The sequence below is a fragment of the Chamaea fasciata genome, unplaced genomic scaffold (assembly GCF_029207755.1).
Source record: "Chamaea fasciata isolate MVZ Bird 193981 ecotype frontalis unplaced genomic scaffold, bChaFas1.0.hap1 SCAF_16, whole genome shotgun sequence".
NCBI classification, from domain to species: Eukaryota; Metazoa; Chordata; class Aves; order Passeriformes; family Sylviidae; genus Chamaea; species Chamaea fasciata.
In genome coordinates, this window is record NW_027094101.1 from 5236754 (window position 1) to 5297701 (window position 60948).

General features: G+C 45.6%; 1 protein-coding gene across 6 annotated transcripts; it reads right to left on the minus strand.

Moving 5' to 3' along the window:
- Positions 1-13439: 13439 nt before the first annotated feature.
- PDGFA (platelet derived growth factor subunit A) lies at positions 13440-49306 on the minus strand. Of its 6 annotated transcripts, XR_010723262.1 has the most exons (8): positions 48369-49306; positions 47125-47221; positions 39740-39844; positions 37466-37653; positions 30317-30443; positions 28601-28683; positions 27493-27606; positions 27036-27378 (listed from the first exon to the last, which is right to left on the minus strand). XR_010723262.1 is itself a non-coding variant. In XM_066198556.1 (7 exons), the coding sequence occupies exons 1-6, from the start codon at positions 48429-48431 to the stop codon at positions 22300-22302; spliced, it is 714 nt and encodes a 237-aa protein (XP_066054653.1). In that variant the 5' UTR covers positions 48432-49306; the 3' UTR covers positions 13440-13679; positions 22260-22299. The 6 variants fall into 6 exon arrangements, 4 of the variants coding, with proteins under 4 accessions (XP_066054653.1, XP_066054652.1, XP_066054655.1 ...); XM_066198556.1 differs by lacking the exons at positions 27036-27378; positions 27493-27606; positions 28601-28683 and adding exons at positions 13440-13679; positions 22260-22433; XM_066198555.1 differs by lacking the exons at positions 27036-27378; positions 27493-27606; positions 28601-28683 and adding exons at positions 13901-16672; positions 22260-22433.
- Between the last annotated feature and the right edge of the window lie 11642 nt (positions 49307-60948).

Genomic DNA, 60948 nt, shown 5'->3' on the forward strand with positions numbered 1-60948 from the left:
CTCCGCCATCTTCATGAACCAGACCTCTTTTTAAAATTGTCAAACAGGCAATTTTATTTCACAGAAATCACTTTTGGACAAATGACCTTTACCTGAATGCATGTGGCAGCTCTGTCAGGCATTCTGCAGGGCTACAGCACAGAACTCTGAAGCACATAATGCTGCCCTGTGTTATCTTCCCAAAATGTCAGTTATTTTCTGCCTAGTGGCATTTAACTTGGGGGAAACCTCTTTGCGTGCAGCAGTCTTTGTCCTAACTCTTCACTCAGCAATAGCAATGATATAAAGAAGATCACAGGTTATTTCCAAACTAAGCCTAAAGCAAAGGTAAGAAGGGCATGACATGTGTGAATTTAAAAGCAGCCTTTAGCTGTGGTTAAAGAGTTCTTGCAGATGCTGACTACTGGCTTTTTTTTTTTCTTTGCTCTGCCTCTCAAAATATTGTTTTCAATGTCCTCATTGTCTTATTAGCCTTCCCTTCCCCCTGGACCCAACGACATGCAAAAGGAATGACGGTAGATGTTACTTTTTCCTGCTCCGTGGCAGGGAGGAGTGTAGGGTTTCAGAGATTGTAAACTATTTCTCCTGCACTGAGAGATTGACTGCATGGGTAGAGCCCATTAAATATAGCCATGCTGACAGTATCACTTCGGAGAGTTCTGTGGGAAAAAATCTGTCTGCGCTGTGTTGGTACCTCCAGCCAGGCAGAGAGCTGCCTTGATAACTCATTCAGATAATGAATAAAATGTGGAATGAATTCCATGCAGGATCAGCACTCTGCTGATGTGAGAGCTGGTTGCAAAACGTACGACAGGATCCTCCTGTGGCTGTTGTTTTAAGCCTGGCAAATGCCGTGGATTGTATATGCTAAAGTCAGGATATTATTAAAATAAACCCCTCAAAACTCCAGAGGGTTGAGATATGATGCGGCTTCCTTTGAGCTCAGGTCCCCTTATCGCTGAGATATGTTGTGTGTGAATGCAATTTATATGAAGTTCTTTAAGACCAGGACAGCCTGTTATTTCTGCCATGTCCATGAAAATCAGGGAAGGTATGTAGCAGTAATAAATCAATTATTTCTTGCAAATTAGACCAAGATAGCATTGGCTAACAGCAGTTTTCCAGATGGTTGGGATGAAAGGTGGACTGGGCTGGAGGGGAAGGGAGGATTTCTAGATAACCAGAATAAATGGGATACACTTCAGCAGTGGAACTGGAAAGATCCAGAGGAATGACACCTGTGTATGAGGAAAGAGATATCTGGCAGCTTGGGTTATGTCACTGGGCTGGCAGAGCAGGCTGAAACAAAGCCTTTTTCCTGACATCATCAAGGAGGCAAAGCCTTCATGGTGTTGAATAAGGAGTAACCATGGGGAAAGGAAATGACAGATTTAAATATATGTGGCATGTTTGTACTCACCCAGTAACCTTCCTTCAAGTGACACAAGACACCTTCCAGTTCTGCCAGGAGAGATCAGTCCAATGCTCTTCAGATTAGGATGTTGCAAACAATAGTAATTACAATTTTAAAAAATTTACGCAGTTTTGATCCTGCAAGTTGTTTTTCACACCAACTGCCAGAAGCTGCACAGTGGTCAACTGAGCAAAGAACATAACCAAAGAAACTTCATGTTAATTAGCTAGAAATTACCATTAACTCATTAATATGCATTTCTTGAGATAATAAAATATAACATCTAGTAATATTAATATATTAACATTAATTATTTTAATATTCATCTGTTCCTAATCAGAGGTAAAACCCTGAATGTTACTGAAGAATATCTACACATTGGTTCCCAAGAGGCAGCAGAATTTGCTGAACAATCCTGATTGTCACAAAATGGGTGATTACATGAGTCCTTCAAGGAGACAGAGGTTCAAACCTCAAAAAGGTCCCTGACTGCCCAGCAGGGGTGGCCAGGTGGGATCCCAAGTAACTGAGTGCAGACGGTCAGGCTATTTCCTGTGGGCTTGTGACAAGCCAAACCAAAGAGATTAAAAGCATTTTTGCAGGTATTTGTCAGTGAGGACCCAGAGGGTCTGGTGAGGCACCGCCCAGATGCTGGGCCCACCTCTGAACATCTGGCTGGGAATAAGAGTGGCTCTGGAGTGTAGGAAAACTGATGGTGATAAACCAAATAATCCCTGCTAAGTCTGTGTAACAGACCAGTGTCTCTCCCTGCTAACTGTGAGAGGGAATTAGTCACTCAGAGGATTTGGGATGAACCTAAAGGAACAGCTTTGCACTTTGTGGGAAGTAAGAAACACTCAACATCATTTTGTGCCTACGCCTAAAATACTGGTGAAGAAGTACATGTTTCACCAGAGGCGTTTTTTCCAGTGTCTCTCAAATCGCTGCCACTTTCACAGCACTCCTAAGACAATTCTTCAGCATAATTCTTTCCCCCATCACTGAGTTTGCTCAGGTCTAATTGCACTTGGGCAGCTGATGAGAGCCCGTGGTGCAAAGGCTGTGTAGCTCATGCTCTGAAAGAGCAGAGCAAAGACAGACCCATGTCCCTCCCACCTTGTGCAAATTCTGGGCTGAACTTGAACCTGTGGCAACATGGAATAGCCCCATGTTCTGCTATAAATTAGTTACAGGCTCCTCACAGCTGCCCCCATGGTGATGTGAAGATGAAAATCAGCTAAAGGCTCTCACTGGCCACTGGGTCTCACTCTGCGTTTTGCATCAGTCCCACAGTCTTCATCAAAATGACTATTTTTTCTCTTTTCAAAGACAGAAAACATCCATATCTGCTATATTTGGATGCTGGACATCTGAAGAAAGAATCACCCATGAAAACAGGCTGAATGAACCTGCTGAATGGCAAACCACTGCCAACAAGTCTGAATGAGTTTTCTAGCAGAGATGTTTTGCCTCTGAAAAAAATAGAAAAGCATGGGGGAAGAGCTGGTTTCTTTTCTCATGCATGCACCCATCATCAACAGCTTTGCTAAGGTAGGAAAATGATTTCTGGGTTGTTTTTCTTTCCTTAAAACTTGTAAATTCAACATCAGTGTTTTGGCTGTTATTGCTGTTATAGCGAGGTAATAAATACAGAACCTCAGAGTACAGAAATTCCAGGGACAGAAGTATTTAACCCAGACACAGTGAAACAGAAACATGAATCTCTTTGAGAATGAGGCAAGGGAAAACCAAAAAGCAAGGGAAGAGGATGAGGGTTTGTTCCAAGGTCTCCTTTGTAAGTGAAGAGGGTGGGTGGTTCGAGATAAAATCAGGAATTTGACTTCTCAGGACAGACGGATTTGAAAAAGGGAAAAAAAAGTACATCTAGAGGCCAAACTAAAAATGGTTATCATGGTGAAGTTATGGGCTGTTTCAGGCTGCCAAGACAAATAGCTTGCATCCCAAAGCAGTAAAGGTTACATGCATGGAAAATGGAGCTATCCCTGAGGACTAACTAATATACTACAATTATTATTATAATTTTATCAAAGAGTTTTGAGAAAACCAGGGCATGCTGAGCTACCTAGTCTGACTGCATCTGCAAGAGTCTTAACAATAGATGTTCCAGCCTCAAATGGTTTCCTCTTCCGATATTCTAGCTAAAATCAGCTAATGCTGTTTAAGACGTGAAGGCACTGTCACTTCAGAAATTAACCAGAACCGTTTGAGGTTAATGATGTACTGAAAATGCTTTGAATTTCAGTAAGTTTGAAGTGATTTCCTAGCAGGCCCCATGCCACTGCTGTAGGAGATACACCCAAGTAAAATGCAATCACTTACGGAATTTCAGCTAAGTGCAGGTATTACAGAGGGAAAAAGTATCCACACTTCTGACAAGGTTGTATCAATCTCCACTTATCTGCTGTTTTAGTAAAACTGCCAAGGTATTCTGAAAGGCGCTGTGTGCAGCCTGGCACTTACCCTGATGCATTGATAATATACATTATTATGTCATTATTATAGATTTATGCTTGTTATTATATAAGAATATTGCTTTTTTTTGGAGCAACCTTCATGGTTGGAAGACAGTTTCAATTCCCCCATGTCCCATATTTCTCCAAGAAGTGTAGCCTGATGGTTGGAGGTAAGGACAGGACACTGGGATCTCCCAGGCTTCTTTCCCAGCTGTGCAAACTACGAGGGTCAGCTACTTTTCCACACAGATCAATGAAACTCCGCACTGAACTTTCCTGGGAACGTGATAAAATCCTTAATCTCCCACTGCCTTCCTACCCTATCCTGCAAGATATCAAACACACCAGCCCAGCAAAGCCCTCCAGCAAATGCCTGGAGCTCTGTAGCCAAATCCAGGGCTTGTGGTGAGCCCAGCTCCGGGTGTGCTGCTGCTTCCAGAGCCAGGAATGAGTGGGGGGCGGCTCCATCCATCTATCCTCCAAAGGATGTTTCAAACATTAAGTAACAGGATTCCTGGAGGCTGGGCACAGGATGCAACAGAGGGAGATTATAATTTCTACCCCTATTCTTAATAGCTATTAATGGAAATGGGTGATAAAGTATCTCTAGCTACACATATACAACGACTCTCTCATCCTGTCGAGGTAGAGCATTATCCTGTAAAAAAACCCAGGGGTTCAGGTGGGGGAAGGGGCAAAAGAAAAAGCTGTTTATAACACGTTCAGCACAGTTTGGAAGTTTGTACTCTAATTCTCCCTGGGAAGCCAGAACCTGCCTAGAGGGTGTGTTGAGTTAGTTCCTCGTTCCTTCTTTGCCTCTTTTTTTTTCCCCTCTAACTTCTTTTGAAATCGCGGTGTGTGGAGCATACCTTGCCCCGGGGGAATGTATTGCTGAGCCATTACTCACACTATAAAAGGGTGCTAGCTCTCACTCCTCCCTTTCTTTGAGGCCCTGTTTTGAGGTGAGGAAAGGGCTGACTGGCCAAACCAGCAGAGCCCAGGGTTAACCAGCCCTGGGGCACAGAGCAGGGGGGCTTTGGGGTGCTCAGCTCTGGGGAGCTCCATGGGGTCATGGTAGGCTTCAAGAGCACAGCCCGGAGGTCGGGTGAATCTCCTAAAGCTGCTCTAGCCTGGAAGCTGGGATGGGCTTAAGAGCTTTCTTTGGGGGAATAGCTCCCTATGAAAGACTAATTTCTGTCTTCTGAATGAGCAGGGATTAGGAGGGAGTGGAGAAAGGGGGCGTGCTCTGAAATTTAAAGGTAAAATCCCTCACTCCCAGTTTCAGTGGACTCTGCCCCTTCTCTGTTTGCTTTTCCCTCCGCATGTGCCAGCAGTTGGCCCCAGCTCAGGCTGATGTGGGGTCACGTTGATGCCCAAGTCCCAGCAAAGCGCAGGAGATTTCCCCTTCCCCTCAGCACAGCACACAAGGTGTCAGGGCTGCAAGAGAAAAAGGAGAAATTTTTCATGGTTTATAAACTTCTCTGACTTCACAGATCCGTATGAACCTGCTGCCTTCCAGCTCCCTAACGCACCGCAACCCAGGCTACGTGAATGAGGAGAAAATCATCAATGTAGTTAGCAATGTACCATAAAATTCACTGATTAAATTACTGGATAAATATTCGAGTGGATCTAGCTGACAGGTATGTCATGCATGTAGTCTTAAAATAGGAAGGCAAAGGGAAATGAGGGAGAAATGAGCCAAGGAACAGGAACAGGAATGTGATTTCTGGTAACACAGCTCATGTCCATCAGTGCCTTTTTGGCAATATCGGGGATGTGTGTGGTGAAACTGAGAGCAAGGCACCACGTTAAAATAAACTGAGAGAAATTGCAGCTAGGAAGAAACAGAGCACTAAGCAGCAGTTCTCCGGGAATAAGGCTGGTGAACGAATTTATGAGGATTTACATCAGCTGAACCTGGCAGGTAGTTTTTTAACATGCTTGCAAGAAACAGAGGTAGCTATTTCCAGCAAAATCCTGGGAAGCTGGGGCGAATGTGGGCTCACTGGAGAGGCACGATGCTCTCACCAGCCTCTGATGGTGCTGGGCTGTGCCTCCACACTGGCTCCTCCACCTGCCATCTCCACGAGGGGCTGGCTGTTCCTTCTGCAGCCCAAGGATCTTGTGTTTAATTTAAAAATATGAAAGGAAGAGTTTGTCCTGCGTGTGGCAGCCAGCAGGACTCTGCTGATGAGCTGTCGAGACACGCACAGCACAACTCCAGGCAGCAGCACCAGGCCAGGATTAAGCATCACCACATCCATCAGGTCAAGCCTGGGAAGGTCTCTAAGGACGGGCTGATCATATTTGTGCCATTCCAAGTAAACAGTCTACACAGGAACCACTTTAAAACACATCTAATTCATTTTTGGCCCATTTTGCAAATGTTTCCCCTTTCCTCAATGCAGCATTGACTGGCCCTGCAAACCCTTTGGCAGTGGCCCGGGTGGTGTGTGCAGTCACTCTGCTCCTTGATGTTACCTCATCAAAGAGCAGCTGAAAATGATATTTCCAGCCAGACGGTTTTTGAGAGTGGCCCGTGAACTCGTTCTGCCCTGTGCCCTCCAACTGGCAATTAGAGAGGCTTCCTGTATGCCAATTCAGTGATAAATTTAGGATTGCGACATGCTGACCAAGAAAAAAAAACAAAAAAACAAAACAGTAAAATCATGACAGGCTATTTTTGGTTTCAAAAGAAACTCCTGTCGCTGGGTCTTTTTGAGCCCTCACCTCCATGTACAGCTGCAGAGGAGAAAGAAAACAGGATGCAGGGTTGTAGAGCTGGAGGAATGGAGTGTAAATCAAAGGAGACAAGCTGGTCCCTGTGTGGTGTCCGGGTTAGACCCCAACCTTTGGGCAAGGTGAGCATTTGTCGCTTGCTGGGGACTCTCCCAGTAACAGCTTTGCCCAGCTGCCTGAACGTTTATACTGGGCCACAGCCGCGTCTCACTTTTTCCTCCCACTGTGTCACCTCCTTCCCTTGTGCTGACAAGTGATTTAGACAGCCTGCCCTGCTGGCCCTGCATTTGAAATGTAAATCAAACATGGGACATAAAGCTGGGTTTCAAAGTTGACTATTAACTAGGGCGGAAGGGGAGGCGTAGCAAAAACAAACAGTTCCAAGTTCAAGTCTAAACCATGAGAGCAGGCTGAAAACCCTTCCTGCTCTCCCGTCACCAGCCAGCACGAGGGTGAGCACTCTCCCTGGGGCAGAACGTGCTTAGTGGCTGCCTGAGTTCCTATCCCAGGTGCCTAGACTCCAAATCCAGTCTGACGAGTGACTTCAAAGGGAGGAGGGTGTTGGGGTGCTGTGCCTGGCATTGCACATCAATGTGCCGTGGCTTTAGTCACAGAATCACAGAATGGTTTGGGTCAAAAGGAGCCTTTAAATGTTGCCTAGTCCAGAGTTCCTTGCAGCTCCTGATGTCCTGGAAGCTTTTGACATTGAGCTTGGCAGCAGGCTGGTCCAATAGCTCACACCCCAGAACACCTCACCAGGCCCTGCCTTGGAAAAGCTGGTGCTTGAAATCATCATCTCCTCAGCTTCCACCAGGAGAATTAATGGCCAGCTGTACCTCACAAGATGTGGGGATCCCCTGAACCTGGAGGCACCTCTGCTGTCCTACTGCTTTCAAAAGCAGTGCAAGTTTTTCCCCAAAACTATTGGAGGCCCCAAACGAATCAGTGTGAATGTGGTTTTTAGCAAGTAGAGTGTACCTTTACCATCACAGAATGTAGTTTAATATTTATTTACCTGTCACCCCAAATAATTCTGATGCGGAGACCAGCAGCAATACTTATTTTCTCTGAAATTATTTCTACTATGACTTAGCAATTTGTCTCTTGTAACTCTGTAGTATCACCGTTAAGGTCTAACTTGGAACTTTGTTATCTGTATTATCAGTTACATGAGTAAGTGATAATACAGATAACACAGAGAGGAGTGAAGCAGTGCTGCTAAGTACACCCATCCTGGTACATAGCAGTTCCCTGGGCTTGGCCTGGTCAGCATCAAATCCTGCCCGGGTAGGAAGTGAGATTTCTTTGCTCTCAAGGGCAATCTAGCAAGAAAGAAATCCTCACCTTTTTCTGAATTCCTCAAGGCAGTATATTTAGTGCAAATTTTCTGCCAGTGAGAGCTGGTGAGAAGAACAGCTGTGAAAAGTGCTGATCTCCAGCGAGCAGTGATGGTCCCTGTAGTGCTGGGCACCAAGCCGGCTGAGCAGGGGACAGATCCAGCCTTCAAACACCCTACTCTGATAGGGGTGTCATGGCCCCTGGTGGACAGGGTGGTGTCCTGGACTCCAGGGAGCACCTCTGACTGTAACCCACGGCAACCTTGGGCACATCATTGCATCTCTTTGCCCCTCAATGATCCTATTTGTGGAGTGACAACACTTAGCTGCTGGTGAAGACTTATTTTGGGGAGGGAAGCAGTGCTGTGGCACTGCTGAGTGGTGTTCTCCATCTCAATTCTGTGTTTCTGTCCCCAGGGCTGTGCTGGCACCCCTGTGTGCACAGGAGGCTGTTCCACCCCGGGTAGCAGCTCCACCCCGGAGTGCAGTTTCACAGGAGCTGCTAACCAACATCCCTGTTAGTGACATTCCTTTGTTGATAGCTTGGACTGTTTTCAAACAGGCTTTGTCATCTCCTCCAATATGGGAAAGCATTGTCTGAAGCCATACAGGATTATAACTGTCCCTGTCTTCCTGTAAATAATGTGTCACTGCAGTGAAGGGAACTGCTCTGCTCCTCATTAGGCAGCATTGCAGAGCACATTGAAGCCAATTTACCAGAGCAGCAGTGAGGATATCATCTCACCATCTCTATTTCCATTAAACAACTGGATCTAACTCCCTTTTATTTTTAGGCTAACCATGCTGAGCTTTCAAATTGCCTTGATGATAATGTAGCTTTTAACTGATTTGTCGTGGCTGGTTGTTTTGCACATGAAAGTTGCTACTAGATGATTAGGGGAAAAAAAAAAAATCCACCATCGCTTCTTCTATTGCTCAGGAAATTGCAATCCTCAATCTGCAGCTTGAAAAGCATGTTGCCATGGAAATGATGCTTATGCTGTCGTAAATAAAAGTATTCCAGGGTCACCAGGGTCTGCGGCGTAAACAGGGGCACAAGCACTGCCTGGAAAAATGCCAGAGTGGTTTAAACATATAGGAAGATAATTTCAATGGTATTTTGCTTTCACTGTTATCATCAGAAGGACTGATGAAGGTTAACACATAGTTATGACCTCAGCACAAAAGTGAACAAGAAAAAGTCTTGGCTCCTGGAATTAATAAGAGTAGAGCAAACCAAATCACAGCTCTCCTGACCAGTGTTTCCCAGTTCAGCCAGAGCAGTGTTCTTTTCCCACTGCATCTCTCACACATTCAGCAGGGAAATCTCATTGTATGTTCACTCCAGGGCAGTTTTATTGGATTCATGAGCACAGCCCACGAGAGCTCAGGAAAAACTGTTGATGTTGTGAAATGCTGTGTCATGCACTACCTGCTGATGCAGTGAATATGGTTCTCTGGCTACGTCCCACCTACAGCCCAAGAAAACATAGGAAATTGGTCTTTTCCTTGGAGGGGAGACACTTTTGAACAAGATCCCAGCTGAGGGAAGGAGCCCATGTGCCTTTAACTGCTCCTGTGTGAGGGCAGTGGGAAATAACTCCCTGCAGGACCAAGAGCCAGTATGGACACAGCTCCAAAGGAGAAATCCGGAGGCCAGCAACAGAGAGGGTTTGGGATGTGTTGGTTCATGTGAGTGTTCAGGAGGAAAGCAGGCAGTTACTGTTTCTGGTGGGTTCTTAACTGTTCAATGGACTGCTCAATGGCATTAAATGGGCCATACACTGAAGCTGCCTTGGGCAGTATCAGATCAAGGATACACACTTTTCTCTTTGTGTTTTAAATACCCACACAAGCATTTCAGAGCACAGGCAATCACTTTAAATAAAACTACAAGAGATTGCAAATGCCACAGCTTGCTTATTGACTTACGGTCTCTTAGTCTGCCCAAAATGTGGAAATAATGTTTCCAGAGATGCTGGAATTCGTGTGCCTGTTGAGAATCCTGGCTCCTGTCCTGGATGATATTGCATATTCAAGGGATGATTCACTCACTCCTGAGAGGGAGGAAGGACTGTACCAGCTGTACCACCTCTCCATGGCTGACTGACAGCCTGGTGATGTTTCCACAAGGAAGCCTCATGCCTCCAGGTTAAGCCAGCAATTATGGAACAAACAAAAGAGAAGTGAAATGGAGAGATGAATCACTGAGAGACCAAACAAAAGAGAATTGGAAAGGTGATGCCAAAGCCAGAATCACAAAACAAAAACAAAATCTTCATTTGCCTCAGCCCAAAATGCCTACAGAGGATTCTGCGTCTCTCTTTTGTGCAAATCAACAATGTACTTTGCCATCTGCAAGGGAGGATTTGGGAGGGACCAGCTCAGCTTTTAGGGATTTCTCACCTCACTCCTCTGAGAGGCTGGTCAAACCTAGAACCAGCAGCCCTTGGTTAAAACCAAGCAAGACCCAACCGTAATACTCTTGACTGCTCCATAAACTGACTCAAAAATCCAAGAAATAGTTTTTCCCTTTTGTACTCCAGTTTTAAAAATAAGCTTTCATCCCTGTTGGGACAGGAACTGTGTGGGATACGGGGCTGATACCATGTGCATTACACACCTCACCATGGATTTATCACAGAAGGGCTGGCCAGGGCTTTGAAGGCAGCTGACGGCTCCCAGCTGGCTAGGAACTCACTCGCGTGGCCTCTCCAGCTTCCTAATGGGAATAGGGTGGAAAACCTGGGCTCAAAGGTTACCCAGAATGACTAAGAGAGGAAAAATCCCTCCTGCCACTCCTGTGATAATCAAAGGGGTGTGGAGAAGAAGTTTCAATTCCTCACTGCCAAAGAGGAAAATAAGATAAATATATATGTATATATAGAAATTACACAGCCAATTCCTGTATTAAGGAAGAAGCCTTCATGCCATCCAAATCAGTCTTGAAATAATCTTGCTTGTGGTGTAGGGAAGCTGAGCCAGATAGCCCAAGCTCCCTTGAAATGTCTTTCAAACACATCTAATCTGTTTACTCCCGGGATTTACTGCTGGCGGTACCTGGGACCTCGCCTCTGAGATTTCCTACAGTTTGTGATCCCAGCAGGTCAAAGTTTCCAAAGGTGGGGAGAAGAGGCAATCCCTTCCCTGCCGGTACGAAAGGTATGTGCCTTGGAGCTACTAATTTAGAACCAATGAATCAGGAATAAGTCACATAAAAAGCGTCCAGCACCGGTATTTACAGAGCACCTCCTCCGAGCAGACAAAGGCGTGTGTCAACAGGGAAAGTGCCGTGTAGTTTGCGTGGCTCGGCGTATTTAAACAGCTTTTGCAGAGATGTGAACGTGTTGCCAGGGAAGCAGGAGCCTCGCACGGATAGAGGTGCCCTCCTGCTCTGTACAATGGGAAAATGGAGCTGCCCCTGCACTCCCCACTTTTTGTTTTCATCTTTGCAGCTTAAAAAAGGGCAGAAAAGGCAGTTCTTCCAGAGGCTGATTAATGGCCCTTCTGCACAAATTGCATTTTGCACATATTTAAAAATCTTGAGCTAGATAACTCTTTGACCTAAAATATAATAGGTTCCTTTTTTTTTTTTTTTTTTTCCTGATAGTGTCTGACATTTTTGTGTTTTCTCACCTTATTTTTGAAGCAAGTCCTTTCTAACTTGAGGAACAAAGTGGCTCTGGATGCCTGTGCACCCCCTGCACCTGTGTGGCTGGTGGCTTCTCTGAGATGTCACTAGTCCAGCCCTGGGGCTCGCCAACACATCTCAGACCACCAGGAGAAACATCCCAGTCTGGCACCAAGAGGCCCAGGAGATGTGCCCAGCACAACTCCCATTCCCATGGTGTGTGGTCTCTGGGGTGATCAGTGTCATGCCCTGCCTGTGAACCATTCCCCAGATTTTCCCTTCCCCAGAGCTCTGTGTGGGTGTGATGTGAGACCAGGTTATATTAAGCCCATTGCTGAAAGGACCAGGGACGATGGCTCCCATGGGCACATAGCAACTATGCTACAGAAAGAGTGAAAAATTCAGGGAACAAGTGGCAGTGTAATCCATCTTACCTACCCGGAATAGATGTATCCATGTACTGATCTCTATAAACACACCCTTTTCTCCATATGGGTGGGTATATATTTATATGCACCAGCCTCAAAATACCAGTAAGTTTTTATTAGCCCCATTTGCAGATGGGGTGATGATGACAGACAAAGTGCTTTGATCCCTCTAGGCTGCTCCTCCTTGGGAGGGGAGAGCTGGAGTCTTCTCTCCCCAGGAGAGGTAAGAGAGGGAGGTGAGTTGTCCCAAACCCCCAAGGAGCTCCCTGGTGAGGAGATCTAGCTCAGCTCTCACTTGGAATCATGCTGGCAAATAAACATGAAAGTGAAATCGGCATTGTGAGATAGTTATGCAAGAGCGGGCGGATCCCAGGACTCAGCCATTGTTCCAAACGTTTAATTAACATTATGAAAGCTGATTAAAGGAAAATCTTTAACCTCCAGGGAAATCCCATTTTCCCTCACTTCCCATACTGCTGTAATTTTCACAATGTAAGAAGGAAAGTGTTATTTCAAGGCATGATTCATATCAGCTACAACCTGATCTTTGTCACAGTCATGTCCTGCATCTTAAATAATCGCCAGCAGTGACACCAGATGGGGACACTTCTGAGACAGCATTTTTCCCCCTTTATCCCATGACCTGAATTGCCATCATAATTTCTAGACTTTGTGTCATCCTGGCATGACGACAAGTGTTCACCCACGCTCCAGAGCTACAAGTTGGTTCACAAGGACAGTGATACCTACCCAGACACAGCATCTCAGATACAAAGTGCGAATGACACGCCACAGTCCGGCGTGGTAACAGCAGGGGCTGTTTGCTTTGGTCACCACAGCAAATTCCTTTGAAGGCAGGAGAGCGGAGCACCATCTCCAGTGACTCCCATCTAACCTTGAGTTAACCACCTATCCTTTCTGCTCTTTTGGAATTGGGGGCAAAGGCAGTGTTACCTCTCAAGACACTGCAAACTCATGAATATAACCAGGCACTGGAGATATTTAAGTGGAAATTGCCATTGTAAATTATGTTAGTGGAGAGATTTGCTTTCAGCTGCAGTGGGTCTGTGAGCAAGCACAGCCCCCAGTATCAGCTGTGTACGGGTAGCACATTGCCTCTCTGCTCTTCCAGGACTATTTTAATTATATGGCACGGCCCATCAGAGACCTAATCCCAGGATCTAATCCTGGAGGCAACAGACAGCTGCCTGTCTGCCCTGTGTGCTCAGAGAAGTGCCCTTGGGGCTGCAGTGAGGGTGATGCAGATGATGGGACAGGAGGACAAGCACTCTCCCCAGACACAGCAGGCACCTGCCCAGGGATAGCCCTGGTCACCCCCTGGCCAGGGCAGCAGCAGCTCCTTGACCTCTCTGACATGTGAGTGGCACTGGGCAGTCTCCACGGCCCTGGGTCCTCCCCTGGTTAACAAGAATCTGGGTGGATGCTGCATCTACAGACCTCCAAATCTAATTAAGAACACACATGGCTCCAGTCCTTTCCAAGCATCAGGCTTATATAAATACATACACATATAAATACACAGTACAAATACAGCCTCTGGCAGCAGGAACAGTCTCGTACTCAGATCTTCAACCGTTCTTTTCATCTGCAGATCCTGCAGGTCAAAGACATTGCAGAGCTTCAGGAGTCATTCTGAAAAGGGGAAAGATTATTTTTTTCCCACTGTCATCTATATGTACATGATGCAAAATCCATTTTAATTATGATACACCAGGGTCATCTTCACTACTCTGACAATGAAGAACAGGGACCACTTTTGTGCGCACAAAGACATTAATAAAGCAGAAGCTCTATTTGTAGGATGAAATTCCTCCTTCAAAAAGCACTAGTGGTAAACCAAATTCACACCGTGATTACCAAATGTATGAAATTCTGACTCAATAAAAGGCAGACAGCTGTGTTTTCTGATAAAAATGTGCCTTTATTTTTTTAATTATTCTTTTCATTACCTGGATTCTGTATTTGTCAGAGCAACAAAAACAAAACATAGTTTCTTTGATACGCGGCAAATCTGAAAACAATCCTGCAAATAGCACAACACAAAAACTCCCACAAAAAGGGAAAGCTATAAAATTTGAGAGGCGACGAGGCTTTCAGAAGTGCCAGTTTCCCAGTGCAATGGCTGGAAGGGTGGCCTGGCCTGGCGGCAGTTCAATCATTTTGTAACGAAGGACAAATACTTTCAACATCCTGAGAAAGAGGGCGGGGGGACGGGGGCACGACTCCCTTGCTTTCCCTCCTCCTGCTATTCTTTCTCCTCCCTCCCCCCACCCCTTGGATTTTCAATAGCTCTTTAGTGTTTCCATCAAAGGCTTTTACCATTCATCCTCCCTTCTGGTGCCTGCCTTCCACCTGTCTATCCATCACAGCCCTAACCCAGGTCCCTTTCTTGTCCCCCCTTTGCTATTTTTCACGCGGTGGGATTTGTTTATAAGCTTCTGTATTACCTAAACTGCAGGGGAAGAGGCTGCTGGGAGGAAAGTGAGAAAGCAGGATTAAGGAGGAATAATTCAGCTCCATTGCATTTCCATCTGAACGGTCATAAAATGTGCAAATCCTGTTCCTGGGAATTTCGTGTCAGAGGTCTTCCCTGCCACTGCCCTTCCCGTACCCCTTCTCTCTTTCCCTCTCATGGAAAAACAAGTCTTGGGAGGGATGACTGTAACTCCACAGACCCCAAGAGGCATGACGTGTGTGCCAGCAGGGAGGAGGCCCATACCAGCACGTGTGCAGGGAGACACTCCAGATGTGGCCATAAACTGCAGACAAGGGGGTGGGAGGCTGCAGGGATTGAATCCAGCAGGACAACAGGAGTGAGCAGGGAAAGGCTGCTCAATATGACAGCTCCCAACACCCCCAGCTAATTAATAAGCCTGGGTAAAATACAAAAATAACCTGTCAGGCTTGTTGGCTCTCTAAGTAAATCGTAGAGAAATATGTGATTCAGACCCCAGCAGCATGAGGAGTTTCTACTCTCTCAGTTGTAGCTCATCGCCATCACAAGGCACCAAAATAGGCACAGGCCAGCTTTCCAGACCCCAGAGACCCACCAACAATCCACCTGTCAGCAAACTGCCAGACAGGAGAAGGGCCACTGCTCTGTACAGGTCAACGGAGATTTGTCACCGATTCAAGCAGAAGTCACTGTGACCCCTGGGCTACCTGACCAAACACTCTCAGAAGAGCAAGTAATGCTAAAAAAGGAGGTGGCCCTCAACCTGTCCCCAACCCTAGTGAGCCCACAAAGCTTTCCTTGGTGGAACTTCTTGTCGTATCTGCTGGACCTGGCAAAAGCTAGCAGCTATCTTCCACTTACAGACATATCCTGGAGATACTGCAGATCACCCATCAGGTAGCAATGTCAAAATATGTTCCTTTGATTGGCAGTTATTTATTATTTTTAAATAAAACGAGAACAGATTGAATGGGTTGCTCAGCAGCAGCTCAGTTTGTAGTTTGGCAACTTCTTGGACAGTTTGACCATACGTATGACAACACAAAATAAATTTCACTTGCTTGCAGTAGCAGTTGGCTATAAATTCAGTCCATCGATGATTTATAGCTCTAGCAGCAGTGGGTTATATGAAATGAGAAGCCCTTTCATCCTTAAACTGCTCTGCAGTCTGGTAGGGATGATGAAAGCCATTGTTCCTAAGGCCAGAGGAGAGCAGGAGTTCATTCAGCTGTGGTAGGAGGAGGTGTGCAAATTGGGTCCAAAGGTGAGAGGAGGCCCGGAGACACAGCAGCCCTTGGTTTCGAAGAGCAGCCAGAAAGAAATCCTTAATGATGCTCAGCCGTGCTTTGCAGGCTGGAGGGGAGCAGTATTTTCATCAACTAAATGACCTCAACTCTTTGGCTTCCCTGAGGGCAGGCACCAGGACAGACTGGGATCGCTCACCAGAGTCACTCTCAGATGTTTGTGCTCTTCCCACCCACCAGCAGCCCCGAACCTGAGCATGTCTTTGGCACAGCAGGTGGGATCCTTAATCCTGCAGAGGGCCAGCCCCAAGCGAAGATTAGCAGAAGAATCTGTTTTCATTAAAATCCAACCTACCATTACCATCCTCCCTGATGGTTTAAAATGCGCATGTCCAGCTCTTGTAGCAGCTCTGTTTCTGCAGGGAAAGGGCAGTTCAGCAACCTGCCTCTTTACTTTCTAATGTCTCTCTTTCTTTTAATCAACAAGTAACTAAGACAGACACACTGAGGAATGTTAAATGCACCTCCTCCTGGAGAATTTTGCCAGCAAGATCAATGGAATTGGGATTTTGCCTTTATTATGTTTCTTTTGACCGTGGAACTGGTCTGATTTTCCTCCCAGTGACTTTTTTTTTTTTTTTTTTGTGGGGAAAAAAACCCCACAAAACAACAAAACAGGAAAAGACATACAAATAAACACTACTACGTACAGGAAAAATACAAAACTTAGCACCATGCACTCCCCTCATTATTAGACAAAGGTTGGGAAGGGTTCACAAGTGTAAAACGCTCATGTGAATTATGAGATTACTGCTCAGTTTTCTTTCAAGTCGTGGGCTGGAAACAGATGGTGGCTGTAGCATTTATGACGGCACAACATGTTACTGCAAGCCTAGCCATCTCTCTCTCTCCTCTCAAAAATGCAGCTGCAAAGAAAGTTGTGGAAAATCACATTAATAGTCTCTTCCACCGCACAGTTTTCCAGCCCTTCATCCCTGGCCAGCACATGGACAGAGCCATCTTGTATGCCAGCAAGAATACTCTCCTAATCCCTGTCCTGAATAGTTACCACTGACTGGCTTATTTAACAGCTAGTTAAAATGTGAGGTTTGTTAGCATTGTAAAAAAGCCTCCAGAAAGCAAGTCCTTAAGGTCAGGGCAGATGCCATGTGATCCCAAGGGCTCCCTAAGGGAAACACTCAGAAAGAAACCATCAGACTGTCTTTTAGCTGTTTATTATTTAAACATTCAGTTCAGGCCAAGCAGGTTGATTTATAAAGAAGCAGAAAGACAGATAGAACAATTGCAAAAGCATCTTTGTAACTCAGGAGTCCAAATCCCACTTCCAAGCAAGAGTAGAAACTTTCACAAGGGCAAAGGCCTCTGGATTTTCAGTCAGACAGCCTTCCAGTGACCACAGGCTTAGAAGGATCTGGGGCCCTGAAGACACAAAGAGCAACTAACCCCATAGTTAAATATCTTGCCTGTACACAAGAAAAAAAATATGTGTGCTTCAGTCCTGATGGAAATGCCTTGCTGACTAAAAGACATTCATACCTGGACTTGAACCCTTAAGCCAAGCCTGAGGCACAAACCCTCCATTCTCAAGGCACCACAGAGGGCTGTGCTGATACCAGAGAACTCTTCAAACAGTACAGAACTGTTACCTGTCACCTAGGATTTCTGTGTGCTTTACAAATGTGAAGCAATCCTGTATCACATCGTTTCTGAGAGCCTTAACTCTCTGGGATTCCAAAATTGGGATTTTAGAATTACTTCTTCACTTGAGTTAATTAAGACTCTGTTAAATAATAATTTTTCCAGACAAGTGTCACTGGTGTATCGGGGTATCCATGTTGCTATTTTCACTTTGCTGGCCTCACTACTTGGTTGGGAACATCAGCACAAATTTTATGTGTTCATCCTTAGCCACTCCAGTGTGTTCCTGCCATGCTTCGTGTAGCCAGCTACACACAGGGCAGCATTTCTGCCCTCTGGGGTGTAGAACAGGGCAACTGAAAGCAAGATAGACTTTTACCATTCCCTTTATCACTTTTCACAGCTAGACCAGGAAGTTGCTACAGAAATTCAATAGTGTACACACTTGAAACTCCAAATAGCCTTTTGCCAGAGATAGACTCTTTCCAGGTGATATGACCATACATATCCACTGCATATCTGTCATAACCGCAAAAGTCCTCAGACCTTTTCTCTAAGATAGAGAAGGTGCCATTCCATTTTTCTTTTGGAAACCTCCTCCTGCAGAATTCATTAGTATCCTATGTAACAATGTACTTCCTGTAAGGACTGAAATATAAAGTGTATTAGAAGTTTCCACTTCTGTTTTTATCTTTTCCTGATCTAGCCTGAAAAGTCTTTTGAAGTTCCTCAAAGTGTTCTTCATATATGCTTGTTTTAGGAAATACCAGATCACTATTGGCAAACTTCTCCTTAATTAAGTGAGATAAAGGAATCAAGATTATATGATCTGCTTAATTTCTCAACTTTTTAAGGTACCATTTTAAGATATTTTTTCCCACTTGACTTTGAAAAGAAACATGCTGAAGGAACTAAGGAAGAGGAAGGCCCAGAGAGGGCAAGCTTAGCTCTGGGCTCTCCAGTGTGGCTGAGCTTGCTGGTAGAAAACCACTGAATAGTTAAAGCTTTCCCTCATTCCTATGGAATGGTTACTGAATGGTTTCAGACCCTTCTGAAACTCACATCACTCAGGACAATGCTTAAGAGGAGAAGACTAAATGGCACTGTGTTAGTATAGTGGGCTCCTCAGGGCCTCAGCTCAGCGAGTCAACTCAGATCATGCTTAACTTTAAGCACAAGTAACTTCAAAGAAACATCTCACACGCCTCAAGTTCAGGTTTGCACTGTCTCCCTTGATGAATCACAACTTAGGATGTGCAAGGAGCTAACAGGAAACATTTGCAAGGCCCCAAACCTCCTGTTAGCTGCACAGGCCTAGCCCAACCACTCTGGATGGGCCAGCAGGCTCTTCACAACAAATGGATGCAAGTTCTTCTGAAGTGCCTCTAGAAGAAACGTACCCCAGAAGAGTTAAACTTTGATGTAAAAGCACTACTTGCGGCAATCACTGACGTACACAAGCTGAGCATTGACTTGCCCAACTCCTACGCAGCCTTCTGAAGAAACCACTCTACCTAGGATAAATTGCTTCTGTCACTTTTGCTGTGGACACCCCCTGGAGTCAAGGGGAATTCAGATCTTGGGCAGGTTTTGGAGAAGCTTCCTGGCTCCAAGGAGACCTCTGAGCAGAATGCTTTACAGTGGGTGAGTCTGGGCCAAGAAATGTCCTCACTTACAAGTGTCTGTGAGCACAGAGCCCTCAGCCCTCACCCACACTGGGAGTGCTGGAGCATCCCTCCTCCTCCTCTGGCCCCACACAGACTCCAACAGCAGCTGAGCAGGGCCCAGAGGTGAAATCTGGCCTCTTGAAACTTCCCTGGTCTTCAGATTAAACCAGCACCACCTCTATACAGAAAACACATGTAAAGCCAAGTGCTAAGGGAAGGTGAAGCATGGCCGGAGTGAAGGGGACTCCCCATCTGAAGTGCCTCAAAGCTAAGGTTTGAGTGCTGCTGCCTAGAGATGGAAGGCAGAAGTCACGGTGACATAGTTGGGTCAAAATTAGTCTCTCTTCAGAAGACAGAGAGGTTCTGAAGCCAACAAAGATTTATTGAAAGTCACGTAAAAATGAATTAAAAGTGGATGCCCAAATCTCTTAGACTGCTGAAAAAATTCCAGCTAGGGATGTCCAGCAAGTCTGGAAGGGTCCTTCATACTTCACTGAGGTCTAAAAGTTTGAGTTCATCCCCAAAGGGAGATGAGGCCACCCAGCACTTCACCCATAGGCCCTCTGTGAACAGAGTCTTTCTTGTGGTCAAAGAGGGGCTATCTTGAATTTATGTCCTACTTCTCCCCTTGTGAGCAAACAGAACAATTTCTATGAGTAATTCTACCCACTAATTGCCAAGGAAAAGTCTGGTAAGAAATGCTCTGCATTTTTGTCAGGTCAGAGGCTTCCCTAAACAAAGTTGCTGTTTTATGTTTTCTACCAGCACATGTTCACATCCGGGGTCCTCGGTGAATTCCAGCGTGGATGAGTCTCTGTGGGAAATTGCTTTTCCCTATTTTCTTGTTCTAAGTGCTCCAGGAAATGAGTCTATTTTTACAACAACACTGAACAGCAAAATATGAAACCATTATCTGCTTTGTGGCAAGAGTTTCGGGTCAGTTCTCAGGTAACTGTCACCTCCAGAGAAAGTCAATGGAGTTGTATCTGTTCATGCAAGGTAGAGGCCTGACCAATTATGTAATTGGTTGATCAGTTACCAGAACACAGAGCTACCACAGGCCTAAGGAGTGTCTTGTTTTCATGCGTCTCAAAGTTCATCCAAGCCCTGATGCATTGATAAGTGAAGTATTCCAGAATTATGGTCTGTAAAGATGATAATTAACTGCTGAAAGATTTAAGTATGTGCATTCTCTCCGAACATATATTTTGCCACTGAATGATCCTTTTAAGTAATATCTCTTCTAGATCCCTTTTACACCTGCCAAATAAACCAGGGTGGGATTTTCAGAAGTGTTTAAAACGCTTTTCTCCTACTTATTTGTGATTGCTTTCAAGAACGAAGATGTTTTCAAAGTCCCAGGGGATTTCAAGCACTATGGGCCCAACTGCACCTCTGCGTGCTTCTGCTTTTCGCACACCTGATTTAATAGCTACTCTGAATTTTAAAGCTGGACAGTAAACCCAGTTGCCTTCACTGTGCAAGATCAAATGCAGTACATAGAGGCCAAAACACTAGGTCTGATCTGAAGATGAGTGTGTAACACTTGTTACAAACTTGGCTCCTTACTTCCTGGTTTGAGGGAATACTCCAGACTCCACATGTGAGCTGCTTTTCTATTGAGGCACTCAAGTGAGCCTTTGTTTGTGTATTTTATCTAAGAACTTGAGAGACATCTGGCATGCACAAGAATCAGTCCAAACAGAAGTTCTTGAGTTGCTCAAAACTCAAACCAAGTCAGATTTGGTGGCCTGCTAGTAAGTCAAACATATAAATTATTTGATTACTCTCCATGGGAAGAAGTAACCCTGGAAAAATGTGACATGAAATCTTCAAGTGACATAAATTCTATCACAAGGATGCTCCCAGAATTTCATCCTTTGGTTATGAGCTAGAACAAGAGTTAGCACTTCCTTACCTTCGGGTTGGGAAAGAGGTATTCGTGACTTTCCACCTGATTGGAAAGCTCACCAAACGTCAGTCGAGACCAGCATACAGAAAACAAACTTAGAGACAATATCTAAGGAAAACAGAACCTAACCTATGACTTGTTCTTTGATTTACAACTGCGATTGTGGGCCCCACCTCACAGTCATATGCCATGGTAATAGGCAGCAGTTCAACAAGAACCAGTCCTAACTTTTCCACATGTTGTAGTGATTCTGAGCTACTTCAGCACATACTTTAGCCTGATGCAGCAAATAATTAGAATGACTAAAGGGACAGGTGGCACGACACGACTGAAAAAAAGAACGATCGAACCTTTGGTCTTGTTTATTCCTACCTTCTAACGTTTTGGGGGTTTTTTCCCTAAACTAGAAGTTACCAAATTTCACATGAAATTTGCTCTCATTAATTTCTCCCATCTCAAATTTGTCTGTTATCAGTACAACTGTGAGTTTTCAAACTATATCATGAGGTACCCAAATATACCATTTGAAATGGGCTCACTGGCATTAGCAACTACGGTCCTGAATCCACCCACGCCAAGATATTTTTCCCCAAAAGAACAAATATGTAATTCAAAATGGCAACCTCCATGGGAGCAGGAGTGGCACACTCCTGTTCTCCTGGTTGTATAAACAGGTCTTGTTACTTCATCTTTGGGTTTGCTTACAAAATACTTCAACACTCTTGAGAGCACAAAGACCCCCAGCCCACAACTGGGATCCTGTGTCAGGAAAGCACACCCTAATTAAAAAATAAAGCATCAACTCTGCTCCATTTGCCTGAGGTCAGTGGGATGTTTGTCCAAACCTAGGAGCATGCTCAGGCACCAGTTTGAAGAAGAGCAAACACAGGCATCTCTTAAAGTGTTTTTCCATGTCAGGGCCTGGGAAAAAAATTTCAGATTGGGCACATGATAAAAACAGTTCCCCATGGAAATGTTACCCACACCATAAAAGGAAGGAATGACACTGATCTAAAGGAGAATGAAAATTGTCTACTGAATTTTTGTAAATTCCCATAAAATCTGAGACTTGTTCTACGTGCCTAATTTTGACTGTAAGTCATGAAAGGCTGACTCCTAAGAGAAGCAGGAAATGACTGGCTCATGATAGGATAAAAGACTGCATAATTGCATGGGCAGAAAGATGGATTTTCATCAATCACTACATTCTCTGACAATATGGCAGTGGCTTTTGATCATGTATCCGATGCACAGTAATTAGGCAAAATTACTTACCCTCAATCTTTTCAGTATTTAGCTCTAAGGGTGCAAGGATTCATTCTTGGAAAGGGAAGATGGTCGTGTGATTTAGGGCACTGGATGAGCACTCAGATCTGAGTCCTCTCCCTGGTTCTGCCACAGCCTTGCTGTATGACCTTGCACAGGCTTTTCTCCATGCCTCGGTCTCGCCTAAAATGGGATAACAATAGTTCTTTATTTCACAGGAACAGAAACCAGCTAAAGGCTGCACCACAGAGATGCTACAGCAAAGAGCAGCACAGAAAAGCTCAGACACGGAATAATGCCTTGCTAATAGAATGTGGGAACACAGACAGTAATTAAATTGAGTAATAAACACAAAACATAGGCTGACTTTTGAGGAATGCAACACTGATAGGCTTTGTACCTAGAATTAAAGGAAATTTAAGTGGGATTCCTATGAGTTGACCTGACTCTGAGATCTGCTAGTAGTACAAACTGTGTATTAGAAACACCAAGGAAATTACTTCACTCAAAACCTCTACATGGTGTCTCTTTTACAGCAACCATGATTTCCAGCCCAAGTGAGAGTCAGATAACTATTCAGAACATTTTCAAAGCCACAGGAGCTGCCTAAAAACATTTCCTTCGATTGACAGTAAAATATGAGCATGCAAATCTGAGATAGTTTTGAAACTTCAAAATAAGATCTGAAACTTCCAAATTATAACATAAATGGGGCCAGTGATCCTAATTAAACTGTCAGATGTCTGGAACAGCTTCAATGCCACTATTCCAGCATCACACTGCTGCTAGAATTGGACAGCGCTTTAGGAAAGACTCCTCAGTAGTAGTTTTCCAAATGCAAAGATGAACCTTTTTCTCCAAAGCATTTGCCTTTCATGTCAGGGGTCAGTTATGGGCCTGTGGGTCTCGGGGGAGGATCTCAGGGCACATGTCTACATAAACCAACTGATTTGGAGACCAACAGATCAAAGGCTGTTCTGTCAGGCAGGAGGAGAGAAAACAGATACGAGACATCTTAGGAAGGGAAAGTCATTTCTGAGAGACAGAAACAAGAGGGATGGGAGAGTCAGGCAGAGAATAGCTGGAAAACAGGCCACAGAAAAGGCAACATGGACCTGAGGAGGAAGGGCAAGAGAACCTTGTAAGTGGAATACTGGAGCCCACTGGAAGGAGGGGGCTGTTTCAAGTAAGAGTAAAAAGTCGAAACCCAAAATGCTGGAGCTACCTGGGAACCTGCGAGAAGAGCAACTGCCTGCAGTCACCATGCTCTGCTTAACAAAGCAAATGCCAGGCAGGACAGAGGACAGGAGAAAAGGAAAGCAAACTGGCACACAATCCTTGGTTTCACTCAACAAAAGCAACTGAGGGAGAGGTCTGGAAAGACGAAGCACTGGATTAAATGTAATGAATTGACTAAAGAGTCAGTGACCATGCACCATATTGTAATGCTGAGATTGGGTTTGGGTAGTCCCCTCTGTATTGTCTTTTCTGATCAGACAAGATATCAGAAAAAGATACAATCAGACCAAGAAGTTCTGGATCCCTGGACAGAGTAAATGAGTGCAGAATGTAAAACAGAAAAACATTTCCTCCCCAAACTGCTGTCTTCAGTGTGGAAGGACAAAACCAACAAGGTGTTAAAGCATTGAATGGAAGTGCAACTTTTGACAACCACCATCCTCGGCTCCATTAAGCCCCCTACTCACCCCCCACCCCACAAATAACAGAGCTGTCCATCAGATATCTTGTGGCTCCAAATGCTCACACCCTTCCCTGTAACACTCCAAATGCAGCACCTTAGAAGTCCAGAGGGAGTCCACCTCCAGCAGACAGCAGAAGAAGATATGACACTCACGGCATTCACGAATGCACAGAGAACTGTTTAATTTACAGCCACAATGGTGAAACAAACCATTTCAGAGCTTGGACATTCAAAGTTAAGTCTGACACCCATTCTTATATTCACTTATTGTGCTTAAGTATTAGAGAACACAGGATTACATTAACCATACACGACAATCTGAGATCCCTGCGGGACCGAGGGGTGGAAGGGATGAGCAAGAATGAGGGACCAGCCCCTCAAGTGGTGTAAGCTGGTACAGCTCCATTGCAGGCAATGGAGCCATGGTGGTTTACACCAGCTGAGGATATGGCCCTTGAAATGTCCAACTTAACTTTGAATTAACGACTCCCGTGTCACAACCCTTAGTGTCACTGTTCCTTCTGGTTGTATCTGCCACTTTGAAGGAGGACTAATCAATCCCAAAACCCACCACGGTCCCAGGGCTGGCGGGTGAGAGCTCAGCTGGACTACAGGAAATGATGCTCATGTCATGACACTACTCCTTGCAATTTAACAGCCATGGACTGCATCCTCATCTGATGTAAATTAGCTTGGGGGCATCTGAAGTCAGAAACATTTGCCAATTTATAGTAGCTGAGAACATAGCCCTGAGATTTTTGCGTTTTCTGCCGCATGCTGTATAAGCACTGTGCTTGACAACAAAGACTCGTGTGCATTTCGTTCCTCGTAACAAAATTAACTCAAGACTACCAGTCTCAAACAAATGGCCATTGGAAAAGTCCCCATTCAGTCTTCACTCTCTCCTGGTGTGCTGAATTTGGCATAACATGTTTATTTGCTGGCACCAACAAAAACCTCTTGGTTTGCTTTGTTTTCAAGATTTTGCTACAAGGCCAGACTACTTCCTCATGATGTAAATCAGAGCTCCAGGATCCCCAGGGGAGTCACTCCCAAGGAGCTGGCCCACAAACCCAAACACAACCTTCTTGTGCCAGTCCCACCACAGGACTCCTTCCAAGAGTTGTTTTGCAAACTATTCCACTTAAGTGACTTCGACATCCTTTCATACCTGCACAGTGTCTGAGTGGGTCACATAATGCTTTTCATCTACATGATTTTAATGGATATATGTTTGGTTTTTTCTTTCATTAGATATCTTTTAGACAAAAAAAAAAAAAAAAAAAAAAAAAAAAAAAAAAGGAACGGAGCAACATTATTGGCATCCCACTGAAACATAAATATATAAATTACATTTTATACACTTTTTTAAACGCAGACACATACATTCATGTGCATAACATTGTGAACAGTACACTTAGTGGAAAACAAGCACAGACAATCTTAGTTAAATGTATTTCCAGTTTTGGTGCTCAACAAATACACTGGGAAAATGATCACAAAATAGAACGGTGACTAACTCTATCTCTGCATTAGCATCTGAAGCCAATAATGCCTGTTAGCTAACATTGCTTTGTTTGGTTGAATTTGGACATAGCTACAGGAACAGGAGGGGAATGTTTGAACTATATTTAGAGAAATGGAAAGGTTAAAAATCTCACACTCTTTTGTTGTTTTAAGGTTCTGCAGTTCATTCACATTTGAAGATATTTTTATTTGAGTGGAAACACCGTCTTCAAGACAAACTTTTTTGTTGTTCCAAACTAAGAAAACTCTTTCATCTCTTCGTAGATGTTTCACAAATAAAAGAATCCAGTAGTTCGTTTTATATATCCAATGTAATAATCCAAATAAAACAAAGGCTACATAATCCAAACTACTGGGGTGGGGCAGTGATTTTGGCCAAGTGAGTAGCCATGTCATATCTGGCACAGCCCTAAATTTCCAAAGCAGTACAGAAGGATTTATCCATGTGGCTCCCACTGCAATCTGTGGGGAATTGAACATTTAATCCTTTGGCACTTTGAAAATACAGGAGCTGGTGCCAGAGTATTTTATCTGCCCTGCTATAGTTAAAATAGATTTTGATGTTATTTGGGCTATTCTACTACAAAAATATGACCACAAAATGCTTTTTTTTTTCTTTTTTTTTTCTTTTTTTTTCTTTTTTTTTTTGGTTCAAGAAAACATAGCAGGCTTTCTCAGGTATATAAAACTGTTAATTTTTAGATAAAAATACAAACTTCACCTTTACAAAAACACATATTCTGTTGAATACACATAAAGCATAACATTTTACCAAAAATAAAGAATTTTAGGTTTTGTTCAAATATTTGCAGCAAGGTAGTTCCCATGCCACCATGACATTATACAATGCAGATACAAGAATTTTTACATTTCACACAGCTCCAACATGTGAAATAAAAATATCTGTATACTGATAAGAATGACAATTGCTAACACAATATCACTAGTAGGCAACTGGCATAAGTCTTAAAGAAAAAAAAAAAAGGGATTTTTGCATGGATATCCTATGATTTGTTTACGCACATCTCTCTTTTTTTTTCTCTTTTTTTTTTCTTTTCTTTTATGCTTTAAATTACGGGGGAGGTTGGGGAACATAAACCAAGAAACGTCTAGAAAATTATGCATAGGTATACCATTTTTATTTTAATACATCTCATTAGTTTGCATCCCACTAGGAGAAATACCATAATACCATTTTGTGTTCTGCTTATTGTTATACCAGTCTTTTATATGTGTTATTGGCAAATGTAGTCCAAGAGATAATAAAAAGCTAGGCAAAGAGTAAAAAGAAAACTTAATAATCACTTTATGGTGTAAAAAAAAAAAAATCCACTTAAGGCTCCCCAGAAGGTTTTTTTGTATAGACTTTTAAAACACCACCAAGTAAGGATGTATTGTTCTATAGTGTTTGCGTGGCATTTGATCATTTCATACATTCCTGCTTTTTTTGTGCCTGAAGTCCACCAGTGTCCATCCATCTTCATCAAGAACGCAGGCACATTTCTTGACGTAAAGCACCGTTGACTGCTCTGACAGAAATCCACTATTCACTTAGATTTTTGTCATGTTTTTGAGTACTTTTGGTATCCTCCATTCATTCAACCGTCTTTTTTTCTTTTCTGTTTTTCTTTCTTTTGTTTTTTTTTTTCTTTTTTGGACAGGGAAGCTTCCTATTGTTTCACAGAGTGCTACAATACTTGCTTTGATGTCACATTAAACAAATGTACATTGTCTCTTTGTTCTCATTAAGTGTTCTTTTGAGCCAGTTTTTTCACACAGGAGAACAAATAAAGAATACAGTCAATAAGCACCATACATAGTAGGTTCAGGAATGTAACAAACCATGTACATCCATGTCCCAGAGAGAAGTATTTTTTCTAGCTTATTTTCACCTTACATCTGCAGGAGAGAAAAAAGATACAATAACTCTATGATTAGAATCAAAGGTCCTGTCCTTGAAGTAGATGACTTAAAAAAAAAAAAAAAAACTGTTCTGCATGAAGAGTCACTAACCTGGGACAAGAAGTTCTAAATGCTGTTTTGATTGAGTTTACATGCTCACTTTTAAAGTTGAATTTTAGAAAATCTTTGCTTCTATCATACTATTCCCAATAAATACCTGTTAATCTGAAACAGGATATCAAGTTTAGCATTCTTTAGAAATGATACATTGGTATAAATTAAAACTGCCACTGGGAGTTCATGTGCAAAAAACAGGGGCTCGAAATTAAATTCACCATCATCCAGGCGTTAGGCACAGACACTGCAAAATCCAAATCATTCCCACTCCAAATACCAGAATCAATTGCAAGTGCTGCAGTTTACATACTTCTAAGTCATTAAGAAATGGAAATTCCATATTTAATTTGGAATGTGTGTCGCCATCATCATACATTGCTAATATGTTGGCCAAAGGATTTCAGTCATTTTTGCACTGAGAGGGTGTTAGTTTTTCACTACACTGAAAACCTCATGAATTTTGATGACTGACTATCATCATCCTACTGAGACTGAGCAGACCAAAAATAAAGATCTTAGTTTTCTGGTGTAAGTAACACAGGGCTCTGCAACACAAAATAAAAAGGTATTTCTTAGCATCTTTCTGGTCAAGTAAGCAGATCATCAGATCGTGTCAGGCGCATGTGCAATCAACCCCAGTTCATGCCAGAACATGGATTTGGTCACACAAATAATAGTATTTGCTGTATGTACACTCAATGTTTCACAGCCAAGGACTGGGAACACGACAATTTGTAACCTGGCAATTCATTCATGCATTATCACGTGATGCTTTGACCTCAGAAATCAATAATAATGAAACACAAGCAGAGGCAATGGAACTTGAGATTTCAGAAGCTGAAGTAATAGCACCCTCCAATAAAAAAGAAATAAAAAAGGCAAGAAAAGGAAGTAGCTCAAGAATGTAAGATGCTGATGGTGATGTGGAGCTTAAAGGGAAAATACCAGCAGGTAGAATTATCAAAGCCAATCAAATCTAATCTCTTTGCAGCCTTGAGGTAGCAAGTGTCAAGATTTGGAACAGTGATTAAGTTGAAGTGATGATATTTGATTAAGTTTTCCAGTACTTGTGCTATTAGGGTGTTCAGCATATAGGTCCTACCTGAATATCAAATAGTTCCAGTAGGTTTTATGTTGGTTTTAACTTTTTTCGTTTCCGTTTTTTACCTGATTCCCTAGGCCTTCCTGTTAACATAAGGGCAGGGCTGGTGAAAAGCCCTAAGGTAATGCATTTCGTGTAACACTGAAGTCATAAATACTCAAACCGTTTACATTTCAAAGAAATCTCATTATCCCTTGCATTAAAGTAATAACTTTACAACGTCTGATTTGACATTGAGTTTACAAATTACACAAAAGTAAAGAAATAATAAACGAAGTTGGCATTGTACACGTCATTCCCAGGATCCATCTATAATTACTGTTACCATGCAGTACTCAACATTTGCCTTCAGCTCTGGAGTTGAGCTATTTTCAGCTCACCATCCACTTGCTGGGTGCAAGTTGTGTTCCTATCAGTAATTAAATCCCAGAAATACATATTTTTCCATGATAATTCTGCTCCAATTTTTACACACATCAAAAACAAAAATTTTGACCTTAAAATCATAGCTGCTTCGTCTATGGCAATTAAAGACAATTTGGAAAACTGAAATTGATCTAATGAAACTTTTTTTTCCAAATGGGAGACAGAGAACATGTATCAAACCATACCCACATTAAAAACAGCCACTTTATATGTGGTTGTGTCTAATAACTCCACCTAGCTTCAGCTAAACACTCGGATTATAAATTGATGTCCACTAAAATTGCAGCAGAGGTCTAACTTTACTTTTATATAAATCCCAGTTCCTCTGCTCTGTCCATAGCAACTGAAGTTTACATTTGCTTGAACGAGGTTTATGTCTCCGTGCTGGATGGAGCCAGTACAGAAAACCCTTCCTCACCCAGCCACCTACAAAATCTATCACCTTTGGGCAGCTTTCCTCCTGTGTTTACCTGCTCTTCACTGACTCTTTAATTTTGGGCTGGTTCTACTGCACCCTTAAATTCCCTGCAGAGGTGCAAAACAAACTTTTGAGGCTGCCTTCAACCAGGATCAGGAGAAAGGGAAATGTCCTTTTTACCATGGTGCGTTTCCTGAATAAGTGTGTCGAGCTCTGCATTGATTGCATTGTAGTAAGTAGATCAGAGCCAATGATTTTAGATTAATTCAGAATGATTGTATGAAAGCCAGATTGAAAGTAATTTTTCCCCATAAATCTTTCCCCATTGTAACTCAAAGGTTGTCTTGACAAGGCTAATTTAGGTTTAATGTGACAACTGACAAATTCTTGAGCATACATAGGTAAGGAAACAACAGGAATGAGCAATATTTTTTCCAAACTAACTCCTTAGCCTTGAATCCTGAATTTATTCCCAAGTGCTTCACATTAATTTCATTCATACTTTCCCCAAGGTCAAGTAAATCTCAGTGTTAGCCCTGTCTCCACAAAGTCTAAAGAAATTAGGCAACGGAGTTCAGCCATGAGCTGCAACATAACAACCTTTAACTTAGTGAAGCAAGACCTGAACACTACTGGGCATTTACATTTATTTAAAGGTCAACCTAATGAGAAGTAATACACTTTAAATTTGAAATCCAAACTCCTTATACAGCACAAACTGGCCCTCATTTGGAATCTCCAACACAGAGAAGTAGCTGGGAACTTCTCTATTGAGTTCACTGTAAGCAACGTTTGCTTTATGTTCTTTACTAATATAAAAAATAATGTCCATATGAAATCAGCATTAATGCAAAAATAAAAGGAAAACATACCAGTTTCTTCTTCTCTATAATCTGAATTAGTATTTGATGATGTACAGGTGCATTCCATATGCTCTTCTAATCTCACCAGAACTTCTTTTAATTTTGGCTTTTTTCTAACATACTCCACTTTTGCCACCTATAAAATACGATGAGGTATGTACTGAGACACATCAACATGGTTACAGTTCAGAACTGAAGACAGATAACTATATACCTCTATTTTTAATGTAGCCAAACCCATATAAAATGTTAGCATACTAATCATCTTTTATCTTAATTGTGCATCGTGTAACTATTTATTGCACAGACTATTTGTTTATTCAAGTTCAGCAGTTTGAAACTATTTTCCCCCAAGAGATAAAACAATTTCCCATTCATTTTGGTTTGATGTTTTAAGCAACTCAGTTTCCACATGTATCACAATAAACTTCTATACAAATTCAAATCAGTGGTTGTTCTTGTAAACTGCCACTTTTAGCACAATCTTCCGTAAGTGTTGTTAAAGGCTGACAGTGAAGGCATTAGATCAGTTTGTAGTACATTTTATTATTTACAAATTGGTGTCTCCAGAGCCCTCTGAATGTGAACTGCTCAACCCTACACAACCAGGATCTGAACATCACCTTAGAAAGCAGTTCCATTCCTACTCACTCCCTGCAATAACCTGGGGTTTGGTCACAAGAGCTCTGAGGAACAGTTTTTAGGTCCAAGGGAACCACCACTCCTAAACTGGGTCCAGCCTTTGGCTTTATTGTGGAAAGCTGGCAGACAGAATATTTCGCCCCAGTCCTTCCCAGCTGTTGACAACTGCACTGCTCCACTTACAGCATCCTTAAATTAAGAAAGTCTGGAGGGCAAGTTGAGGTTGGAGGAAGGATCATGCTGGAGCAGATCAGGCTACATGCAGATCTCTCATCTGAAGGAAACCAAGGCAGAACAGAAGGATGTTGGGGTGGGGGGATACCGAACACCAGGACATCCTGACCCACAGGCTGGCAGCCAGGAGAGGAGGAATGGCAGAGAGGGCAGAGCACTGATGTTCTGGGGAGCTGAAATGGCTTGTAGGAAGCTGGGCACTGACTAGTGCTAAGTGTAGGGGACAAGATGGTCAGGGCCATGCAAGGGAATATCGCCTAACGTGGGCAAGGAGAGTGCTAGAGTGTTTGTAAGGGGCCCAATGTTTAGTTCTCAACTGTGTTGAACACTGCAGAATAGGTGGTGATCATTTGCTTGAAATGGAAATCACTGCAAGTAAATCACGGCTTCTCAGACCCACTCATCTGACAAAAGGGCACTGCAGTGTGGCTGTCCCAGCAAACAAGAAGATTACAAATCACTGGCATGCAGTATAAATAAGAGATGAGGGAGCAGATGGACAGGGGAGGCTGGTTGTGTCTACAGAAGTTACATGTCAAAGCCATAAAGGCTGGTCCAACCAAAAGCTCCAGCCACTACCCAATAAAGCATCCACAATGACACTCCCAGCCACCGTTTCCTTGTGCGTTTGGTGGGGATTCAATGCCCCAAATCAATCTTCACACAGCAAAAATCATTCCCTTGCCCTTTCAAAACTGGAACAACAGTGTCACAAAATGAGAGTGGCAGCTGGAAAAACCCAATATATTCCCAGTTCCCAGAGACACTCTTCTGGCTCGGGGGTCACAACTATCAAGGGCCTCTTAATGCCAGTGAGAGAAGCTAGTGCAAAATCCTGGCCTTCCTAAAGCCAGTGGGAGATCTCCCTGAGCTTTCACAGAGCAAGGAGTTCAGATCCACTTTTTAGTCACCACCCCTTGTGTCAACAGGATCTGGAGACGATTTTCATTTCACCCAGCAAACAAAAGTTACCAAGACAGATGCAATAACTAAAGTATCCACATTAAAAGGTATCTTCTGAAACTGTTAGACCTCCATGTAAACAGATTAAGAGGTGGCCATGACATACCAGAGCACTTTATCTGAAAGACTAACTATGGGTCGAAGCAGTATGTTTCAAAATTTCCTACCAGAACCCAACTCCATCAAGCCTTTGAACACAATGATTTGAAGATGTATGGTACAACTGAGTCATCTGGCATCAAAGGATGACTAATCCTTAAAATTTATGAAAACAAACAGTAATTAAGACACCTCCATCATCAGAGACAAAGAAAGGGACCCAGCAATCACGAAACAGCTCTCAGATCTGCCATGCTTATTACAGCTGTTAGAATAAACCAGTCTCATTGAAAATTACATGCAACAAAAATAAACTGTAATCAAGCTTTTAAAAGCCTGTCCTTGTTTCGCTTGGTTTTACAAACTGAAAGATATATGCAGTTCCTGTGGCTATTTGGTATTAAACAACAGTTAAAAAACCAGAAAGAGTAATACTTTGTAGAGGATCGTAATGAATTTATGCAGCAATTTAAAACTGGCTTTTAGTATTGTAGTTAAAATACAATCCAGCACATGTTCCACTGCCCTACTTCACGCTACACAAGTTAAAGGAATGTCATTTTGTAGACGTTGCAAATACTGGAAGTGAAGCTGCACAAACCAGATAGGCTGCTGTGTTACCTGTTAACACCTCCTGCCACACACAATGCTGATCTACAACGATGAGGGCTGCAGGTCACATTTTCAGTGGGTATAAACAGGGGCAGCTGTGCCAACAGCATGGGATTTGGCTTTGTGTACAAATAGTTTTTTCTTCTTTGTATTTTTCTCCCCGGTGTTTATATTGTACAGTTTCTCAAATGTATTGCAGAGAACTTTGAGGTGGTCAGTCCTCAACAAATCAACAAGCTCCTTTCACTTGTCTCTAGTGTAACAAAAATAAAAACCCTCAAACCCTCCAGATCCAGGAAATACCACTATATAAAAACTCTTTAGGAGCAAGACAGTGAGGTAACTGATTAGCTTCTCAAATGGCATATAATCAGTGGCACCATACTTGCATCAGTGTAGATTCTAGGTCTACATCTCGCAATACAGTGTGGTGGCTAAGTAAAAATGAAAATAAAATCTGATAAAAATATGTGGCCTAATGGAAACATCATGGGAACACTTTTAGAGATTCTCCAGAAGAGATGAAATCAGGGATTAATAGCAGGGGAAAAAAAAAAAAAAAAAACCACAACAACACTGTAAACAGAAATGTCCAAAACACCTCCATTATGAGGCTGAAAATTATCAGGGGCAGGAGCTTGCAAAAGAAGTGTCAGCACAGAAAGTTCCTTATAACAGCAGAACTTATACCTAAATACTGGATGGAAACAAGCCCAAAGAGTAACTGAATGAGGATACTTCTTGGAATCATCCATTGCTTCCATATTAAAGTAACTGCATGCTGACAGAACAGAGGGAAATCCTGTCTGTGAGGAAGATGTGAGTCAACAGGAACTAAAGGAGCACCAAGGATCCTGCAGGGCCAGGCAAGTCACTGCTGCAGGGACAGGAGGGCAGGAGTGTGGGCTTGAGCAGAGCAGCCAGACCTTGCCCTCTACCAGGCTGACAGGGCTCCCCATGCTCCGAGGGCACCTCGCTGCTTTTCCGCCTTCACCTCCGTCTGGGTTTCCTTTGTTTCTCCCATTCCTAAACTGACCTTTGATACCTGGTCCTGCTGGCTGCAATTGCAGTTAAGCCACGGCTCAATCCAAGCGCTGCTTATCCCAATTGCAGAAGAAAAAGGTTCTTAAACCTGCAAACGTGACATACAGCCATTTCACCTACACATCCCATGTGTTCTGCAAAGCCTTTTCAACCTGCTCTGAGGCTGGGTAGCTCTGCTGAACAGCTTGTCCTGAACTCCAGCATGTTTTTTCCAACCTCTGAACAACTCCCCAGTGACAGCTGAGGAGCTGCTCCTGCATTCCCTTCTGCCCAGCTCCTTTTCTCTGCACCTCACCCTCGTATTAATGAACTCTAAGAATATACCAGGTTAAGATTCCCCAGATCAGCTCAACACTGAATAGGCAGAAATGGCTGAAGTTGGCAGGGCTGCTCCTCAAGGCCAACCTGAGGTAAAGCTGAGGTGGATGGAGTCATTTAGCTCTTGTTTCTTAATTTGTATATGAGCACTGCTGCAAACAATCATATTGTTCAGCTTGGCTATTCAAAATTATTAGTATAAGCAGGAATTGCTGCATAATATTAATTATTTTCTGCTTCTGTGACCAAACCCACCAAGAACAACACCAAGCTCAAAAAGCCTCTTGGGAAGATTCTTATTCAGAACCCCCAAAATAAGTTATGGTCTGGTACTTGGTAAATACTTGAACTCACTGGACAGAAACAACAGGATCTGCAGGTGTCACAGAGAGATTTTCTCCTCTGTGTGTGAAATGCTTTCACACACAGAGGAGAAAATCTCTCTGTAACAAACACCAACACCCCCAACTCCCCCATCCTGACCTAGAATCCTTTTCTTCCCATCCAAGAGCAGCTCCCAAGCAGCCTCTTCATCTCAGCCCGAGTTCTGCAGGGCTGTGCAGATGCAGTTTGCTGAGCAGAGATGTCTGTAGGGCCAGGAGCCTGTGCCCTCATGGGCTCACTGGCACCATGCAGAGCAAACCCACCTTTCACTAATAAAACCCAACCCCATGAAAGGGAAGCCTTACAAGACCCATTTCAGGGAAGCTGTTCCACCAACCTCCCTGGCTTGGAGCCTCCCTAGAGATACAATTCCACACTGATGGTATTTCACTGATGAGAGCTCAATGAGGACAAAGAAAGGACATCCCCAAACCCTCCAGCCTTTGAATCATGTCCCAGGAATGAAATGCCCCAACACAAGCACCTCCACTGCTCCTCCCACACTGCCCCAGCCGTCTCTTAACCTTGACTACAGTGGCCCTCAGTGAGACAAAGAAAACACCCTTTGCTTTCGCCTGTTGGATGATGCAAACCCACTTGCTGACCTTTCTGGATGAACATTTTTCTAGTGTGAATGGGCCAGCTATGATCTCACTACCTTGTCAATGAGGAGGAAGCGGGGAAAGCCTTTTCAATGTTCCATCAAAAGGGAGCTTTTATGCAGTCTGACATCAGGGGAAAACACAAGCCGGCTTTCCAACTGCACTGCAGAGCAGCTGAGAAGGCTCTCCAAAACCGCTCCCACCTTTCCAGGGACCCTCGCTCCAAGCCAGCTACTTAATGGCATGAGCAGACATTCAGCTCTAAACTTAGGATTGGCAAAAGGCTCAGAAAACCATCAATTACATCAAAGCTACAAGGGGATCTGACTCTGGAGGGCATAAATATGGATTCTGTTCTAAGAGTTCTGGTGTGACAGTGGGGTCAGCCTACAACCTTTACAATGAACATCCTGTTCCTGCTTGACCTCTTGTCCTTTTTTTCCCCTGCTACTTAATGACTGTTTGGAGCAGTCTTGGAGCTTGGAAAAAAAAAAAAAAAAAAGTCCTCCAAAGCTGGCTGACGTATATTGATATTGCTGGTGGCAATATATTTACACAGCCACGAAAAGCAGCTGCTCAGCTGAGCCTACTTTTAGCTCGTGCCCTACTAAAATGAATGCAAATCTAAAAGCACTACAACCGGCTGAGAGACTAAAATTCCTTCAACGTGGTGGCGTGCTGGGGGAAGCAGCCCCAGCAGTGACATCCTGCAAAGCCGCTGCCAGGAGCTTGCAGCTCTTAGGGAACACTCGTTGTCCCAGCAGCAGAGGGACAGCCAAGACCCCCTCTCTCATCTGTCATCTCCCCCATCCCTCAGGGGCAGGAGAGAAGCACAAGGTTGCAGTATCACACACAGGTACCAGCAGCAAGTTCATCACACACGTCTCAGCTCTTTGCTGAGCACACCCAGCTGCTCTGTACATGTTCGCTGCTACACAAAATCAACTGGAAGCTGCATCAAACCCAAAGGCAACAGCACTAACTATCACAACCCTGAGGCACTTTGCTGTTTAGCTGCTATTCAGAAAGGTTTTACAGCTGCACTCCTTCAATCTCCCCAGTTTGTTCTCAGCCCTCAAGTAATTATTGATCCAAATTTTTACCTCATTTTTGATTGCTCCTGCAAAGCGTATCCCACTAAGGCAAGGCAGCAAGCAAGTGTAGTATGATTATTTTTGGGAACACTGATGGAATCTCAGATGTTTTTCCAGCTTATTTAGATGCAAAAACATTTCTCAGATGTTCAGAAACAGAAAAGAAAAAGAAAATTCTGCCCAGACTCATGTCTGCATGTATGAAAAACAGTGCATGAAAAACAATTAAATGGTTTAGGTGCCTTATTTTTGTTCTAGGATGTACAGCACTAAGTGAACAGCACTTTTCTCATAAAATCCATTGCAAGTACAGCAATCAGTGTGTTGTGCTGAGCAATTTTACATTCAGGAATGTGGTGGGGTTTATTTTAATTCTGCTCTTCAGAAATTCAGGGCAACAAGAACTCAGAGTCTTCACAATATGAATGCTAAGTGTAAGTCTAATCTCCTACACACAGATGTAGATCAACAGTACTTGTTTAAATACTGATAAAAATTAGAACACAGTGAAGCCAAATGAACATAAATATTTCACGTAATATTTACTGGAAAGTTGCAATAGGGATTTTGTCTAATGAGTAAATACAGCATGAAGCTGTTGAGTCTTCTATCCCTGGGGTAAGATAATTTGAAACACATTTTTTCAGATCAAAAGTGTTATGTTGTCAAATATAAAAGCCCAATTTAGGCTGCATAATATTTAATTAAGAAAACAGCATTCCATACTGTGATTTATTTATTTTTTAAAGTCCAATGCCCCTTGAGTCATTTTATCTTCTTAACTTTAAGATCTGTACTGTGCAAGATCATGGGAAAGGCACAATCAACTTTATTTTCATTGCAAAAAAAAAAAAGAAAAAAAAAAAGAAAGAAAGAAAAAAGAGAAAACCTAAAGGGAATCCTGTGGAAACCAAATCCAAACCCAAGATTTTCCAATGACCACGTAACTTGAAAAGGCCATCTGCTCACTCAAGAGGGAGAGGGGCATTCTATCCAAGGATGGACAGCAGAGATTTGGGCCACACAGGCACAGGGATAAGTGGAATTTCCAGGCTGAAGAGGGCCCAGTCATGGCCCTGCAGAGATTTGGGTGACACAGGCACAGGGATAAGGGGAGTTTCCAGGCTGAAGAGGGCCCAGCCAGGGCCCTGCAGCCCCCCGCTCACCTTGACACTCCTGTGGTGTATCCGGGAGGGCTGGCACTTGACGCTGCTGGTGTTGCAGCAGCCGGTGCAGCGCTTCACCTCCACGCAGGGCGGCCATATCAGGAAGTTGGCCGAGGTGGGGTCGATCTGGCTCCGAGGTATCTCGTAGATCACCGTCCGCGTCTTGCACACCGCCGGGATGGCCTCCTCTGCGGGCACAGGAGAGTCACAGCCCCAGGTGAGTGAGCAGCTGCTCCCGCCCCACAGCACCCACATGGATGAGGCACACGTGGCACCAGTGCTCCCAGTCCCCACCGGTCACTGGCAAGGCGGTGCTGAGCGCTGTTTGCTTACAGCTGAGCTGTGGTGTTACCCCAGGGACAAGCCTGACTCGCTGCCAAAGCCCAGCCCTACAGTCAGGGTTTCCAGTGGCCTGGCTCCCAACACAGCTTGGAGCACATACCAGGAGATAAGACAATCCCGGCTCTGGAAGTGACAGCAAGCCAGGAGCTCCTCCACATTCGATGACCCCCTAGTACAGCCTCAGAGTGACTGTGCAACAGCAGCTGTTGTTTTCCAGCACTGGGGTCATCACTGCACACAAAAACCATCACACAAACATGCAACACCTAGCAAACACCACGTCAAGTTAAACCCAAGTTAAATTGAGGATTATCTGTATCATACCAAATTTGCACAGCTGGGAAACAACCTGCACCAGCTTGAAACTTTCAAGACATGGGTTTCCACTTCCAGAACTTTAATATCCCCACATCAGGGGGTCTGGTTCATCCACCATTCCAAAGGGCAACTGCCATTTTTATCTGAAGCTATCAAAGCTTTGTACATGGTGGGTTTTATTTAATTTGCTATTTCTTGAATGATGCAAAACCACCAGAGCAGCATGACCAAAAAACCAGCAGCTAAACCAATATCCTGGCAGGCTCAGGTGAGCTTGTAGAGGATTATAAAGAGTAGCTCTGTACTACCGTGTGATGCTGCCATGATCCAAACCATGTATCATCATCAACCTAGGGACTGTTTAAGAAGTCAAGATGATATTTCAAAACAGTCCAGAAAAAAAATAGCAATTGCAGGGACAAGTTGTTTGCTGATAAGTTCTCCAAAGACAGCTGGGATTTTATTTCTTTTTTTGCCTTACAGTGGAAGCTTGTGATAGCTTTGGGTTAGATGTGTCAGGGAACTGGAACACTGCCTGCACTTCTTCACTTAGTTCTTAAGTACAAGAAGCTCAGGCCTAGCCTGTGCCTGCAACGTGGAAATCTAGGCTCAGTTCTGAAAGAGACGCATTTCAATACACCAAAAAGAGTGAAACTCCTTATTCTCAGCCCCCAGTGCCATGAACTCAAGAAAATTAACAGATGCAATACTGCAAGATAGCTGGCAACTCCTACAAGTTATTGAGCACACCCAGTTCCCAGTGGCTCTGGTGGGGAGGCATTCAGCACCTTGCAGGGTGAGGTGCCAACGTCGCCGGCTGCTCCAGAACCGCTGCTCTCCCGAGGCAGCCAATGTGCCTGCCAACTCACACTGCAAATCCCTGCTGGCAGCAAGCTGGGCTATCTCTGCCTACCACCACAGCTCCAAGTACAAACACACTGAGTTACCCACCACGGATAACACCACGGATGTTTTCCACAGTCCAGCGGAATGGTGGAACGCCCACAACCGGATCAGATGGACGAGCACTGCCCGTAAATCCTATTCGCACATCCCCTTTTTAAATTTATATTTGGGCTTTGTTGGATCACCATCATTACTAATAAGGATAAAATCCCCTGTAAACATGCCTGGTGCCCTACACAGTGATGGAAATCGATGCCCCAGCGTTTCCATCAATGGCTTTTAATTTTTGGGATAAACTGTATTTTTCTTGTGAATAAAGAGTCAAGCTGTTTCCTTTTGTGGAGCTTCTGTACTGAAAACTCTACCAACTGTTGATGTTTTTTAAAGCACACTGCTGTAGTTGTTCCCCACCCTATGAATTATACATTGAATATCACAGCATTTTCTAACCGAGGTCTAGCTTTCCAACATGCTGCAACAAGAAAGTGAATGTAAAGAATTTGTGCATGTCTGTCTCCTATGGACATCCTCCAGAAGACAGCTTCTCAGGCAACGGCTCGTTTTGTGCAAAAAGAAAGGCAGAAGCTAGAAATGGCCCTTTTTTTCCTTTGTGCATGTCACATTTTTCCAGTGAAATGTCCTGCTTGGCTGACCAAAAGCACCCCCCCTCCGCTTTCACTCCCAAAGTACAAATAGCTTGTTTCTTACCAATGCTTCTTTTTCTGCGAATGGGCACAGGACGGTTCTCTTGCACATGTTTAGCAGAATGAACACTGTAAGATCTCAAGTTTGTTTCTGAAACATCGTCATATCCTAGAACAGGAAAGAAAACGTTAAACCTCAGGTATGTTCCTTGCACCAGTGTTGTTACAGCGGTGTTCCACAGGTACAAATCTGTGTTGTTCATGGGCACAAGACCAAATCTTGCTACAATTAGTCTAATGTAACCCCTCTTAATGCAATTGCAAGGGCATAAGGCAGGGGAGGAAGACACAGACATTGAATGTAATGTATAGGCATGCACAATTTAATTCCAACATCCGTTTTACTGAAAACTCCCAAAAACACACACTGTGGCAGAGAACCATATCTAAAGTAAAACAGTTGCATTTTTATGTGAAAGGCATAATACGGCTTTTCTTACTGGAAAGGTGTAGAAATAGGAACAATAATCCTGCATGTGAAATGTTTCTTACAAACATTTTGAAGTTCTGTACGAGGCAACAGTAGAAAATATGGTATTAGACCAAACACCAACAATGCTGGCTCTGTAAATCTTCTGTTGCTTGGTTTTCAGAGCAGTACTAGGACAGAATCAAAAGCAAAAAGTAACTAGCATGGGTTTCCTTTTAGCCTCTCTGTTGCAGAACAAATCCCCTGTGAAGTATCCTAACCTTTGGAGGGGCATCTGAAGCTACTGCAAACTCTGGGACTGGATCCAGGCTTGTCTTGTTCCCTAAATAAGCCTACCACATGGGTTAAAGGGCCATGAGAAAAAGCAAAGATGGAAAACTTGGCATTTCATTTATCATAAAAAAACAACAAAATAACTGCTCCAACTATTTGGGTTTGTTAAGTGAAGCAGTTCAGGTCGTGTCCCATGCCGTGGGGTCTGAAAACCACAAGCGCAGTCTGCAAACAGGGGATGAGGAAGAAGGAAGCAAGCAGAGAACTGCACACAGACCCCAGGACACCCAAACTAAGAGGTTTAGCACTCTGCTGCATGGAGCGTCCTCTGGAACATCACTGCAGAGTTTCAAGGTTTCACTGCTGGCTCCTAAGGAAACTATGAGGTGCTCTAAAAAAATGCAGAAGGGTATTACACAGTACTCAATCACCCTCCCTGCAAGCTACCAACACCCTACACTCCCATCTTCTGCACTGTCACACTCCCTGCTTCCAGTTTGCTCTGTACACACAGCTGTCTGTCTCTGGAACTTGTTTTAGTCTCAGCTTTATTAGTAACACACATCATAAGGCTCTGCTCCACAAAACAACCAACGCCTTTGCTCCTCCCTCCAAGAAACTGTGCCCTAAGGAGCACACAGCTTGTGAAATCACCTGTGCAGCCAGGTGAGACATGAAGACAGCAGGATCTCCAGCACCTTAGAAAGAGTTCTGCATCTCAGGGTTTATCATTACTTCTTGGAAAATACTATTGTAAGCAGCTAAGAGAAGATAAAATCGGAGGTCGAAGAGGTAGCGTCAGGATCACCCACTGGTCCTGCCTATTCTCCTTATCAGCTGAACAGATCCTTGTAGGAAACTAGTCACTGTGAAATCCACAGTCTCAATTTATCCAAATAAGTTGGCTCCTGGTTCCTATGTATGGTACTTGTTTCCCATAGATTTCGATGGGAAATTTTGGAACCTGACTAATTAGCTGGTACCGGGCCTTAATTTGCAGTCCCAGTCCTGTCATGTAACACAGCAATGACTAAAGGGTTCTATTTCTGCTTTTATTGCACCCCATACTCCAGAAAACTCATCAGTGGTATAAATAAAATGGCTTGCCGGAGATCCCACAGGAAGTTTGCAACTGAGCTGGGGAGTGGAGCCAGGTCTCCCACATCCCATTCCAATGGCACCAGGCCATCCACCTGATCCCAAATGGTGTTATGCAAAATGAGGATTCGTTCTGATGTGGCTCCAGCCCTCTTCTGTTTCCCAGCACTCAGCCACCCAACACCTTAATACTGACCTCCTTTTTGGCAGCTTCAAGTTGTCACAACCTCTCCCTCAATTTGAGGCAATGAAGTGATACTGGAAAGCAGCGTGAATTCTGCTCAGCCTGAGATCCAGGCTAGGCTCGGAGCAAGAAGCATCTCCGTGCACAAGCAAGCAGTGTTTAAAAGGAGATTAAACACAAAAGTAATGCCTCTAATCCCAACTGCTTGGTGGGCACAGGCATCAGGCTGGAAAGGGAAGCCAGCAGCGCTGCCAGCGCTACGGCAGGGCTGGGCCACAGCTCCTAATCCCACACTCAGCAATGCTGGCACAACTCCCTCCTAGCATGAAGGATCCCTTGCTGCCTCCTTTAAAGAAGCTGGTAAGAACCAAAGGACTGGTATGATCAGCCAACCAGTGTGTCAAGTCATGTGCTTACACATAACTGCTCGACTCAGCTGCAATTAGCCATTTTCCATCACCATGTTTATAAAGCAAAATAACACCTCGAGGAGATGTGTTGCTTATAAGGTGAAGAAAGCCTCTGGCTTATCCTGTACCTCACTGCCTCACTACACATCTTAAGCATGCAGAGCAGTTCCTAAGTTCATGTCTCTCTGTGAGAGTTACAAAAAGAGACCTACAGAGTTAGCTCAGCGGAACAAGTGCCTGTCAAGCCTCAGTGCGCTATCTAACACAAATTGTGTTATTTCTATCAACACATCATCCGAGTTTGGTTTAATAAACAGAATCATGGGGCATGGCTGGAGCCAGAAGACACTACAATGCTAAAGGCACTTGAGTGTCCCCCCGATTCCCACACGTATTTGGAAGGAATTCCATTTCCCAGTGAAATCTATGGGAAAATCAATGCAATGTTCAAGTCAACAGGAGTCCTGCCCAAGCAGGAGTGAAAAATCACCAAATCAGCTTTGAAACTCTCACTTGGCTCTGAATATGTGGCCAGAAGACTTCCTTTCATTCCATTAAAGCCATGATGCTACAAAGAACACTCTCTAGCTTGACTTTAAGGAAGGGTAATACTTAATTTGTATCCGTTTTTCCCCCAATGTACTGATTTAGTTGCAGGGTGAGGATAAGCTCTTAGCAAAGGAAATGTGAGTTTATGGGTGCTTAGCACCTCACAAGATGAGGCTTAGTGCAGAAAGCCTAGAAATGGGTGGTTCTTAGTTTAGAACTCGAACACTGCTCTCACCAAGTGAAGATGGAGGATGCTGCACAGAGCCAGATCAGTGCAGCTTTCTTTTAACATTTTAATAATAAAAAAAATGTTTTCATGGCAGCCGATCAAGAAATTTCTCTGTAATCTTTTATGTACTGACAACACATCAATGATGGGCATAAAAACTCTTCCAATTAGCCTTGGTCAATCCATTAGTGTAGCTGAAATTGTTCTTTTTTGTCAGATTGGCAATTTTCCACTGGGTCATGGAATATAAATCACAGAGTTCCTGTGACATTCTGCCAATATATGATTACTCTTCTCACTCAAGAAGCATGTGGAAAGCATCCTAAGATTACGGCTACTTTCTATTTATCAATTTATACTACTGCATTTCCATCTTCTTACCAAACTATTTTATGTGAGGTACAACCCTCAACATATGCAAAACCTAGACTTCACTTTGATGTGCATCCAGAAAGTACAGATCCAAGACTTCTACTACCAACAGCAGCAGTTTAGGAAATTCTTATAATCTCATTTTTTTTCAGGAATTCAATGTAAGGTACAATAAACTGAAATGGTCTGTCTTACAAATCGGTCCTAGAGCCAGAAAGCCCACGGCAACATCAGTCTGTTTTTTTGATCTTCTTTTTGGCTGATGCAAAATTTGCCCTTCTGACATCCAACTGCAGAGATAGATGTCATTACATTTTCAACTTTGATCTGTTAAAGGAAATATAAGTAGCAGCTTGCAAGATCCTGTTTTGTTTAGGTTTTTCGGGTTTCTTTTTTTTCCTTTACCTAGGCGTGATCAACCAACCGTAGAGGAGGAGGAGTATTCCCTCATCTGTCTCAGGAAAAACACAGGCCACACACGGAAGATGCCTCTCATGATGTGTAAGAGTTGCAAGGGAAGCCAAAACATTGCACTGCAACATCCCTCATTGAGCACCACACCAAAACCCGCAAAGTCAACAGCACATTTTCCAAAAGACTGAGCTCTGCAGCAGCCTAACACTTTCTCCATGGAAGTATACAGTTAATTTAGAACATTTCTCCACTTAACAAAAGCTGCTCTGCTAGTTCTTAATCACAGGCTGTTAAATTCACATGGCCTAAGGTGACCCTGGTGGATGCCCTTAACCCGTGCAAAGAGGCACACTCAGCCCTGCCTTTCCCCATCCAGGCAGATGACTTGGGGAAAAATCTGTTCCCAGCGGGAGGCAAACATAATAGGTGATGAAATGAACTCTACCTCCCACAGGACAGATGGGAGAGGTGAAGCGCGAGGAGAAAAACCACGCTGCTGAGCCAGAGAGAACTTCACAGGCAGAGCAGAGGAAATGCCCCCGTTCTGGGGATTTAGTCTGCTCGTAGTAAAACTGTACTCTGCACACTAGAGCTGCCTACTTCCTGGGACTGTGCATGCTTTCTCCTTTAAACAGGGTCAGACTCTGCTCTCCGTCATGCCAAGGCAATTCCGTCACTGCCTCTGGATCCCAGTCGCAGCAAATTCATACAAGTCCCTATTTCCCGATAGGAACAGAGAATTTTCATGCTGCCTTTACCCTCCGAGTCAGACATGCAGCACCAGGCTCTGACAAACTGGCCTGGATTTTCTTTTTTGAATACAATGATAAGCTCCATGTTGGGTAGTGTTTTTCTTTAAGTAATATGCCAGATGGTCTGGGGGTGTGGTTTCTAATTTTATGAAGGGGGTTATCAGTCATCTCTGTGCTACAATATAGAGACCAAATCTGTCAGAATAGAAGAAAAACCTGCCCACTCTGACTTACAAAACTTACTTTTCCAATTAAAAATATGTTTTGCATTGCAGGAGAGAAAATGACTGTTCTTCCTTCATTTTCCACAGATTCCGCCTTGTTACTCAGGAATATCAGACATTTTCTTCATGCATGCCTGATCCTGCAAACTCTTAGCCTACAAGATCATTCTTAATTCTCAAGTCCACCCACTGAGTTTAAACAGGGCTACTCACATGCAGAAGGACTGGCAATACCATGCACTAAAACGAGGGAGAGAATAGTCACTGGAGTGATTTTGCTCTGAGCCTCAGCTGAAAACGAGTACATGCTCTAAAAGAAATATACCTACTGTACAAGCCCTCACTGAACTGGCTGCTCCCTAAAGGCAATTGCAGCCCTAAGGAAATACATTTCAGAAATATCATCTTCCCAGGGACAACGAGAAAACATTTGATTTGCTAATTCAAGCTACTAAATATATATAAATACTAAATATAGTAAACAGGCCCGCTCCTGTTTACTGAGGAAAGCACGGCAATTTCAATACTCGATTAGTCACTCTGATAAGCCTTTAGTAAGAATTACTCATGACAGTAAAGCCTGCAGGACTGTGCCCAGGAAAAGCAACTGTGGGTAGTAAAGACGGGCTACTCCATGAAAACCTAACCATGCCTGAGTAGCTCAGAGCACAGCTTAGCACACAGGCAAAAGCAGCACTCACATAAGCAAGAACCGGGTGCAAGGCTGAATATTTTGGTTTTATTTTTTAATACTGTTTGAGTTCATGTCTTAAGGAATTACTGTTTCGCAGTGAGATAGTAAAATATTTATGTCTCTTGTTTCTCTAATGGTTTCTAAACTGACAAATTGCAAAAAAACAGCAAAATGAAACGGGTAAACTTGTGGCTGACCTTTTCCATTTTTGGTCTTGCATCCTCCAGTTAATATTCGCCACGAGGTAAATAATTATTTTCTGAAATAAATTTCTCTGCTGCATCTACCCATTTTTTCAGCTCCTGCCGTTGCCCCACTTGTCAGCCTGATTCTCTTGCAATGGAGCCATGTGAACTTTTGCTCTCCTTCTAAGTGGTATTTAAAAATGAAGCATGTGCTTGTTACGCTGAGGTATTTGAAAAAATAATGTATTCTGGTAGCTACAGAACCCTGACTCAAAGGCAGGAGCAGCGTGCACTATTTTAAAATGCTAGCGCTCAGATCCAGCCCTCCTACAACAGCAGCCAACTCCACCAAGTTCACTGGGAAAAAGATTTTAGCAGTAGTGCACTTGTCTGGTCCAAAACAGCCTTCAGTGGGGAAATATGAACTGCATACCCCTTCCCTGTTGTGAAAGTTTCCTTAATTGTGGTGAAAAACAACAATGATGAAGCACTGCTCTCCAAAAATATTAAACCGATGCCAATCTGGTAATTAGTAATTAGCCTCTCTGGTAAAGTGTTGTGCAAGACAGAAATACTCCCATTTTCAGTGTAATGGGAAAACGTTTGCTCCCTAATCATGTGAAAATTGAAAGCTATGACTGTAAAATACACTCCTAGTGCATTCCTGCTCGTTAATAGAGCACTGTACAAAAAGCAGTGAGTTAAACTCTAGAAGGATCCTGCAACTCTGAATGAAGGTGATTGAACCTGGCACAGACTTTACAAAAATACACAGCATATGGTTTAAAAGGAGATGGCCCAGTACCAATGCAAGCAAGAACTCATTCATTTTTCTCCATGTTTGTGCTTCAGCAAGATGCAGGCTTCCCCTGGGCACATCAAGGGTGCCGGGTTTATTCTCTCTCAACTGAGGAAAGAAAGCACCAGGAACAAAGTGCATCAAGTAAAACCAAATGATAAGGAACCCAGCAATACCATGCTTCTAGATCCGATTTACTGCTGCAACGATCTGTTAAACTGCACGTTCTCACTACGCCCATTTGCATGCCTAATGATGCAGAAAATAACCCTGCACTATTTTCTTTTGAAAACAACAGAAAAAGAAAGTGTATTTTTGAGGGTAAGCTTCATATGCAGGTTCCTGTTTAAAATCAGCGTGGACGGTTTATTTTCCTTTTAATAAAGCCCAGCACTTGAAGAGACATTACTTCATTCATAAATATTGTTTCAAATATTTTAAATACCTCTAGGACAGTAGTTTAAAGATAACAGAGCAATACAAGACCTACGACAAACCTTACGGCAATTCTTCTCCGCTGCGAGACGGAGAGAGCTCTGAAAACACGGGGGGGTCACAAGGTCCCTCTCCACCCTGAACCCCACGAAGTTTTAATCCCCGATCGGCCCCTTGGCCGCCGCCTCCCTGTGCCAGGCATCCCAGGGCCGCCTGGCTCTCGGGGCCGGTGCCCGCACGGGCGTCCCGGGCGAGGTGCGGGGAGCGCGGGGCGTGGGGAGCCTCCCCCCGGGGCGGCGGCGGCCGACGGCGCGGAAGGAAGGAGGACGGGACTAATTTACCTACGGAGTCAATCTCCAGGAGGCGCTGCAAGTCGCGGATGCTGTGGATCTCGCTGTGCGCCAGCCGCTCGATGAGCTCCTGCGGGATCTCGGCCTCCTTCAAAGACACACACACCGCGGGTCACCGCGCAGTCCCGCCAGGCGCGCCCGCAGCGCCGGGCACGCGGCGCGCCGCGCCTCTGGGCTTGCCGGGGAGGGTGCGGGGTGTTTGCGGGACATGTGGGGATGAAGCACGGGGAAAATCCACTCACACAACCCCCCAACAGCGCTCCGCGGGGCGCCGGAGCGCTCCCGCCGCCCCCGCCTGCGCGCCCGCGGGGGCTGCGCGCCGCCCGCCCGACTGCGCCACGGCTCAGCGGGGCGGCAGCTCCGCACGGCCCCGCCTGGCAGCGTGAGCCCGGCAGCGCCGAGCCCCCGAGCCCCGCTCGGCGGCTGGAGCCCACCCCGGGCAGCGGCTGCCGAAGTTCGCCCGGGCGGACGCCAAGTCCCCCGCGGGCGCGGGCTCCCCCGAGCCGGGCAGGAGGAGGAGAACCGCGTCCCACGGGGCGCCGCCATCCTACCAGCGCCCACGTCGCGGCTCCCAGTGCCAAGCAGACCGGGTCCCGGGAAAAGTTACAGCCGCTGTGCAGCGCCGAGCACCGCGCTCGCCCCGACCGGGGCCACCTGTAGCAACCCCGGGACGCGGCTCCGCGCCCCCTCCGTCCCCTGCGGGCAGGCGGGCGGGAGAGCTCCCGACTGCTCCGGGGGAGCTTCACAAAGCGGGGAAAGGCGTTTTGGGGCGCGGGGGATTCACTCAAGTTCTGCCCGCGGCAGTAGCGGTGCCCGCGGCCGCCGTGTGCAGCGCTGGGCGCCGCGGGGGCGGCCCGGCTCTCCGCGCACCCTCGGCTTCCGCACAGCCGCAGCCCGCTGGCACCCGCGGGGCGTGGATATTTTATCATGTATTTATTATATATAATATATATTATGTCCATATTAATACTTAAGGGCAGCCAGCAGCCCGGGCGCGGAATGCACGGTCATTCCCCTTCGCTTCTGCCATGCATGAAATGGCAACTTGCTCCCAGGCTCGGCCGCGCAGGGCCCGGGGCAGGGCAGCGCTCCCGGCGGGGCCGGGGCGCGGGGATGCCCGCGGAGCCCAGGTGGGCAGCCCACTCCCTCCCCGGTGCCCTCCGCCGCGGCTCGCCCCGACCCCCGGCTGCGGCGTGCCCCGGGGACCGGCAGCGCAGGAAGCCGCTCTCACCTACCTCGGAGAAGGTAAAGGACAGGTAGCCAAAACCTATCAGCAAAACGCAAGCCCAGGTCCTCATCGCGGTCTAGTGCACTTTAGACACGGAGGGAAGGCAACGCTGATGGAGAGGGGCTGCAGGCCGGCTCCTGCCGCGCAGAAATTCAGTACCATCCCTCAGGGGAAAGGCAGCGGGGTGGCTCGGGGGTCCTCCGCATCCAGGGTGGGTCGGGGCTGCCCGGGGCGGCGGTGGCTTAATGACGGCGCGGCCGCTGTTTGTACGTTCCCCTCGCTACGGGAGCGTGGCTGCTCTCCCTTCTGCCGCTCTCGCTCGCTCCTCTTGGCTCTTAGGACTAGACCAGCCGGTACTTCTGCATATTTGCTTAGATCAGACCAAAGTGAAACCCAAGGAGTCGATCCGGAGCGCAGCCGAAACGCCCATCACCTGTCTGGGGCGGCTGCCCCCCTCGCGCGGGCGGCGCTGGGGCCGCCTCCCCCCGCCGCGGCCGCCGCTCCGCGCCGCGCCGGGACCGCGGGGCTGCGCTCTCCGCCGAGGGCCGGCCCCCCCCGCCGTGCCTGCCCTCCACCCGGCCCCTCCTCGGAGAGGGGAAAAATCAAAAAAATCTTTATTGATACGGAGCGAAATGCTTTCTCTTGCCGAGAATGGTCCCGCTTCCCTCCCCGGCTGGGGCGAGGTCAAAAATAATAATTAATTAGGAATAATAGCAGGGACAAATCGGAGCAGTATTGCAGGATCTCGCGGGCTGCCTTGGTGCAGTTCCTGCTCCACTTTGCACGGGAGAAAAAGACAGGAGGAGGAGGAGGAGGAGGAAGGGGGGGAAAAAGATATATAGATATATATATATAGATATATATATATGCAAGAAGGTTTAAATCCCAAGGGGATCGGAGACGAACTGCAACTCCAGGCAGAGGGAGGCTCGGGGCTCGCTCCGGAGCGGTGGCCGGTCTGGAGCGTGGCCCCGGCGAGGAGCAGCATATACCGCTCCCGCCCCGCCGTGCGCCGCCCCCGCCCCTCCTCCCGGGTACTCCCGGCACCAGACCCACCAACAACAAGTCGTGGGGGTGCCGGCAGCTGCGGCGCCTGCTCCGGGGCCAGGGGCTCTGCCCACTGAGAGGGGGAAACAAGGAGCCGGCGGCGGGCAGGGGCCGGGGGGAGCGGGGCAGCCCCCGCCGCCGGCCCTCTGCGGCACCGGGCGGAGGGGCGGGCGCTGCTGCGCAGCAGCCGCCGTGTAACCTGGCGGGCTCGGCCGTGTGCTCTGCCTTTACATAAGGCAGAGCGGATCGCCATGGCCACGGCGCGATCGTGTGTGCGTGTGTGTGTGTGTGTGTGTGTGTGTGTGTGTGCTTTCTTATCATTGTTATTCTATTTTAGCGGGGGGGCGGGGGGGGGGGCCTTGCCTTTTGCAGAAGGGGAGGGGCAGAGCGGCGGAGGGTTGTGGTGTGCGGGTTTTAAGGTTGCTGTTGCAGCGCAGCCTTCATTGCGAAGGACAACACACGCGCACAGCCTTAAGGAATACAAAAGCACCCCCAAAACTGCACGAGAGGCAGCGGGGGGCAGCGGAGCCCTCCGCCCTGCGGCACCCGGCTGCGGCATGCGCGGCCGCGGGGACGCCGCGCCCCGGGGCTCCGCCGCAGCCGGACCCAGCCTTCGCTCCTGCCCCGGCCTCCCGCAACTGCTCCGGCTCCCTGCAATTGCCCCAGACCCCCGCCATGGACCCCCGCAAATGTCCCGGCCCCGCACCCCGCACCGACCCTCCGCAACCGCACCCGGACTCCGCAGCCGGCCCGGGCCCCCCGCAGCCGGTCCCGAACCCCGCAGCGGGCCCCGAGCCGGCCCCGCCGCTCCTCGGGGACATCTCGCGTTCCCTTCGCATCCTCCCTCCTCGCCGCCCCGGAGAGAAATTGCCCCCGTTCGTTCCTCCGGCGCGGATTGGCACAAGGTGCCTGCTGCACCCTGACATCTCCCTGAACTCATTGTGATTTAAATAACAGCCCTTTCTCATCTAAACAAAGGTTCTTAATAGCAGATGCAAAGAATTCAGCTCATCTGAAAATCCAATAGCATTTAAGTGGATTAACTGCAATAACACAACTGAGGAGTGATACTATCCTTCATGGAAGACAATAGACTGTAAATGCACAGCCAGGGAGACTTATCCTTTCATCTCTGAATTTCCTTCAGCATTTCAAAAGCGAATGCTTTCTAGAAGCCCTGAAGGGGTTTGCACGCTACTGGCTTGGACATGCTTCTAGGAAACAACCTGTGCTTTAATGGGCACTTTGCAATTGCATAGAAGTTCCCACCAAAACAGAAGTGGCCTTTCAAGTACGTTTAATTCTCTCTCATGATGTCATGTAGGCTTACAGGGTGGTCTCCAGGACCACAAGGGGGAAAAAAAAGGGTGGGGGTTGAAAAGAGAGAAAAGGAAAAGAAATGTAAAAGATTTGGAAGCACTTTAAAAAGGAGAATGCTGCGCTTTTTTTTTTTCCTTTTTTTTTTTTTTAAGATAGAAAATGCTGAGCCAGTGTGGAGCCATTCTCAAATGCCTCCTGATATTAAAAAAAAAAAAAAAAAAAATGACCCGAGTGCCACACTGCAGCAGAGCCATCCATGCAGGGCAGGAGGAGGCAGAGCAGGGCAGGACACTCTGGTTGTGCCATCACTTTCTTACATGGCAGAAGTAAAAAGTGATTACTTCAGTTCAAAAAAGTCTCATCTGCACTTACCATTTGCTGGGGTTAAAGAAGTAATTCTTCTGGTCCGTGTTGTCATAGTAATAAAAAAAATAATTGCTAAACAGTGAAATAGATTCTGACAGTACCGGCTGGCTGAGCATTTAGTCCTCTCCTTTCCTTGGTTAGCTAGTACATTTGGGATCAGAAGTGCTGTATATTTGTAGCTCTTGCTAGTGGTATTTAACTGCAAAAGCCAACAGAGATAACTCCTGCTTTATCTTATGGTTACATACATACATACATATATATATATATATATATATATATATGTGCATATATATATATATGCAGTTTTGATTTTTCTTTTATTTCCCTCATTTTACAAGAGACATACTGCATCAGCATCTTTTTTTAATCTGTCATTGTGGAGCTCAGATAAGCATCTTTCCTCTGGGTCAAGTTACACTTGGAGTAGCTTTTAACATTAGACTGTTTATAGGGATCATTACAAATATTTGATAATAATGCAAAATATGTAAGATCCCAGAGGAGAGCAAAGACCAGGAAACATAAATAAAATTCACACAGATTCTGCAAACTTTATACTTAGGTTGTCTGTCTGCTTACGAAATACATTTTGTCCTTGTCTATTGTTTGATCTAAAATAGCATTTGTTGCCTCGAAGTCCCTACATACAGCTGTGTGAAAAACAAAACACCAGTGCGTGTTTGCTTCAGCATGGCACCTTCCTGCGGTCTGCACATTTATTGCACATGTGTGCACCAGACTTGAAATATCACCTTTTATGTAATGCCCACAAGCCACACATGAGGAAGGAGTGACAGGATGGTAGTTACAGGTTTAAAAGGAAATCAGTACCAAGAACAGAGCGTCAGAAAATCAGCTTTTGCACTTTTTTTATTTATCTGGGAGCAGTGAGCAAGATATTGCTTGTCTAATTTAAAGCACGCACTGTTAGAAGTCTCTCAAATGTCAGGAATTATAATAGAATTACACCGTGACAGGGTGTTGAGAGGGAGGATTCCCAGGGTTTGCACAGCACTTGGCATGGGGGAAGGGATGCAGAAGCTCTTTGACAGGAAATGGGACCACTTCAGTGTCACCAGCGCTGCTTTCTGCGGGTGGAGTCACCTGGAGCCGGGGTGCCCCAAATCAGGCTTCCAGCACCCACGACAGACAGAGCTCGTTTAAATCTCTGCTGGCTCAGCTCTTAGAAACTCGGGCCAGGCAGTGTAACAACACCAACTCATGTTTCACAGACCCGTGCTGGGCTGGGGGAAGGTCACTGTGAGAGGATGGCCAGCAAGGTGGGCACTGTGGTTCTTGGAGGGGGCTGAAGCCACGGGGGCACTGGGCTGGCTCTGAAATGGTCCCTGAAGCCCAGGGCATCTATTTCAGAGCTCAGGCTGGAATGACACTTGTTTGACCCTCCTGACAGGTCTGGAGGTTGCAAGAGGAATCATTTCATTGCAATGACACTCCTGCTGAGGGAGTCTGAGTTTTTTCAGGTTTGATATTAGTGGGGATTTTGCCTGACAGATAATCCAGTTAAAGTTAACAAAACAATTGGGTTTGGGTAGGGGTTTTTGTTGGAAGGGTGGCCTGCTTTTATTGCAGTGTGTGTTTGGGGCTGGCCAAAGCTGCTCAGTGTGTTCTGCAGGATACATCCTGCCACCACATCTGTCCTGGCTCTGGAAACTGACCGTAGGAAATACTCTCAGCAGTTTGGACCTGCACTATTCTGTCAGTGCCCTACAGTGTATAACAAAGGATAAAAGTGCAGAACATAAAATCCAGAAAGCTGAACAGGAAGATCACCAACTTTGGGTGGCTCCTCTCTGGATCTGAACATTTTTTTTGGCCTGTAGCTTCAGAGGGGCATGTGGCCATGGTGTGGAGAGGTCATTTTCCTGCTCTGCAGCTCAGTTGCTGCCTGTCTGTGGAAAGGCATGAGGCTGGCACAGGTGCAGGTGCTGTGCAGGCAAGGATTGCAAATGCAGAGGGCAGGAACACCGTTCCCTTTCCTGAATCTCAGCCCTTAAAGAGCAGCAAGGAAAACTGCAAGGTGAACAAGCAAGGCTGTTAGTATTCCAGCTGGTGCACCTACAAACGTGATTTCCTTCTTTTCCAGCTCTTCCTTTTGGATCCTTGCACTGGCTCCATCCTTCTGGCTGAGCTTTGTTGTCTTTGTAACTTTTGTTAGTGCAGCTTTCCAGATGCTTTCACAGTTGATAATTTTCTTAAATAGTCATGAGATGCAAATCTGCTACAAGGTTTCAGCTAAGAGGAGTGATCACAAGTGGTGTGGAAAAGTTTTATGATGTCTCTGCCCCAAACACAGAGGGTGGCCGTGGCCAGCATCCACTTATGTGGTTTGACACTTAAAGCTACAGTATTTCTGGAGATGTTTTACCCTCCTATGAATGAGGCAGGGTCCCTGTGGAGCTGATCCTCCCCCCAAAATTGCCCTTTTGACTTCAATGGGGGTGAGACCCCATTGTCTGTGGAGACATTACTTGGTTTAATAGCCAAGAGAGACAGTAACATTCTTGTTAATGTGCTCCTCTCTCCCTCAGTGCCCAGCTGCTCCTCACCCAGGAGCTTCAGCAGCACGGCTGAAAGTGAGGGACTGTTTGACCTTCCCGGCTGCCAGAGCCACTGCTGAGTGACACACAGTTCACCTTCAGGGCTGGAGCACGAACTGGCAGCCCTGCCAGCCTGGGTAGCAAGATACCATGTTTAGGCATCAAACTAGGGCACTTGCATACCAGCACTGGCCGCTATTTTAGTGGGTATTGAAGCTGATCCCTGCTCCCCACCCCTGTGGGACAAGGGAGCTGCTGTGAGTGCAGGATATCTTCTGCCTGATGGATAAACCTATTAAAAATGGGCTGTGTTTTGTCAGGAATACGTAGTTCATCCAGCTGAATGACTGTAAAAGTACCAGCCCAGCTTAAGGTATGCTGATACAGGCTGTAAATGAGAGCACTGCACACAGGGCTCAGCCCCTGGGGTCCTGTGCGTGGTGTGCTCATGTCTCCTCAGCAATGGGGGTGTAAAGCTCTTCTCCTCTGACTCAAATCAACACCAGTTGCAGTGATTCTGTGGAGACCATCCAGGATGTAACTCAGCCACGCTAAGCACCATAAAACTGTGATATTATTCTTCATTGTTTGCAGCTAGGAGGCCTGTAGAGGCCTAGCTTGGAGCAGTCAGTTTTATTAAGCTCCATCCAAACACAGTGAGATAGTTGTTCTTCCCGAAGAATTTGTATTCTCAAAGTGTGAGCCGCCCCGTTTGTGTTCTTGTATCCATGCAACCTTGTTGCTTTTACAACATTACACATTTGTCCTGTGAGATTCCCTCCCTTACAATAAAAGCTCACGAGAATGATACACACATTTTCAACTCCGAGCACACCAGAGACTGCAGGATCCAGCAGTACCTAAAGGACACGGGAGATATGGAGGCTGCTGAAGCTGAATTGCTAACTTTGAACTGCAAATGTTTGTAATGGCTGTGAAGCTTCCTAATTGAATTTCTGACTCTTTTTGTCACTGAAACCTAGTTAATACAAGGGAAGGAGAAGAGCAAGTAAAGGATTGATGATTGGTTTGGTTAGTTTGGGGGTTTTTTTTGTTGTTTTTTTTTTTTTGGGGGGGGGGGGTTTGTTTGTTTGTTTTTTAACAGAAACTCCAGTGTAGATGTTTTTGCATTTTTCTTTTAATTTTCTTACACCTACAGCAGCCTGGTCCTCACAAGGTCTCAGTGGCTGCACATTGCTCAAGGATCATGCCGGAAGTCCCCAGCCCAGAGGAGTATCTCTACAGAAAGGCTTCATGGAGCCCACACTGAGTCTCCAAACTCATCCTCCCTGAGCACTTCCATCCTTTCGAGACACACTGGTATCCACAGATCCACTGATGGTGGTGTCAGACCAGAGCAGGCAACCCGTGTTGTGGCATCTGCTCCTCAGCAGAAATTCCTGAGGAATTCAACGCTTTCCAGCTGTTTATTCTCAACACTTTGTACTTAGGTGATTTCTTCCTGAGAACTGATAAAGATCTTCCATAGCCATGAGGCACACCAGTAATCAGAAATGCAGGGAGGGTGTAGAGAACCTGCCACAGGGCCAGGGCCAAACTGCAGGTGAGAAGCTGGGAGTAACCGTTTCCAAAGTCCTTTTCTCGCCACCTCAGGACAAGTTTTAATCACTGCCCTGCTAAATTCCAGACCCAGCAGACCTCTGAGAAGACCTCTGGTCACAACATTTGGCTGTGTCACACGGAGGTGTCTTGACTTGGTCTGTCACCTCCTAGCCACCATCACATGGTCCTTGGGAGCGTGTTCCTGATACACTGCTGGGCTAGAAAGGGACCATACATCCACATTTACACCAAGTCTGAATTTCCTGGTTCTTGCAAGAAGTGAAGTGCAGAACCATAGAATTGTAGAATCATTTATCTTGGAAAAAACCTCCAAGATCACCCAGTCCAAGCATCTTCTCCATCCTCCTGAACATAGCATTTGTTTACCTTTCAGTGGTGGTTTGTGATGCCATTCCTATCAATTGGGATACAGAGCTCCTTCTTTCTTGGAAGTCAGTGAGGATTCCAGCATTAAAGCAGAGAGCAGGCAATGGCCCTTTAAGCATTGTCTGTTTAACTGTAGCACGATCTCTCCTGCACTCGAGTGCTTTCCATAAACAGCAAGTCATCCTGGAAGGGGAGGGAGAGGATGATAAATAATCCTGTTATTCATGCGACTGCGTTCTTTCATGAAACTGGGAAAAGGCAAAATAAAGTGGCGACGGCAAGACTGAGAATGAAACACGAGGCAGTGGGTTGTGTTGCTGCAGTTATTTGGGGCTGGAAGAAAATCTGGAAAGAGAAAGGTGAGCGGAAAAAGTTTAAAATGCCAAGAAGTAAGGCAAGAGACAGGACATAAAAGAGCAGCTTTCCCTGCATCCTTGCTTTGTGTCTGGGCTCACTGCTGGGACTGGCTGTGGTTCTGGCTGTCCAGCAGCAGCTCCCACAGCGTGGCTACCTGTGCCAGAGGCTTCCCTGATTTTGCACCTTGTGGAGAGGTGGGAAGTGGGAGATGACTGAGCTCCAGTAAGGATAGCTGGGCAAGGAGAGAGGCAAAAGTGAGTAAACCCTGGGAAAGAAATCTCATGGAACAATGAGGAAGCAGAGAATAAACCTGTTTGCTGAGGGTCTTAGCAAATGAGCTATAACTAGTTTTTGTGGGACAGCTATGGTATTGCCTTCATCACACTTTGCATCTGTGCCAGAGGTGCGTCCCCAGTTTGTGTTGGAGGTGCCCACGCTGCAGCCGCTCCAGTTCTCCATCTGTGCTCTCCGTGCATCCCCTGGGCCCTGAGCTGGGACAGCTGAGGCGCAGGCATCCCTCCCATTTCGTCAGCCCAGCTCACAGGCAGCCTCCCACCGAGAGCCGGGACAGGCAGCTGTGGGGAACATCTTAAACCACTGCAGCTGTCTGCTCTCTGCATGTGAGCCAGAGCCCTCCATCCCTGGGATGCTCCTGGAAGCAGCCGGGCCCTGTACTGCTGCCTAATTGCCTGGTACCAGCCCCATCTTTGGTTTGCAAGAGAATCTCATCCTAGGACGGTGTTTTTAACACTCCAATAATGGCACACATCCACTTCAGCAGCATCAGGGGTGAAGATAATGCAGCCACATTGTTAAAATCCTCCAAAAGTGCCTCTTCCCCTTGCATTGGCATCAGTGCGATTCCTTCAGACTTATAAAAGCTTAAGGCTTTGTAAACAAGGCAGCCCTGGAGCCTAGGTATTGTAGGGAGAGAATTCCTCTCCATGTCCTAAACATTTTGGATGAAAAAAAAAAAAAAAGAAGAACATTTAAGACATCAGCTTCCCTTCTATTGTAAATGGGACCAGCTCCATCCAGCTTCAGCCTGAAGTCTCTGACACTGTCACTGTGCAAAGCTCCCAGTAATGCAAATGGGAATTGCACATGATGTGATGGGAAAGCAGCAGATACCCTTGTAAATACTGCACCCTCACACGAGCCACAAGTATCTTTCCTGCGACACCCTGCCAAACTAGCAGGTGTTTTTTACATCAGGCCTTATATTAACACACTCCTACGTATGTCTGGCTGCATCTGCTGCATTAGCGATCCCTCGGTGCATAATGGCTGGGTTAGTTTGTGAAGTTAAATACCACGGGCAAGAGCCCAGCCACAATGCATACAAACCTCAAACTGCTTCTGTTTCTATTACAGGGGTTACTGCTGCCCTTCTTTCACTGTGACTTTTTCTTTCTTTCTTCCTCTCACTGCATTTTTCCCTTGTTCCTGCCCATCCTTTCCCCAATTTTTGGTTTCCAGATTCTCTCCACGTCTTTATTTTCTCAGTCTTTTGCTGTGTCTTTTCTGTCTCATTTCAGTTTCTGCGGATGCCAGAGAGAATGAAAGCTGCAACCAGCCAACCCTACTCTAACAGCCCCAGAGTGGTCGGATACTCCTCCAGCCAGTGCATGTCTGGAGTCTGGGGGCAGTGCCATGGGGACTGCTGGGTGGGGATGCCACCATTTCAGCTCTTGGGGCTTGTAGTGGCTCCTGTGGAAGTGGAAAAGGACAGCTCAGGCCTGCTCAACTTCTACTCTCAGTGCAGACAGCAAGTCCAAGTCCAAAGCCACTGGGGAAAATACGTGCCCTTGGTGTAAAAGCCTCTTTTTACAGAAGCCAGTGGTAGGAGTCTTTGGGGATTAGTCTTCTGTTGTAATTATCAATGATTTTAAACTATGTTGCGGCCAGACATAAAAGCTGTTCAGAAACACGGTAGGGCTGAATCTGAAGCCAGCTATCATAGACTTCTACAAAACCCTGGCCTGACTTTGTAGAGCTGTCTTTGTTGAGCTGACACTAAAGTTAGCTTGAAATTTCCAAGGGCACCAAGGATGTGTGTGTTTAACTTCCACTGAAATGGGAGTTTGGGGCATCACTTAATGAGAAGGATTTGAAAAATACTCTTCTCTCCTCCTTTGTTTAAAATTAAGATGCCAAATTCAAACATTCATGCCAGCATGGTGTCTGTTTCCATTGCTCATGCTTTTAGTCGTGCAGTTGTTGTCATGGTCCTTCATGGAGGTCTCACCTTTGGTCCCAGGCTCTCTTGGCCCTACTTTTAGCTTTTTGCAGTAGTTCCATGGTGTGTGCACACACACAAAGCACAACAGCTGGTGGATCTCTTATTCATGGCTTAATCACTTCCCTCCGGAGGTGTGCAGTGTGATGTGTGGTCTTGCTCAATCCTGGCTTCCTGAGGGATGGAACAGGAGGGTCAAACACAGCCCAGATTCACCACTTCGGAGCATGACTAACCCAGGGCATGGAGTATTCTCTCAACGTCATTAGGATGGACCTGCTTCTTTTCCTGGCAAGCTTTTAGTCCTTTGGAGTTTGTCTTACCACACCCTTCCCATCTCATGCTTATCTCGGCATCACACTTTGAGCTGCCCACTGGTTTTCCACACATCTCTGACTTTCCCCAGGCCATCCATCTGATCTCATAACCACAGCTCCTCTTGCCCTTTGTGAAGGTTTTCTGTATCACTGCTACTTTCCTATCCATCTGGAATTTCCCCTGAAGGCTCTGAACCACCTACTCCATAAGTGTCATCAGACACCTTTTCCTGGGAGGGACTTTTGTTCCATTTCATGGTTGCGTAATCGAAATTGGCTGTCGATTTCATTCAAAATGCCATCACACCAGAGCAGGGCCTCTACATTTGAAGCAGTTGAGAAAAATAAAATACTGATAAGGAGCCAGATGGCTCAAGAGATTGGGAGCCAGCAATGGAGTCTGTAACCTCGACATCACTGCTCCGAAATGCAGCTCTGATCCACAGTGAACTCTGTGGGCTCAGTCCAATTCCTAGTGTACGTATGCCAGAAAAGCTTCCCTTACAAATACCCCCTGCTTTGGCTAGGAGGCCTGAAGAGGTGTGTGAGGGACCCTCAAAACAGAGGAAATGTCACCTGCTGCACATGGATGATGCAGTCCCCAGCAGTGCTTGTGCTTCCCTTGCAAGGGAAATTCAAATTGCAGCACTGCCCACCTGGCCAGCGTCCACAGGGAAGACATTTCCTTCTCTTCCAAATTACCTTTCAAGCCAGTTTTAAAATTGCCTCATGTCTAAGTCTCATGAAAACTGTAACTCTGCAGTCCTAGTGGTCTGACTGATCCCGTGTGTACCTGGTGAGAGGCTGCTCAGAGGTGAAAGAACATTGCCAAAGTGTCAATAAAATAAGAAGCAAGTAAGAATTTGTGTCTAGAGCATCCCTAAGATTAAAACTGTGTGAGAACAAAATCTGGCCATGCACACAGGAGCCAAAAGCCTTACTAAACTAAGCTACAATTTCTTGCAGCACAGCCTTCCTTCCTGCTGATGGTTATTTTCTAACCTCGCTGTGCAGGAATTGGAAAGAAGCAGGTGCCAGAGAAGAGGTGTCTCTGAAATGGCACTAAGGTCATTACACACAGAACAGGAGAAGAGCAATCCAGCCTCCCAAATTTCATTTACTAAATCCATAATAATCTGATAGGGCATCAGACTCCTTAGTGGTAGTCTTCAACTGTATATGAAGGCAACAGAGCAAGCAACTGCTTTTCCTTGTAATGCTTCTTGGTGTGGATGTTGTCTGTCCTCAGCCCATGTTCACTCAGCTGCTCTCTCCCAGATTCCCCTTGCCCCCACTGCCCAGGAACTCCCTCCACAGCTTAAGGGCCATGACCAAATCAGCTCAGTCAGGCTTGTTAGAATCATGGAGTCATTAAGGTTGGAAAGTACCTTTAAGATCATTAAGATCATCAAGTATTAACACAGCACTGCAAAGGTCTCAGCTAGATGGTGTCCCCAGGGGCCACACCTAGAGGTCTTTTAAATCCCCTCCAGGGACAGAGGCTCCACCACTGCCCTGGGCAGGCTGTTCCAATGCTTAACAGCTCTTTTGGTGAAGTGTATCCTAATATCCAATCGAAACCTCCCCTGGCAGAGCTTGAGGCCATTTCCTCTTATCCTACTGCCTGCTGGAGAAAAGACTGATTCTCCTGGCTACACTCTCCTTTCAAGAAGTTGTGTAGAGCAGAAGAAGGTCCTCACTGAGCCTCCTTTTCTCCAGCTCCCTCAGATGCTTGTCCTCAGACCTGTGCTCCAAAGGGACTCCTTACACGGGTTCCTGCCCTGCCTTGACACCCTGGGCAGGTCGTTCTCACTCTGTGACCCTAGTTTTGGCTACCCAGGCATCCCTCAGTGTTCCTGGCTCTGGGATGCCCACAGCCTGCCAGTGCAGCTCTCTGCACCCTTGAGAGCTGGTGCCATCCCACACGTCCACAGCCCTGTGTCAGCCCAGGGGAGCTGCTTCGTACCATCCACAACTGTTTGGTTTATATTCGCGTATCGGGCCGTGACCCTGAACTGGCTTCTCCCTTCAAATTCCTTCCACATGGCTCTGCCCACACTGTCCACAAAGCCTCGCAAAGAAATGCAGCTTGGAAAAAAATAAATCTGAGAAGAAGAAAAACCCCTTCACAACAAAATGTCCTTCTCTCTCCGGCAGCTCCGCTTGGGTGCGGTTTTCCCAACACTCCCCCACAACCAAGGCACGGAGCCTGTTCAGCTCTGCTCCCGCCAGCACTGCAGGGACAGGGTCACCCCATGGCTGGGCACAAACACCCACACTGCAGGGACAGGGTCACCCCATGGCTGGGCACAAACACCCACACTGCAGGGACAGGGACACCCCATGGCTGGGCACAAACACCCACACTGCAGGGACAGGGACACCCCATGGCTGGGCACAAACACCCACACTGCAGGGACAGGGACACCC

What these genes read in the sequence shown, in the direction of transcription:
- PDGFA (XM_066198556.1), bottom strand. Translation starts at nt 48,431, where the DNA reads ATGAGGACCTGGGCTTGCGTTTTGCTGATAGGTTTTGGCTACCTGTCC. An exon ending in TGTCCTTTACCTTCTCCGAG is followed by an intron (nt 47,222 to 48,368) that starts GTAGGTGAGAGC and finishes GTGTCTTTGAAG; the next exon opens with GAGGCCGAGATCCCGCAGGA. An exon ending in TACACCACAGGAGTGTCAAG is followed by an intron (nt 30,444 to 37,465) that starts GTGAGCGGGGGG and finishes CGTATTTTATAG; the next exon opens with GTGGCAAAAGTGGAGTATGT.